The sequence below is a fragment of the Elephas maximus genome, chromosome 3 (assembly GCF_024166365.1).
Source record: "Elephas maximus indicus isolate mEleMax1 chromosome 3, mEleMax1 primary haplotype, whole genome shotgun sequence".
Classification (NCBI taxonomy): domain Eukaryota; kingdom Metazoa; phylum Chordata; class Mammalia; order Proboscidea; family Elephantidae; genus Elephas; species Elephas maximus.
The window spans coordinates 199,553,748-199,614,695 of NC_064821.1; the positions used below are offsets into that span (position 1 = coordinate 199,553,748).

The 60,948-nt window shown below is 44.1% G+C and overlaps 2 protein-coding genes across 9 annotated transcripts; one reads left to right on the forward strand and one right to left on the reverse strand.

The window, feature by feature from the left end:
- Positions 1-9,247: 9,247 nt before the first annotated feature.
- On the reverse strand, positions 9,248-23,761 carry LOC126071529 (T-lymphocyte surface antigen Ly-9-like). The gene is made up of 7 exons (XM_049875717.1): positions 23,699-23,761; positions 19,086-19,212; positions 16,709-17,059; positions 13,046-13,318; positions 12,426-12,755; positions 12,056-12,322; positions 9,248-10,183 (listed from the first exon to the last, which is right to left on the reverse strand). Exons 1-7 carry the CDS (start codon positions 23,759-23,761, stop codon positions 10,104-10,106), a joined length of 1,491 nt encoding a protein of 496 aa, XP_049731674.1. The 3' UTR covers positions 9,248-10,103.
- A 5,418-nt stretch (positions 23,762-29,179) lies between these two features.
- Positions 29,180-60,384, forward strand: LOC126073853 (T-lymphocyte surface antigen Ly-9-like). 8 transcript variants are annotated; one of them, XM_049880993.1, is made up of 10 exons: positions 29,180-29,273; positions 42,906-43,232; positions 44,797-45,069; positions 45,555-45,896; positions 48,062-48,331; positions 49,870-49,974; positions 51,318-51,371; positions 55,852-56,174; positions 56,533-56,604; positions 58,440-60,384. In XM_049880993.1, exons 2-10 carry the CDS (start codon positions 43,124-43,126, stop codon positions 58,503-58,505), a joined length of 1,614 nt encoding a protein of 537 aa, XP_049736950.1. In that variant the 5' UTR covers positions 29,180-29,273; positions 42,906-43,123; the 3' UTR covers positions 58,506-60,384. The 8 variants fall into 8 exon arrangements, with proteins under 8 accessions (XP_049736950.1, XP_049736942.1, XP_049736943.1 ...); XM_049880985.1 differs by lacking the exon at positions 29,180-29,273 and adding an exon at positions 29,281-29,441; XM_049880986.1 differs by lacking the exon at positions 29,180-29,273 and adding an exon at positions 29,281-29,441 and having other exon boundaries at positions 55,894-56,174.
- Positions 60,385-60,948: the final 564 nt, after the last annotated feature.

Below are 60,948 nucleotides of genomic sequence, written 5' to 3' on the forward strand. Positions count from 1 at the left end.
TCAAATCCATCAGCTGCCCATTAAAAACCCCATGGAGCAGTTCTACTCTGTCCTGTAGGGTCACCATGAGTCGGAATCAACTCAACAGAAACTGGTTTGGTTTTTTTGGTTTAAGGGATTCCTACATGGCACATGATGCTTGGGGAAGGATACGGTACATAAAAAGAGTGGTTATGACATCCTGAAAGTCTTGTTGAATAAGAGACAGAAGCACTAAAATAGAGAATCAGCGCTTAAAAGAGAGGCATCAGGCTTACAGTAAAGAGACGCAGGAAGAGAGAAGAGCAGGAATTCGTTTTCCCCCAAGTGTTGAAAGAACTAAAAAAAAAAAAAAAAAATGCTTCTTATGCAGGAATGGGATTGAGAAATTATCTCAAAAAGGCACTAGCAAGATTTATGTACATAAACATGCATTATTGTACTCTTCGTAATAGTAAAATTCTGGAAACTACCTAAGAGTCTGACCATAGGGAAGGGTAAGTAAACTCAGATATTAAGAAGAAATGTAAACCTCCGTAAATAACACAGATTATGGTATGACATCATAAGTGGAAAAAGTAGAACTCAAATACTAAGGTACTGTGTGATTACAAGTATGTTTAAAAAGCTCTTACACGTGAGAAAACCTTGGAAGGAAATACATCAAAACGTTAGCACTGGTTGTTTGGGAGGGTGAAACCTTAGGTGGCTTGGCTTTAGCCTGTTTGTCTTCCTTTCCTAAATGCTCTTTAAAGAGAGAACATGTATTATATAATGTGGTGAAACAGTTTGAAATAAATATGCAGCAGGGAGGGTGGGGGGAAACTGTTGCCCACTGTGAGGAGCTGAGGGGAAAGTCTGAGACCACTCGTCGAGGGCAGGGTGAGGGAGGATGGAAAGGAAGTGTCTTCTCAGAGTGAGAACGAGGTGGGGAGAAGCAAAGAAGCCCACCAGTGTGATCAGTGGAACAGATGGCTCTCCCTCAGAGAAGGTGGCTCGAAGTGTTAGGAGCCGCAGAGTGGGCGAAGATGGGGGAGGTGAAGAGCAGGGACTGCTGCACCTTAGAATGACTCCATTGCTCCTGACCTCCTCTCCTCAGAGCCAGTTCAGATGGTAAGGTAATCAGGATTAGTCACCGTATTTTACTGGTGAGGAAAATGGGGCCCAGAGAGACCAAAAGATCTAGGGTCTGGATACTCAATACGATCTGCCCCAAAGCTGGCTGCAGAACGAGCCTTTGCATCATGAGCTCAGCCAGCAAGCAAAGGAAACCACCACACCATGCCAGGAAGTCACCTCCTGCCTCACAGGCCCACCACAGACAGCCCCCAAAGCTGTGTGATTGGGGCCTCTGAAGCATGAGGGCCAACTTCTCAAAAATAGAACCTCTGGTGGGGAAGTAAAGAAGGTGTCTGCACCCTTTCAGGCAGTGTTCACTCACTCTTTCACCACATATGCATTTATTCATTTATTCACTTAACAACACCGTGAACACCGCTAGGTGCAGGCACTACGTTAAACACAGGGAATAAAACCTGTGAGCCAAAATAGAGGTCTCTACTCTGTCCTATATAGTCGCTATGAGTCAGAATTGACTCGACAGCAACGGTTTTGGTTTTTTTACCTTCAGGGTGCTAACACTCTAATGAGGGAGACCGACACTCAAATTATCCTTCAAATTATATTGCAACTATGATGACTGCTATGAAAGAGAAGTATGTGGGAGTACTAACTACCACACTACTAAGTACCACCTATTTTCCTAGGTCCAGAAAGGCTTCTTGGAAGCTGCGAAGATTGAGCTGAAACCTAAAGATGAGTAGGAGCTACTTATACAAATGGAGAGGGGAGTCAGTGAACACCCCCTTCTAGTCAGAAGGAAGAGCATGTGCAAGGCATATAGTGGGAGGGCCTCAAAGGGAGTCAGTATGGCTAGAGCAGAGAGAGTTGTGCTTCTAAAGTTTCTTGGGTTGCAGTATGGGAAACAGATTGTAGGGGTTCAAGGGTGGATGCAGGCAAAATACTTAGGAGGTGCCTTAGTCATCTAGTGCTGCCCTAACAGAAAGACCACAAGTGGATAGCTTGAACAAAGAGAAGTTTATTCTCTCACAGTCCAGTAATCTAGAAGTCCGAAGTCAGGGCGCCAGCTCCAGAGGAAGGCTTTCTCTCTCTGTCGGCTCTTGAGGAAGGTCCTTGTCATCAGTCTTCCCTTGGTCTGGGAGCATCTCAGCACAGGAACCTCAGGTGTAAAGGATGCGCTCTGCTTCTGGCATTGCTTTCTTGATGGGAGGAGGTTCCCTTGTCTCTCTGCTTGCTTCTCTCTTTTATATCTCAAAAGAGATTGGCTTAAAACACTATCTAAGGTTTTTTTTTAATCTTGTAGACCTCATCAATATAATTGCCGCTAATCCTTTTTATTACATCATGGTGATAGGATTTACTACATATAGGAAAATCACATAAAATGGTGGACAACCACTGCACCACCAGGGCTCCTTTTAGAACCTATCAAAAAAAAAACAAACCAAACCCGTTGCCATCAAGTCAATTCTGACTCATAGCAACCCTATAGGACAGAGCAGAATTGCCCCATAGGGTTTCCAAGGAGCAGTTGGTGGATTCGAACTGCCAACCTTTTGATTAGCAGCCCTAGCTCTTAACCACCATGCCACCAGGGCTCCCTAGAACCTACAGTGTGCAAAAAACAAAACAAAAAAAAAAACCTGTTGAGTAGATTCCAACCCTACAGAACAGAGTAGAGACGCTCCAAAGGGTTTCCAAGGAGCAGCTAGTGGATTCAAACTGTCGACCTTTTCATTAGCAGCTATAGCTCTTAACCACTGCACCGTCTGTGCTCAATAAATACTTAGCAAATGAACAAAGTGTTCTCTGCTGCCCCTCCTTGCCATAGCCTGTAGGTACTCTGTGCTGATGTTGTGGCTCTTTGTCTCTCTCCCATGTTTGTTTTTTTTTTTTCCTCCCCTATATACACCTCAGCTGCTAACCAAAAGGTCAGCAGTTCAAATCCATTAGCCACTCTTTGGAAACCTTATGGGGGTAGTTCTACTCTGTCCTATAGGGTCACTATGAGTCAGAATCGACTAGACGGCAACAGGTTTGGTTCTTTGGTTTTACATATTTCTCTAACTCTGTCTCTCTTCCTCCCCCATAGGATAAAAAAAAAAAAATACTGAATAAAATAAGCATAACTATTTGGATATTATTTAATTTTATGCCCCTCCTTTAAGCAACAAATAGGATGATGATGGCTAACATCTGTTGAACCCCTACGTAAAAACGAGCCTGTGCTAAACGCATGACATAAATTAGCTCATTAACGCCTTGCAATACCTCTATCAAGCAGGTACTATTGTTATTCCCATTTTACAGACAAGGAGACCAAAAATTAAAGAGGTTGAGCCACTTCGCCAAGTCCACAGTGGTGGAACAGGGAGGGGAACCCAAGCGACTGATCCCAGAGCTCTGGCTCTGGACCACTCCTCAGAATTTGTTTCTCCGCCAGATGCTGGGAGCTCTATACACAAAGAAGAAAGCGCTGAGACCCTCCGCTGAAGAAGCTCCCAGTCTTGTGGCAAAGCTCGCTAGCTGGCAGAGAGGTCTAGCCAGTAAAGGGTAACAGGTGTGGACTGCAAAAGAAAGTCTGTGGCTGAGTGACTCAATGGTTAAAACCTACAGCTGCTAACTAAAAAAGATTGGCAGTTTGAATGCTCCAGCTGCTCCCTGGAAACCTTATAGGGCAGTTCTACTCTGTCCTTTAGGGTTGCTATGAGTCGGAATTTTTTTTTTGGTTGAGCAAAAATAGACATGATTCAATCAGAAGGGGGTTGGGAGAGTAATAGCCTTTGAGAGAAAAGGGAATGTTTTAGGGTAAATATTGGCTAAAGATCAGCAAACTTTTTTTTTTTTTCTTTGCAAGGCCCTAAATTGATGAATAGGTTTTTTACGTAAAACCAAAAGAAAAACCAAACCCATTGCCATCAAGTCATTTCTGACTCACAGCAACTCATAGGACAGGGTGGAACTGCCCCATGGAGTTTCCAAGGAGTGGCTGTAGATTGGAGTTGCTGACCTTTTGGTTAGCAGTCATAGCTTACCGGAGCTCTTAACCACTGCACCACAGACAGACATCAGTTAGGAGGGATTTCTCCACAAAGTCCCTTTTATTAGATGGCAGGCATTACTCCCTGCACTGATTTCTCATCTTCTTTAAGTAACATCCTGCACTGGTTTCTCGTGTTCTGCAGTCGACGGTTTTACCCATCTGAGCACCCTACTCACTGTCTTAGGCTGACCAGTTGCCATGGAGATGATTCCAAATCATGGCAGCCCCATGAGTATCAGCATAGAACTGTTCTCCATAGGGTTTTCAAGGACTGATTTTTCGGAAGAGATCACCAGGCCTTTCTTCCCAGACACCTCTGGGAGGATGTGAACTTCCAACACTTCGATTAGCAGCCGAGCCCATAAACTGTTTGCTCCAACCAGAGACTCCTCATTTTCCCTCGGGCAAGCTTTGTGGAGACAAGCTAGGGTCTGCTTCTCCCCTTGCCCCCACCCCAGTAATATATGCTGCCCCCAGAATTAAAGACTATTTCAGTAGAACAGAACGTCATGGAATTGCAAGTGTGTTTAATGGAGCTTTCAGATAAATTCTTCTATTTAAACCTTAGCTTCCAAGACCTTCTCTGCTGAGTCTGTTTTGACTCCACCAGTCTGAACCAAACTCATAGACACACCAAACCAACCAAACCCGATTCCGACTCACAGCGACCCTTATAGGTCAGAGCAGAGCTGCCGCATGGGGTTTCCAAGGAGTGCCTGGTGGATTTGAACTGCCGACCTTTCGGTTAGCAGCCGTAGCTCTTAACCAGTATGCCACCAGGGTTTCCCATAGATACACAGAATCTTAAAAATGCAAGAGACTTTAAGGAGCTCCTGGCCCAACTTCCTCATTTCACAGATGAGAAAGTGGAAACCCAGAGAGGGAGAATTACAAAAGCAAAGCCACGAGGCAAGCTGGTGGCAACATCAGGATTTCCAGTCACACGGTAAGCCCTGAATCAGCTCACTGCTACCCCCTGGTGGCTCCAGCTGGCAAGCCATGCACAAATTTGGCCAATTTTCTAGTGAATTTTTTTCAATAAAATATAAAGCCTTATGAAAACAACTGCACATTAAGATTCACCAACACTGGGGAAAAACAGTAATTCCAGGAAGCAAATCCACCACCTGGTAGGGTAGTTTAGCAGGAGGAAACTTCTCAAAGTCTTCAGAGAGAAGAATACTGCTGTAACAATCTATCTTTTTACGGTACAGTCAGGGGGGAAAAAAAAGTTTTGAAGGCAAAATATAACTGCCCTAAAAGACATGGAAGACCCTTAAGAATAAGAGAAGAAAGGATACAGATACTCCTGAATTTTGTGTCCATTTCCGCATAATTTCAAATAACTATTAGCAGAGGTGTGAATACTTCCTCCCCCATCCCCAGACCCAGAACTGTGCGGTAGGCAAAAAAAAAAAAAAGGATGAGTTCCTTCTCCCACAGAGATTTTAATTAATTCCGTCCCCCCGCCCCCCCACCCCGCTCCGGTTCATTGACTCACTTCAACAAGCCTTTAGTATGTGCCATGGTCAGACGCTTGGGATGAAGCAGAGATGAGTAAGGTCAAGGAGTGCTCATCTAATGGGAAAAACAGATGGGTCAATACGCAGTTAGACACAGTTTGAACTTGGATAAAGAATTAGAAGAACAGGGAGGAGGGAAGTCTTCGCATGCGATGTGATATTTAAACCAAGCCTAGCAGGATGAGTCGGAGCCAAATAGAGAAAGAAAAAGGAGCGCGTATAGCTACGTGGTGCTTTAATGCTGTAGTTCAGGGTGCAGATAGGGAGAGGGGGACAGTAAGACTGAAGAAGGCCGATTGTGGAAATATTTCTTCTGCAGTTATGAAAAGCTGAGGAAGCCTTTCCAATAATTTTTTTCTGAGTAATCTGAACTGTCAACTTACTCACGGGACGGTAGGAGTCCCCAGATGGTGTAAACGGCTAACTCACTCGACTACTAAGCCAAAGGTTGGAGGTTCGAGTCCAGCCAGAAGTGTGTCCGAAGAAAAACCTAGCGATCTACTTCCGAAAAATTAGCCATTGAAAACCCTGTGGTGTACAGTTCTACTCTGATTCACATGGAGTTGCCATGAGTCTGGGTCAAGTATACAGCAACTGGTTGTTGTCGCTTGCCATCCAGTTGATTCCTACTCATAGTGACCCTATATAGCAGAGTAGAACTGCCCCATAGGGTTTCCTAGGCTGTAATCTTTATGGGAGCAGGTTGACGGGCCTTTTCTCCTGCAGGGCCACTAGTGGGTTCCAACCGCTGACCCTTTGGTTAGAAGGGCAACTCTTAACCATTCCGCCACCAGGGTTCCTTAATACATTCCTGAGGATCAGTTAGTGGTTCCCTCCTCTTCCTCCCTACCCTCACTTCTTCCAGTCACACAGCAGCTCCCTCTGGCCACAGGAGACACTTGGATACACACAGTTGGCACCTTACACCTAAAACAACTTCCAATAAACACCCACTTCCCTAGTTTTTTATGTATAAGGGTAAGGGTTTGACCCTTTCCTCCTCTGGGGATCTCAAGGCTTTCAGTAATTCAGGACCTTTTGCCATCAGAAATTCGCCTCCCATTTTACTATCCAGCCTCAATTTGGGGACTGGAGGATGAAGCATTCCACTCCCACAAAACATTGGTGACTTCTCCAAGATCTCTAAAACAAACATTGAACTGATCCTTCCTCCCCCTTCACGTTTCAATCTCCGGTTGTGGCCCATGAGTAGGGGTACTGGTTCCTCAGTCCCAGGCTGCGGGCCATGAGTAAGGGGTACCGGTTCCATCCAGGTGCAAAAGGTGAACAGTGCCCATGATGTAGCTTTACACCTGCACGCCTGCGCCTCAGACAGCTGTGTGTTTCTGTTCGGGGATCGTGCTGACTGGACGCTGCAATACGTGAGACAGCTGACAGTCCTGGAACTACCTTCCCCAGCTGTGAAATTTTCATTATGTTTTCAATAAGCATAAATACTAGCTAGTTTGAATAGTTTGTGATGTTGAATTTTGTTGAATCCCTACTTTGAAGCTATAGTTAATAACAAGATATCCAATTGTAATTCAGTTTATTCGCTTCATCTAAAAATTTTGCTGGGTAATGTCTGCATCTTTGTTCACACTGTTCTTTCTTCCTGCAGTCTCCTTCCTCAGCACCTTGACTCCAGTCTAAGCCTTCCTGTTTTCTTCTAGTCAATTTCCTAGGCCTTTGAATTTTCTTTTTTGTGTTCTTTGCCTCTTTGTGTGTGTCCTCTTAATATTTTAGTTTTTTTTTCAAAATAATCTATATATAGTAACAATAATAATATATATACACAGAACCCCTGTGGCAAAGTAGTTAAGAGCTCAGGCTGCTAACCAAAAGGCCATCAGTTTGAATCCACCAGCCATTTCTTGGAAGCCCTACAGAGCAGTTGTACTCTGTCCTATAGGGTCTCTATAAGTAAGAATCAACTTGATGGCAGTGGGTTTTATAAATATTTATCTCAATATGTAGCACTTATCTCAATATGGTCAAATACATCAGACAATCCAAGCAATCTAGCAATGCCTTTTTTTCTATGCCTCCAGAGCTTGGACTTCTACCCCCATCCAGACTGGATCCTCTCTGGTCCTGCTGCCCAGCTCTCACTCTGAGACTTCTGCAATCTGGCATCCCAAGATGTCCCTTCCCCTCTCTCGTGTTCCCTGAATGCCTTGTCTTTCTCTCAGTTTACTGCCCTTCTATGGAGGAGCATGTCTTCCAGTAGCTTCCTGAGAAACACTGCTTGGGAAGCCAATTTCTGATCCTCTGAAGGCCTGACATAGTCTGTATCTTCGTCTAAACATTGATGGTTAGTTTGAATGCTAATTGGTTTGACTGATAAGAATTCTGAGCTGAAAATCATTCTCCCTCAGTGTTTTAAAGGCATTGCTCCATTGTCTTTTGGCTTCTGGAACTACTGAAGTTTCATGCCATTCTCATACCCAATCTTTTATTTGTGATCTTTTTTTTTTTTTTTTTTTCCTCTCTGAAACCATTGAGAAGCTTTTCTCTATTCCTGGTGTCCCACTATTTCATAATCTTGTGATTTAATGTGGGTCTTTTTTAAATTATCATTATTAATTATTCTGGGAATCAACTTGGCCCTTTCAATATAGGAGCATGTGTTTTTTAGTTTGAAAAAATAATTTTACATTATTGCTTTCTTAAATTTCTCCCCTCTGTTTTCTCCATTCTCTCTTTCTGGAACTTGTATTATTCAGATATTGGGGTTTCTGGACTGATTGTCTAACTATCTTTTCTTTCTAATTTTCATCTCTTTGTTCTACTTTCTGAGAGATTACTCAACTTAATCCTTCAATTTTTCCATTGATTTTTCATTTTCTTTTTTTCTGTCAATTTTTTATTTTCTAAAGTTCTTTCTGATTCTTCTTATTCTGGCTTTCTCTTCCTGTTTCATAGACGGAATATTCTCTCACATCTCTTCGAGAATATTAATTACAGATGTGGGGCTTTTAATTTCACTTTCCTCAGCTCCCTGCCTTATCTCTCTTCTTCCAAGTCCCCCTTTTCTTCTAATTTGTTTGGTCTAGTGTCTGTCTTTCATGTTCGAGGCTTTTCTTAAATATCTTGTCATCCTGGCTATATTTCAGAATCAATTGCTAAAAACCTGATTGAAGCATGTGTATAATGGGTGGAACATGTCAATCTTCACTGTAAGTGAAATAGGAAACAAGGGAATCAGCTCAGAGGGAGGAAAGGGAGGAGGAGTTCATGATCTTTCTCTCAGGAAAATAACTCGCCCAAATTTGGTCAGTTGCTTGTATATGATTCAAACTCTGTTGTTGTTATTGTTAGGTGTGTTGAGTTGATTTCGACTTATACTGACTGCACGTGACAGAGTAGAACCGTCCTATAGGGTTTTCTTGGCTGTAATCTTCACAGAATGAGATCCCCAGGTCTTTCTGCCTTGAAGTCAATGGGTGCGTTCCAACTGTCAACCTTTTGGTTAGCGGTCAAGCGCTTAACCATTGGCCACCAGGTTCAAGCTCTAGATTAACCTGTTTAACACTTCAGAGCAGCTTGCTGTCAAAACTTTCTAGAAATGATTTTCTTCTTATTTTAACCTTTTTTTCTTTTGCTAACTATTGAGCGTTCAAGGAACTTTTTTAGGACGAAAATCCCATTTTTTTCTTCTTTCGATCAAAAGCAGAAAGAGAAAGGAAAACACGCAATGGTATATGTTCCAGATCTTTATGAAGCTTCTGATAGTCTTAAAATCTTAAGAAAAAAACTGTTCTCTACTCTCTTCCATCCATTCATTTATTCATTCATGGAAAAAATAATGAAGTATCCACCATAAGCCAAGTACTCTGCTATCCTCTAGGGATGCGATTGTAAACTAAACAGAAACAGTTCCTGCACTCATGGAGCTGGAGGTCTTATGGAAGAAACAGATGATACACAAGCCAACGAACAAATAAATATGTAATTACAATTTGCGATAAGTGCTGTGGCAAAATTGAACTGGGTACAACGACTATGAATAATCAGAAGATCTACTTATATATGACGGGCAAAAGACTGCTTGCTCCAAGGAGGTAACATTTAAGCTGAAGCTGGGCCCTTGAGCCCATTTATTGAAATATTAACAAAAAAATAATAAAACATATGCACAAACACTAGATCAGCTTATTAATCTTCTTGTGTTTCAAACTGTCTAATTTTTCTTACATGAATAAGCCCCCTTTTCTTTCTGAACACTTTAGGACACACTTAAACGAAACAAATGATTATTTTAAACAGAATGCATGTAGTAGTTTCTTAGTATTTTTGAACTCAGTTTGCAAATGAAATAGGTTTTATGCCTTTTTCGATGTCCACGTCCCTTCTCACACACATTTGGAGATGCTGGCATCAGGGAGTGCAGCGTTGGCAAACACTTCAGTATCTCTGCCTCTCACAGGGTGGCCACTTTCTCGCATTCCTCCTCTCAGCTTCTTCATGTGTCAGGGTCAAATCGATTTAATCCACAAAGCTCCCAGGATCACAAAGAGAAGAAATTCTTTCCTCAGGGAGCAGGGTAGGAAGGAGGCTGAATGAAGGATGACCACAGGTTAGAAACTGGGATAAAAGAGAAGAACGGGAAGACAGGGAGAATGGGAAAGGGATTTGCAGGGATGAAAAGCCAGAGGAGTGGATAGGAAACCCCTTTAGAAAACTGAGTGAGAGAATCTGTCCTCCAGCCCCCAGAGAAAAGGGAGGAGAATATTAAGGTCTGAAGCCAATTACCATGCTTCCTCATCTCCCATGACACACAGCACACTATGCTCATTAAACAATTGTCAGGTGCACAGTTTTTCTTTTGCCATCTATTACATTTTATATATTGGAAATTCAGAAAAAAGTAAAATGGGCTTTACTCATGGCTCAGTGGAGGAGGTAAACACATCAACAAAGGCAATAATACCACATGCTCAGTACTCTCCTGAAGTCTTTTATAGGGGATAACTGGAAGGCAAAATGCAGATTGTGATTATGGTAAGCCACGCTACATTGTGAGTTCCCTTCGGGCTGAGAATTTATCCAGGTCTCTTCTTCACTGCATCCTCAATGGCTAGAGCAGCATAGGGTGCGTAATAGATGCTCAATAAATGCATGTTGCTGAAATGAGTGAATAGCTGCTAAAACATCTTTACCTTAGATCACGGGCAGACACCATAGTGTTTTAAGCAGAAAAGTAACTTAAGTGTTTCTCTGATTTAGAATTAACCCTCTGCAGCAATCAGGGTGATTGGGAGGGAAAAGACTAGAAACAGGAAGACTAGTTAGGAGGCGCCAGTAGTGGTCCAGGTAAGGAATAAAGAGAAAGTATAAACAATAGCTGTTCCTGGGTGGCTCAAATGGTTTGCCCTTGGCAGCTAATGGAAAGGCTGGCGGTTTAAACTCATCCAGCAGTCCTTGGAAGAAAGGCCTGGCAATCTGCTTCTGTAAAGATTACAGCCAAGAAAACCCTCCGGAACAGTTCTACTCTGTAACAATTGGGGCCTCCATGAGTCGGAATGGACTCGACACCAACAGGTTTGGTTTTTTGGTTTTGATGAGCAATGGCAGGTAGCAGTGGTGAGGAAAAGGAGGGGCTCTAGAGGACCCCCAGCTTTCTGCCTTGGGCAACAGAGGGAAACGAGGGGAGTGGAGAGAGGCCTGAGAAGGGCTGTAATCAGACAGAAGAGGTACCAGGAACGAGCATCCCCGGTGGCTGAGGAGAGCATGTCAATGGTGTCAAGTGCCATGGAGAAGCCCAGGACAAAGAGAGATGAGGAGTGGCCATTGCATTTAACAACCAGCATGTCACTGGTGGGGGAAACCAGCAGCAAGGGGTTGAGGAGTGAATGGTTGATGAAGAACTGGAGATAGCAAACAGAGACAACTGTTTTAGAAGTCAGACTATGAGAGAATGGGAGAAAGCATGTTTGGTCTAACGTGGGTTGGTTTAACTGGTTTCCTGCCAAAGCCTGTGACTGAGTTGGAAGGGGTGGGGAAGCCAAGAGGTGCCATGCTTGCTCAGCGGAGGAGCACAGCCTCAGGTCACTCTCAGAGCTCCAGGCAAGGGAGAGGCTGAGGCTTCTCTGAGAACACAGCCAAGGGGGCTCTGCAGGCCTGAGACTGAGTGGGGATGGGGAAGCACCTTCCTTCAGGGAGTTCCAAGAATGAGCCGAATGCCCAGCTGTGTCTACAGCAAGTGGAAGCATAGGGGACACCTGAGAGACAGGTAGTCAGAGGGAGGCTCTTGGGATGGTGGCTTCAGACCCCTCATCTGGCACCCTAGAGACACTACCTGTTGAAGACTATCCTGCCCCTCCGTTTCTTCAACTGCTCCTAGAGCCCTGAGGACAGCAGGTAGGGGTTCTGAGAATACGGGCAGAGGCTGCCCAGGAGGGAGACGGTCCCAGAGAAGGCGCTTTACCTGAGCAGAGGGGCTTGGCCAGGATGGAGCGGGATCTCTGGCTGACAGGGTTCCTGATGGTGCAGCAGTAGCTGTCACTGTCCCCAGATCTCCAGAAGATGCTGAGAGTGGTCCCCCCGTGGGACACAACTGCCCTCTGGCCATGGGGGTCCCAGCTGTATTGAACATCCTCTCCAGCCTGGTCCAGGGAGCAGACCAGTGTGATGATGCAGGTCCCATCATTCATGATCCCAGAGCTGGCAGTGATGTTGGGCTCCCGCAGCTTCTCTGTGCCAACAAGGGAAGGCTCACGCTATGAGAAGGCTCTGGTCTGGCCAAGCAAGGGTGAGGAAAGGTTACGTCCAAGTGGGGGCCCTCTTCCCCACCTTACCGTAGACACGCAGGGTGAAATCCTTGGTGATGTTCACTGGAGGAGTACGCAGAGTTATCTGGGCTCTGTAGAGGCCAGAGTCCTGCAGCCTCAGAGGGCTGATCTGAAGAGAGTAGCCAGGGTAGGGGACACTCAATCGTCCGGTATAGGGTTCCTGAGTCTCAGCAACCAGGACTGGTTTGCCTCCTGGTCCTGGTCGCAAGACAGCAAGAAGCCCTCGAGAGCTCCACGTGACATTTTCTACCTCCTGCCTTGCTGGGAGCTCCAGATGCAGAGTGGCTGGCTCCCCAAGGGTGCCAATCACTGTCTCCCCCACTGTGGTTCCAGATCCTGCAGACAGAGGGGAAATGACAGACTCGGTGTCTCCCTACCCACTATGAGCAGCCCAGGTCTGGTAGCCCCATCAGGCTCCTCTTGCCCAAACCCCTAAAGGTGGCTTCTGGCTAGCCTCCCATCAGCTCCACCCCCAGGACCACCTGCTCTGTACTCTGACCCCAACCTCCACCCCGGCCCCGCCCCTCTCTCCGCAGGAGCTTCCCCTCATCCACATTGTCTGTTCTCTCCAGAGCTGCTGTGTAGGGTGTGTGCACAGGCTCGAGGCAGACTGAGGAGCCAGGTACCTGCACAGAAGTGTGGCACTGAGACCGGGTGGGAGCTGCTGTTACTGACTGGGTTCTGGACCATACAGGTAAATGTCAGCTCACGGTCTCTGGGCCTCAAGGAGACACTGAGGACAGACCCTCCGTGGGACACAACAGTCCAGGGCCCCAGGGGTGTCCAGCTGTAGGTCATGGGACCTCCTCTGCTTTCTGCCACACAGGTCAGAATGAAGGTACAGTGTTGATTCTCAGACATCTTGGAGCTGAGGGTGACACGGGGCCGGGCCAACTGCTCTGTGTGTGGAGAAAGGAATACACTGAGGACTGGTAAGCCACTCTGGGCCTCCCCTGCACAGGGCAGAAGGCACAGGCGGTGGGGCCCAAGACCCCACAGCATCCTGAATACATGTGACTAACAACAGAGGCAGGACCTGCCCACACCTTTGTGCTGGTGCTCCCACTTCATATCACATTATTCCCAGAACAACCCAATGAAGTAGGTAGGGAAGGTGCTATTATCTGCTCCATTTCATAGGCTCAGAGGGCTTACCACAACTTGCCCAAAGTCACATCTAATAAGTGGTGAATCCAAGACCCAAATCCAGGTGGATCTGACTCCAAGGCCTGGGCTCCAGCCCTGCATTGAATAGAAAAAGGCTATGTGTACTTGCACAGGCCAGTGATGGCTCTGTGGTAAAATTCTCGCCTTCCTCAGGCTCAGTGCAGGCTTGCGTGTTGCTATAACGTTGAACGGATTTCAGCTGAGATTCCAACCTAAGACAGACTAGGAAGAAAGACCTGGTGATCTGCTTTTTAAAACCAGCCAGTAAAAACCCTGCGGATCTCAACAGTCTTTCATGAGGACGGCGCAGGGCCAGGCAGCATTTTGTTCTGTTGTGCCTGGAGTCACCATGAGTCGGGGGCTGATTGAAGGCGGTTAACAACACATGTACCCAAAGGCAAGAAGCTGTGCTGTAATTATGTCTTTCTCTAGTAGGGGGCCTTACAGTCAACACTGACTGAGCTTTCAGATGCTGAGTAAGGCTTCTGGGGACGCGGCCCTGAGCCACTGAGGTTTCTCCCACCGCCTTGCACTTCCTTGGTCCTCCATCCCACTGTCTTTTCTCCAAAGCCCATCCACCCAGGTGCTCCCCTAAAGGTATCCACGTTGTTACTTGCCCACCTGCCTCCCCAGGCCACAGCGGGGGCAGGGGTGGAGGTAGAGGTGGGAATGGGGAGAGACAGCAAGAGCAGCGGCAGAACCACAGACGACCAAGACAGCTAACCAAATCACAGAGTGTGGGAGAAGGCCGCTCTGCTCTACAGCTGACAGCAGCCCCAGGGGCGGCCTAACTGTGCAGAACAGGGCCCTACAGGCCCAGAGTGACCCCTCGGATTTTCACTGCTGGGTAACTTTCTGTGGTTCTCCCCAGGGTGTCTTCTGTAGACCGGCCCCTGGGATCCAAATCCTTTTTGACTTTTTTCTGCAGGTCCGCTTCTCCTCAGCACCCTCTCCTTCAGGCAGATAAATATGGTGACAAACCAAAACCTCAAAGAGCCAGGGTGCAGGGTCAGGGTCCCTGAGTTCTATTCCACTCTGCCACTTTCTAGCTCTGGGTCACGGGTATGTCATTTTTTCTCTCTGAGGCTCCATTTCCTCAGCCTAGAAAAAAAAAACCCCTGTTCTGTCTGCTGTCTGGTGGCAGAGCCCTGGTGGTGCAGTGGTTAAAAGCTCAGCTGCTATGACTGCTAACCAAAAGGTCTGCAGTTCGAATCCACCAACCACTCCTTGGAAACCATATGGGGCGGTTTTACTCTGTCCTATAGGGTCGCTATGAGTTGGAATCGACTCAATGGCAATGGGTTAGGTTTTTGGTTTTTCAGTGTCTGTTGACAGGGCTGTGGTGAGACTTAAATGACCTGAGAAATACCCCAAGGATAAAAGCCTGGCCCATTGCCATTGTTGCTGCTGCTGGGTGTCAGCCCAGAGGGCAGCTCTGAGGAGACCCCACACTCTGTTCAAGGGACACAGCCTTCTCCTCCCAGATATAACCCGGCACTGCTGCATACTGAGCCCATCCTGCCAGGCTTGCCCTGAGGTCCATCAGTATGGTAAGGGGCTCTCCACCAGCTCTGGGCCCACCCCAGTGAACAATCCTACCCCAGGTCCTAGCAGACCCCACCCCATCACTGACCTTCATCTTGTTGTGAGGAGCCAGCTATCACCAGGCCAGGCCTGATTCACAACCAAAATGCTTTCTCGCCAACCATGCAAGCCCTGACAGGGAGCAATGCTATCATCTCCACCAAAAAAGATGCCTTCATCCAACGGGAATCTTTCCCTTCACATAACCCAAGGAAAACGTCGGAGAAGGTTCTCCGCCTTCCCCCCCGTCAGTTAGTGTTCCTGAGTTCATCCTCACTCATCATCTGTGCCTTCCCTGCCTGTTCACTTTCACTGTAGGGGCAGCTCTGCCAGGGCATCCTTGTGACCTTGAACATATCCACATGGGTCACACAGGCCAAGCCTGAAGCCACAGCTAATCTGAGTCTTGACAAAACGCCTTGGGATCCTCCCAGAACACAAGAGGATGGGTGGCTGGCAAGGAGCTACTGCAAGAAGCTACCTCAAGGCCATCTCCCAATCACCCCCCATCTCCCCTGGGAGGCTGTCATGACACAGCTTCACATTGCCTCCCAGGTCATAACGGGGTATGAAGTTTTCTGCAGGGTATGTTGTTGTTGCTCTAAGCTATCCAGTTGATTCCAACTTATGGGGACCCCATGTGACAAAGTAGACCCGCTCTGTAGGGTTTTCTTGGCTGTAATCTTTACAGAAGCACATCACCGGGCCTTTCTTCCAAAGTACCATTGGGTGGGTTTGAATCCCTAACCTTTTGGTTATCAGCTGAGTGCAAACCATTTGCTCTACCCAGAGACTTACCACAGGGGACAGCTGCAGACGATGAAGCCACTTAGCTACAGTCTAGAATGGGCTCTTCAGCAGCAGAGTCTCCCTCAACTAACTGTGTAGTCTTCTGGCCCCTTTCATTTGGGTGTCATACTTTTTGGTGTGTGGGACAAGGACCCAAAGACCTGGCACTTCTGGCTACTCCTCCTTTCAATGTCTACATAGGTAATAAACTGAACCTAGAAGGGGCTTGCTCTATCTTTACCAGCCAAATCAGCCAGGCTTTGGACTTGCTTGCTACCCCTATTACTTCTTTTATAGCTTCTCTGGCTTAAAAAAAGAAACTTAAATAAAAGAAAAAAAGTACTTTAAGGAGTATGATCCTTTACATCTGTGTAGAGTTTTACAAGGCTTTTTCACATGTATTTTTTCCTCACAAGAAGGTAGTATTCCTATTTTATCAATGAAGAAGCTCAAGACCACACGAGTAAGGTTGTGGCAAAACCCAGTTCTCAGGGCCTGAAACCCCATTCTCTGTCCATGATGTATCCCACAGCTCTGCTTCAATTGGTCAATGGCAGGTATTGGGCATTGCAATTTTTCAGGAGATTCTCCCAGGTGATCCCGCTGTAAATTTGTTTACAGTGAGCATATGTTACTCGTGCAATTAGAAAGAAAATTGTAAATGTTATTAAAAAGGAAGTGGGGAAGGCTTTAAAAATAACTGAAAGGCTGACATTGTCCCCCTCTCCACACACCCCCAGAACACTCACCATAGACTTGTAGAATGTACTCCCGGGTATGGGTGACAGGGGACCTCCTCAGGTCAATGTGGGCTCGATAGAAGCCTGCATCCTCGCTGCTCAGGTTGCTGATCTGCAGAGAGCGGCCTGGGCCCCTGACACTCACACGGCCCCAGTACCGGGTTTCCGCCTGATGAAAGATGTCTGGTCCTCCAGCTTCTACCAGGGTTACACTGGCAATTGCCACAGGGACCGAGCGGGTTGTCCAGGAGATGCTCTCCACCTCCAGATCAGACGGCCACTGCAGGGGAAGAGTGACAGAGCCCCCTAGGGTCCCAGTCACCACCACACGGGCTGAGTCCTCTTGGGGAGCCCCTGGCCCTGCAGACATAGAACAGGGGGGCAGCTTCAGAGGCAGCCTGACCAAGCCAAAGAATCGCAACCACCCTAAAATCTAGTCAGGTAAAGGATTACCATCCTTATTTTGGAGCCCTGGTGTCACAGTGGTTAAGACCTCAGCTGCTAACCAAAATGTTGGCAGTTTGAATCCACTAGCTGCTCCTTGGAAAACTTATGGGGAAGTTCTACTCTGTCCTATAGGGTTGCTATGAGTCAGAATCGACTCAACAGCAATGGATTGGTCTTGGTTCTTTATCCCCATTTTACAGATGAGAACCAGAGACCCAAAGAATTTAGAACTAAAACTAGAACACAAGCCAGTGTCCTTTCCTTCATACCAGAATGTTCGTCGGTATTTACATTGATTAATTAACATATAATTAAATGATTGCATGAATGATGCCCTAAGGGTTGCAGGTGTGAGTGGAATGGAGAGTAAGGAGGGTTTTTAAGAGGCAGCTGCGGGAGTAATTTCTGCCGTTACTGTGAGTCACTCTCTTGCCCATCCCTGGGAAAGCACCAGAACTCATTTAGCACAGCCCCATTCCCAGCAATGTTCCACTGCTATTCATAAAGTTTTCACTGGCAAATTCTTTTCAGAAGTAGACTGCCGGGTCCTTCTTCCTAGTCTGCCTTAGTCTGGAAGCTTAGCTGAAACCTGTCCACCAAGGGTGACCCTGTTGGTATGTGAATACGGGTGCCATAGCTTCCAGCATCACAGCAACATGCAACTGACAGGAGGGATCAGTCTCTGGAGAAGGACAGCCTGCTTGGTAAAGTACAGGGTGGGCGAAAAAGAGGAAGACCCTCGACGAGATGGATTGACACAGTGGCTGCAACAGCAGGCTCAAACATAACAGCAATTGTGAGGATGGCGCAGGGCCGGGCAGTGTTTCCTTCTGTAGTACGCAGAGTCACTAAGAGTTAGAACCAACTCAACGAGCAGCTAATAACAACAACATCAACACTCCCAGCAGGAAGAGCCTTGCAGCAGCCTCAGTAGTTGCCTGTCCAGACGCTTCTGAAACAGAGGCCAGCTCCTCAGAGGGCCAGCCAGGTTTCCCAGGACTGTATTTTTCTAGGGCAGGAGGACTGCGCTATACTGGCCAAGCCAGTTTAAGGGTGACTGTGGGACAGGCATTTAAATACCAGCCTATACTGCACTTGAGAGAAGAGTGTAAATTACCAGGGCACTAGTCAGACAACCGAGTTCAAACACTTGCTCCACCATGGACTAGTTGTGTGATCTCGGGTAGGCTGCTAACCCCTCTGAATCTTGGTTTTCTCACCCGTGAAACAGGGAATGCCATCTTCTAGGGGTTTGTGAGGACAAAATGAGATAATACAAATAGATGCCTCACTATTAGCATCATTAAAGACACTTAGGCATCACTGGAATAAACTGGTGAACGCACCTTCTTCCCACCCTCATCAAACCTAGTTGGCACCTCATTGAGAAATTAAAAAAAAAAAAGTCCCCAATAGCCTGACCCGCTTCTGTTAAAATAGTTTTGTAACACAGATATGCAGTCCCATGAACCTGCCCAAGGCCTGCTACACAGTTGTTTAGGAAGAAAAGGCAGCATGGCTCAGGGACGGGGATCTTGGTCCTGATTCCCTGGGGATCAGGAAGCACTGGCTATACCACTGTTTCCTAGGCCAGGTGGTGGGTGAGGCTCTTTGCCAAAAGTTGAACTGAGAAGAAGTGTGGCGATCAGGGACAGATGACCCAGTAAGCAAGGTAAGCACAGGCTTACTTGTGCTTACTTACTAAATTGTAGTGAACAATTTCACATGGGTTTCAGCAGCTTACCTTGCTTACTTGGTAATCCGTCCCTGTCAGGGACTGTAAATTTGAAAAGAGGCTTTGATTCTGTAGGAAGGTGCTGTGGGGTTGGGAGAGGGACAGATGCCAGCCATACCTAGAAGCAGAATCTTTGATGTGGTGAAAAAAAGTGAAATCGTTCACTACAGCTGATCAGGTAAGCAAGGTAAGCTCTGTGCTTACCTTGCCTCTTGGATAATCTGCCCCTGGTGGCAATAACTGTGATGATGGGTGGGGGGTGGTTGCTGTCTGGTGAGAGTGTGCCCGCCAGGAAGTGCTGTGTCCTGGTGTGCCCACCCCAGAATCCACTCTACTTTCAGTTGTTCATTTCTTCTACAGAACGATTCTGGCTCCACCTGGAGAGTCGTGCAAACCAGTGGCAATCGTCCCAAAGTGGGGTCACAGCCGGAGTGGTGCTGACACCGGGAAGACCTTCCTCTTCTCCTGAAGCGGAGGCTGCAGGAATTCAACCTTGAATAAGCAGGTTTGTTCGCCCTTGAGCCCCTCTAGTGCCGTAACTAGCAAGTTCCCACTCAAGTGTTGCTTCCTGTCTGGATCCTTACCCGAATTCCAGATTTCTGGTCCAGCCATCCCCTCCCCTGGTTTCCTCCCGCCTGTGCTTTTGTTGACTTCTTTTGTTTTAAGCATTTACTTCATTCTGCCTCATATAATAACTGTGTTGTGTGCCTTCCCCCGCAGTCCACAAGCTCCCCAAGGAGAGAAGGGGGAACCCAAAAAAACCAAACCTGCTGCCGGCGAGTTGGTTCCGACTCATAGTGACCCTATAGGACAGAGTAGAACTGCCCCCATAGAGTTCCCAAGGAGTGCCTGGTGGATACAAACTGCTGACCCTTTGGTCAGCAGCCATAGCACTTAACACCACCAGGGTTTCCAGAGAAGGGGGAATGGAATTAATACCTGAATATAAAATAAAGTAAATGGGGTAGTTTATCCCAGTGGTTAGGTGCAGTGGAGTAGGTGTTGAGCTTTCTGGTTCAAATCCTGTTTCTAGATTCAGGGAAAGAGAAAGAGACAGAAGGGAATCAGGTACAGGACACAAATCCCAAATGCCAGATGCTGTGCAAAGCACTTCATACATATTATTTCATTTAGCCTTCCCAACAAACTTTCAAAGTGGGTATTACTGTTCCTACTTTACTGACAAAGAACACGAAACTCAAAGAGGTTAAGAAATTTGCTCAAAGACATCAACTAGACAGCACCAGCGTCCAGCTGGAAACCCAGGCTTCCCCGATCCCAAAGCCCATGCCCTAAGTCCTGCAGCAGAGCTCTGCCACACTTAACTAGCCTGCTGCCTTTCCCCCATACCACACACATGCACACACAACATAGGTCTTGCACACCACGAGGCCTCAAAAATGTTTCTAGAATGAACTGAGGAACGTTAGTTTGTTTTTTAACTTGCCTCTTTAAAGGCAAGATTTGTCTTACCCATTCTTTCACGATAGACCCAAGAGTTGCCTCTGTGGCCACCAAGAGCCCACCTGGACACCACGCGAGGCAGGAAAGCTCACAAATGTTTGTTCCACAGGGGAGAGGAAAGCGGAGGAGAGAGGAGCATCACAGGAAGCCAGCCCTTCAGTTTCAGTTCTGTGACTTTGGTCAGGATGTTGTGGTTCTCTGAAAGTTTTCCTGTTGCTGTCGCCTTCCCACATAGGGACTGCACTGACTCAGTTTCAGAGATTGCCAGAAGATACCACCTAACCTCTCATCATCTGTAAAATGAGCATGATACCATCTGCCTTATCTATATCCCAAGATTGTTGGGCGGGGTCACATTTTTAAAAATCTAAGTGAAATTCTTTATAAACTACAAAGTATATCTAAGGGTCCATCCGAGCCCTGGTGGCACAGTAGTTGAGTGCTTGGCTGGTAACCAAAATGTCAGCAGTTCAAATCTACCAGCTGCTCCTTGGGAACCCTGAGGGGCAGTTCTACTCTGTCCTATAGGGTCGCTACAAGTCAGAGTTGATTTGACGGCAACAGGTAAGGGTCCATCAGAGGCTGGACAGGGGACAACTCTGAAGGCAGATGACCCTAATAGCCAAGGCTAATTGGTTTTTCCCATACAGAAGAGCAAAAGTGAAAGCTCAGAAGTTTGGAAACCAAAGAGCAGAACCCACCCCTCACCATGAACATTTCCAGAGCTATGTTCCTCTCGCTCCGGTTTCCAAGACCATCTCCCGTCACCTCTCGGGTCCCGGGAAAGTGGGGGTTAGTAGTAAGAATCCAGAAGGACAGGAACTCCTCTAGCTACCAGGTGTGAAATCCTCTACTGAAGCTAATCATGGGACATGGAGGGCCCATGTCATAATGAAAGGTGATTCTCAGGGACTGGCAGGAAGGGGAAAGGGACACAGGAGGATCAGATACAGGACACAAATCCCAAAGCACCACATCCATACGCAGCCTTAAAAACCTGACTGTCCCCGGGAACATGCTCAAGACGGCAGGATGTGATGGGGGAGTCCTGGAAGTGGCCGGGGCTGATCCTCCATCTTGTGCCCCCTCCATTCAGCCAGTCAAGAAATGCTCAGGCTCCTTGGGATTCATTAGTAAAAGAGATGATGTGAGGGTGACAAGGACACAGTCTGGGCTTGCATAATCTGAGCTTAGGGTGCGCGCACACACACACACACACACACGCACGGAGCCTGGCTCCCATAGCAGTAGTATCTTTGCTGAAATTTACCCATTCCTAGAATAAACCACCGTACAGGCCAGGTAGAGGTGCCTGGGAGGTTGTAGAGGGGGTGGACTTACCCATGAAAAGCCCAAGGAGGAACAAGGACCACTGTGGAGAAAGTCCCATACCGTCCACCAGCAGACTGACCTGCCTCAAGACGGTGACGACTGTGTGTGAGTACGTATCAGCCCACAAACATTTCTCCTTTTTAGAGCGTCACCACTTTAACCACATGTCATTTTGAGTCACAGATATGAGGACAAGGAGCCATGAAAATAAAGAACAGTGACAGGCACCAAAAACCAATTGCCACTGAGTCAATTCGAACCCATAGTGACTCTACAGGACAGAGTAGAACTACCCCATAGGGCATCCAAGGCTATAAATCATTATAGAAGCAGACTGCCACATCTTTCTCCCACAGAGTGGCTGATGGGTTCGAACTGCTGGCCTTTGGGTTAGCAGTTGAGTACTTAACTACTGTACAACCAGGACTCCTTGAGAGGCACCAGAGTGAGCTATTTAAAAGCAGAGTTGACCATAGCACATCCTTGCTTTAAACCCTTCAGAGGTCCCCCATACCCTAAAAGGCTGAGGTCCAGGATCACAATCCTGATCAGCTTGCTCCCTGCCAACCTCCCTGGCTTCATGTCCTGTCACCAAGTCTCATGCCTTAGACTCCAATCACTGCAATCAGCTTCTAGATTGTCCCCACACACCCCTTAAGATTTCTCACTTTTATAACTTGACTTATGCAATTCAGCTTCCTGGATGGCCCTAGAATTCCTGGGTGCTGCAACTGTTAATATGCTCAGGTGCTAACTGAAAGGTTGGCAGTTTGAGTCCACCTAGAGATGCCTCGGAAGAAAGGCCTAGTAATATACTTCCAAAAAGGCAGCCATCGAAAACCTTATGGAAGCTCACAATAGCTAAAAGGTGGAAACAACCGAAATGTCCACAACAGATGAATGGATAAACAAAATGTGGCACATACATACAATGGCATACTACTCAACCATAAAGAGAAATGAAGCCCTGATTTGCGACAACATAGATGAATCTTGAAAACATCAAGCTGAGTGAAATAAGCCAGTCACAAAAGGACAAATATTATATGACCTCACTTTTATGAAATTATCAAATATATAGAAACCAAAGATTATTTGTGGTTACCAGGGTGAGAGGTAGGTGGAAAGGGGGAATTTTTTTTTAGGCAGAATTGAGTTTATACTAATAGTGGTAGAATTATTTGGAAAAGGATAGGGAGGATGGTTGCACAACTTGAAGAATGTGATCAATGTTACTGAATTGTACACATAAAAATTGTTGAGATGGCATATGTCTTGTTATGTATATTTTTACCACAGCACATTTTTTAAATTAAAAACAAAAAACCTGTGGAGCACAGTTCTATTCTCACATACTTGGGGTCACCATGAGTTGGAATTGACTTGATGGCAACTGGTTTGGTTTTTGAGTGGCCCTAGTCCCTGCTGCCTATCTCACCATAACATCCTACCATTTCCCCACCTTAAGTCATCACTCTCTTGGGAAAGGCTTCCCTAAAGCTTCAGGCTAGGTTAGAAGCATTCTTCTGGGCCTATCAGCCTACTTCTATCCTAACACCTATAATAAATATCTGTTTATCTGTAGGCTTTCCCCAGTCAACTCTCAGCTTCTTGAGGGTAGGGCCTGTCTTTTGCATCTTTCAATTCCCGGTGACTAGCCCAGTGTTGGCACATAGCAGGGGCTTAATTCCTACTTGCTTGGTGAATGCATGAGTAGACATTAAGTCAGCAGGCGGTAGAGTAAGAGCGAACCCAGAATGGCAAAAGGACAAAAAGGGTGAAGGCCTATGTGTTGATCATAGATTCTTTAGTGCAGAAACAAGGCTGGGAAAGATCAGAAGGCAAGAACTTTGGGACCAATTCTACCTTGAGCCACAAAGGACTGGGTCAGATATTATTTTGCTATCTTGTCCTTTTGGTATATGGTGGAGACAGTGGCATGAAAAGGCCCTGATCCATGGGTAGATGGAGGGAAAGGGGAGAGGGGAAGTGGGTATGAAGTGCCCTTCCCCACACCCTACCTCTCCACCCCAGACAGTCCTGATGGCTTTGCTGGGATACGCAGAGTCTGCTGACAGCTCCATGGGGATGTAGCAACTTCTAGAAAGGGACTGGTGTCTCCTGTTGGCTATCTGAGTGCTCAGACTTTGACAAGCCCCTAGGTAGTATTTCCCTGCACAGACTAGGCCTTCAACGTATGGAGGCCAGGAGCCCCTGCAAGACCTGAAGGGGATCCACGTGGCTTTCAAGATGGTCAGCAATTACCTCCCACTGGTAATATTCTATAGACCCTCTGATCCTTATCTTATGGGACCACCAAGTGGAATTTGACACCGGACCCTCCTTGCTTGATATAATCTACTCTTGTAGACTTCAAAATACCACTTTTACTGGGTTCTCCTCACTCATTTATTCAACACACATGCATTGAGTTCCTATGAGGCGTCACACAAGGTTTAAAGCAAGGATGTGCCGTGGTCAGCTCTACTTTTAAATAGTTCACTCTGGTGCCTCTCGCTCTTCTTTCTTTTCATGGCTCTTCATCCTCACATCTTATGACTCGAAAACAGCATGTGGTTAAAGCAGTAACACTCTAAAAGAGGAAATGTTTTGTTTGTGGGAGGACACATACCCATGCCCAGCGATCAGCTGTCATGAGGCAAGTCAGTCTGCTGGTGGATGGTATGGCCCTTTCTCCACAGTGGTCCTTGCTCATCCTTGATCTTTTCATGGGTAAGTCCACCCCTGCGACAGCCTCCCTGGCACCTCCACCTGGCCTGTACAGTGGTTTATTCCAATAATGGGTAGATTTCAGCAAAGACACTACTTCTACAGGAGCCGGGCTCTGCATATGTGTGCACCCTAAACTCAGATTATGTAAGCCCAGACTGTGTCCTTGCCACCCTCACATCATTTCTTTTACTAATGAATCCAAATATTTGTCCACCTACGATCACAACTTCAAAGAAAGTCATTCCAGTGTCATTGACCTCTCAAAGCCTTGGTTTTTGCATATGTAACCAGCTGCCCACCCATTAGCTTGGATTTATGGGGACTCCTTGTTTCAGAGGAGACCTGTACTCCATAGTCTTTTCAATGGCTGTGATATTTCAGAAGTAGATCGCCAGGCCTTTCTTCTGAAGCACCACTGTGTAGATCCAAACCACCAACCTTTCTCTGAGTAGCCAAGTGCTTAGCCATCTGCATCTCTCAGAGACTCCTAAAATGGGGATAATAGGAGTACTAATCAAACAGAGTTAATTTGAGGATTAAAAGAGAAAACATATGTAAAGTTCTAAGCTCAAAGCCTCTGATGCTTAAGATTGTGTGTCGACTTGGCTAGGCCATGATTCTCAGTATTTATATGTGATCATCCCCATGATGGGATCTGCCAGGAGTAGTCAATCAATTGAAGGAAAGTTTCCTTGGGGGTGTAGCCTGCATCCAAACATAAGTGGAAGTTCTGGCTTTTGCCCACTCTGGATCCTGCAGCTGCCTCCTCTTCATCTGACCTCCAATTCTTGGGACTTCAGCTAGCAGCTTACCTGTTGCTCTTGGGATTCATTTATTTTCATAGCCTGTGAGCAATAGTCCTGCTCTCCAACCTGCCAATCTTAGGTTCACCAGCCTCTGCAGCTATGTGAATCAGAAGAAGCCTTGTGGTTTTGCCTGCCAACCTTGGAACTGGTTGATCTTCACAGCTTGTGAGCAAGAACCCTGCTCTCCAACCTGCCGATCTTGGGTTCGCCAGCCCCTGTGGCTACATGAATCAGGAGAAGCCTCATCCTGATCCATGGACTTGTGACGTTCCAGTATCTACAGTCATGTGAGCTGTTTCCTTGATATAAATATAAATACAAATACAAATATATATAAATTTGTTGTTGTTAGATGCCAACTCATAGTGACCCTATGCACAACAGAACAAAACCCTGCCCGGTCCTGTGCCATCCTTATAATCGTTGTCATGCTTGAGCTCATTGTTGCAGCCACTGTGTCAATCCACCTCATTGAGGGTCTTCCTCTTTTCCGCTGACCCTGTACTCTGCCAAGTATGATGCCCTTCTCCAGGGACTGATCCCTCCTGATAACATGTCCAAAGTATGTAAGATGCAGTCTCGCCATCCTTGCTTCTAAGGAGCATTCTGGTTGTACTTCTTCCAAAACAGGTTTGTTCATTCTTTTGGCAGCCCACGGTATGTTCAATATTCTTCCCCCACACCACAATTAAAAGGCATCAATTCTTCTTCGGTCTTCCTTATTCATTGTCCAACTTTCACATGCATAAGATGTGATTGAATATATATATATGTATGCATGTATGCATATATATATATATACATATATATACTTTTTATTGGTTTTGCTTCTCCAGAGGACCCAGCCTAAGACCACCTCACTCATAATAATTACGCCATAGTTGTTACTGGCTATTTTTGTTATTAATGTCTTTAAACCTTCTTCCTCCTTTGTCCTCTCCTCCCACTCAGATGGTCCCTGCTCTCATACACTTACCTGGATTCCTTTAGCAGCTTCCTTACCTGTCTTCTCATCTCCAGTCTGCTCCCTTCCATCCACCCTCCACTCTCCTACTGGAGTAAGCTTTCTAAATGAGGCCTTGGATCATATCACACCCCTGCTTAAGAACAGCTTCTGGCTCCTCATTGCCTTTATCTTGGGTTATAAGACCTTGTATCTGGGCTGCCGCACCCCCTTCTGGCTATATGCCCTGTGTAAAAACAGTATCGGGGTGGCATCTGACCTCCTCCTACCCCATCAGGAGAAAGGAGAATCAAGATCAACTGCTCAAGGCCGATTCCTACGAGGCAGATGTCAGACATGCCTCCTCTCTCCATCATGTTTACCAATCCTGACACCAACCATCCGTCCCACAGTACTCTCTACTTCTCTGCTGGGTTTGATAATTCATTGCAATGGCCACACAGAACTCACAGACCATACTCACAACTATAGGGTTTATTAGGGAAGTAACAGGTTACAATTCAGGCTCAGGAACACTCAGGATACAGTTCTTCCATTAGGACAGCCTCTTCCCAGCCGTGTTCAGAGGCACACCTCTCCCCGGCCCTAGGCCTCTGCCCAAATGCACTCAGCTTTCTCTCTCCATGGGCTGGGAAGCTCACCACACCATCTCCTGCTGCCAGGTCTCTGCCACCTTTAGCGTTACTGCTCTCGCTCTCTGCCTCCTGGTTCCAGGAGCTTCTTAGCACAGGGATCCTGGGTCCAAAAGATGTGCTGGGTCCTGGCTGTTCTTCCTTGGTTGTGGTGGGATCTTCTCTTTCCTGCCTCTGGGGTGGCTCATTTCAAGCCCAGCGGGATGATAAAACTAATCAATCCCTCTGGTGGGCCACAATTACCATATCTACACAGCTACACCCAATCACTTGGGTGGGAGTTACAAGACCATGGCTAGAAAGGCCAGACAAAATTGATCCATCACACCACACCCTGAGACTTCCTCTAGACAGCCATGTTCAAGCCACAGGGCCAGGACTACAGTAAGGCAAGGGAGGCACTTAAGGCACAAAAAATAAGGAAGAAGTCATTCTCAGGGCTTTGCAATATCAGCTGACAATCATCTTCTGAAATGTTCGCCATGGGCAGAAGCCTGCTCTCCTGTCTCCTTTCCTCCTCCCAGACTGACTGAGTTAAAATCCTTACTAACTACAAAACACAGGGTAAATTACTTAACCTTTTTGTGCCTCAGTTGCCTTATCTGTAAAATGGAGATGATAAAAAAATATTTATCTCATAAAGCTGTGGTGAGGATTAAATAAGTTGATATGTGTAAGGTGTTAGAGGGAGGCTAGCACTCACTGAATGTTAGCTAAAACCACACACTCCATCATCCTAAAGTTTTGTTGCCAAGTCCTCTAATGCTATTGCCTAAACAAACATGAAATCTGAGTCTCGAAACACAGTAGGCTTCAGTTCAACCAGCTATTTCACTACCAGTTTAAAAAAAAAAAAAAAGAGTCACTTTCTCGAAGCAGGATAAAGAGGATTTCATGCCTCCCAACCTATCTTCTCAATTCAGCCAATTCCACAAACATCCACTCCTAGCGCAGTTGCCCTGGTGCATTTTTCCATGTCAGTTAAAGTCTTTCAGTTGCCTGTGACAGTAAGCCAACACAAACTTGCTTAAGCAAGATAGGGAATTTATTGGCCCATTGTATTAGTTATCTCTTTCTGCATAACAAATTACTCCAAAATTTGTCAGCTTAAATTAACCATCAAAAAACCCCAAGTATGTATTATTTCATACTTTCTCTGGGTTAGGAATACGGGCATAGCTAACCTGGGTACCTCTGGCTCAGGGCTACTCCTAAGGCTTCAGTCAAGGTGTTGGCCAGGACTTCAGTTATCTCAAGGCTTAACTAGGGGAGGATTCACGTCCAACATCACTTGTGTGGCTCTTAGCAGACCTCAGGTCATCATCGACAGTTAGCCAAAGACATCAGTTCTTCACTGGGTGTTGGCTGGAGGTGTCCCTCAGTTCCCCATAGGGGCCTCTCCATAGGGCAGCTCACAACATAACATCCAGCTTCCCTTGGCCCAAGCTAGGAAGAGAAAGAGAGAGGGCACCCAAGATGGAAGCCACAGTCTTTTTGTAACCTGTTCTCAGAAGGAACATGTCATCACCTCTACCATTCCATTCACTAGAAGCACCAGACTAAATCCAGCCACAGCGAAGGAGAGATTACACAAGGGCACGAATACCAGGAAGCAGAGGTCATGGGGGCCATCTTAGAGGCAGCATTAAAGGAGCCTATGTAACTGAGCATTCCAGGGTAGATTATGCTTCAGCCACATTTTAACTCAGTGCTTAAATGTCACCAAAACTAGTTTCTCTGTCTCCATTTTTTTTTTTTTTTTTTTTTGCTCTACCTCTTCTGTGTTGACTCCATTCTCAGACAGGCTCCCATTTTGTGGTCACTAGATGATTGCCAACACCTGTAAATAATACTTCTTTCTAACTCAAACCCAACATAGAATGAGAAAGAAAGAGACTACTTGTCCCAGAATTCCCAAGAATGTTGAATTTCATTTTATTTAGATGACTTAGGCCGGGTGCCCACCCAGGAAGCATAAAATGATCACTGTGACCAGAGGGATACAGTGATCTGATTTGCTTAAGTCAGAATCAAATGAGTCTGAGAGGGAAGCCTCATCTATATCACATGACTGAGAAATGGAGAAGATTGAGCCCTAAATAAAAAATTTGATCTGTGGCCAGAAGTAAAAAGTCCACTGCAGACAACAGGGGAAAGAGAAGAGACTCAGTGTGAGGAGGTTGGGTGTGCCAGCGAAATGTTCTAAATTTACAAGAACACAGCTGTCTCAAATCTCCACCTCCGAGAAAGAGGAAGTGACAGAAGTAAAAGGCAGAACAGAATATAGAACCCAAGTCTCCTGATACTGAATTAAAGCAAGTGATGTGCAGTATCATATTGCAAGTCCCAGGAAGGCTCTGAATAGACTTTGGACCTCTCCCACAAAATAAGTGGGTAGGAGGAGTCCATAGTGTGGGTTATAACCTCTCCGGAGCACACAAACACATTTGCGGAAGTTGTGGTAAGTGCTTCCTCCTTCAGCTTGGTAGCTGAAAGTAGACCATCATGGCGGACCCGAAGAGATATACAGATGACTGTGTTCTAGGGCCTTTCTTAGTCAAGCCACAGAAGAGTCAGTCGCAGGTATTCTCTTCCGCTTTGTGGACCCCTCTCCTCTTTCTTCTCGTGGGTAAGTTCCACTATGCTCACCGTGGTTTACTACTGGTGTTTCCTGAGGCCGGTCACATTCCCTGGGTTAGGGGTTTTTGCTGATAATGATCCAGGAAACTCCTCTTCTTGTGGTAATTACTCTGCAGGTTCCACCTTATTCTGAGTCCTGCCTATGCATGTTTATTTATTTATATGTCTGAGTGAGTATATGCATAGCCACTCGCCATGAGTAGGTAGCATTCCAGTCCCCTTCTCAAATAACTCTAAGATCATACCATGTTCCTCTCACCCTCACATTTTTCATGCTTGAAGAAGAAAAAGAGCCAAGTGATGGATTTCTTCCTGGACAATGTGGATGAAATTCATGGCGAGGTCCGGGAAAATCCCCTGGTACCAACCCCGCTAGCAATTTTCTGGGGAAAGATAGAATTGCTGTAGCTTCTTTCTTCATCCTGCCTTGTTTATCACATATCCTGGACTTTTCAGGCTTCACTGGGGATTTGGAAAGTGTCTGGTAGCCCTGGGCTAAGTGACCTCTATCTAAAAAAAAAAAAAAAAAAACCCACTGCTGTCGAGTCAATTCCGACTCATAGTGACCCTATAGGACAGAGTATAACTGCCCCATGGAGTTTCCAAGGAGCGCCTGGTGGATTCGAACTGCCACCCTTTTGGTTAGCAGACATAGCACTTACATACTATGCCACCAGGGTTTCCTAGATATCCTTTTCTCTCCAGGGCCCTACTTCCCCATCAAGGCCCCTGCTAGTTTCAGGGAAACATCTCCCAGTAGCTTGGCCTAGTGCACTACCATCTAGCAGGGAGAGCAGATCCAGGACTCCATCTCTGCCCACAGGGAGGATCTGAGGCACCTGGGATCTTAGCCCCCTGGGACTGTGGCAGCTACTGCCCCTCTGGGATCTACTTCCCCAGGGCCCTAAACGATGGTACAGGTAGCACCAGGGCCTTAGGAGCTGTTAGTGGGAGGAGGCAGGGGAAGATCTAGAAAAACTCCTAGATATATGGATGGGGGATGGGGAGCCTGGACCTCAGTGCTAAGCAACAGGAGACTCTAAGCCAACCTCTTTTCACCTTCAATTACATCCTTGCTCACCATAAAAACAGGAAGTAGCAGGGCTGTTTTATCCATACCCAACCCTTAGGGTGCACCCTGGTTCTGCTGAGTGAACCTGAAATAAGCTATGTCCAATGCCATCCAAGCCTCAGATGACCAGCACAGTGATTTTGGAACAGTTCAAAGCAAAGAGGCATCTATCTCCCTCGGTCTGGCTTCGCAGATTGGGGTGACTTCACACCTTCCTCTTCTAGTCTAAAAGGGAGTTACTTTAAATGTTCTTAGGAGGCAGTAAAGCGAAAAAAATCCCTTATTTTAGTGTCAGGAACATTTGAAGTTAAGTCCTTATTCCATCATTTACTAGCTGTGGGAGCCTCTGTTTCTGACGTGTATAATGGAGTTAGTAAGATGTAGCATGTTAAATTCTTTTTTTTTTTTTTTAATTGTGATTTAGGTGTGAGTTTACAGAGCAGGTTAGTTTCTCATTAAACAGTTAATACACATATTGTTTTGTGACGTTTGTTACCAACCCTGCAATAAGTCAGCACTCTCCCCTTCTCCACCCTGAGTTCCCTGTTCCATTAGTCCAGTTTTCCTGTTCGTTCCTGCCTTCTCGTATTTACTTTTGGGCTGGTGTGCCCATTTAGTCTTGTATACATGATTGAACCGTGAAACATACTTCTCATGTGTATTATGGTTTGCCCTATACCCCTGTCTAGTCTTTGGCTGAAGGGTGGACCTCAGGAGTGAATTCAGTACCGAGTTATAAGAGTGTCTTGGGCTATACCCTTGTCAGTCTTTGTCAGGCCAGCAAGTCCGGTCTTTTTTATTATTATTATTATTATTTGAATTTTATTCTACATTTTTATCCCACTCTGTCCAGGACCCTCTATTGTGATCCCTGTCAGACAAGTCAGTGGTGGTAGCTGGGCCCTATCTAGTTGTTCTGGGCTCAACCTGGCAGGGGTTGTGGTAGTTGTGGTCGATTAGTCCTTTGGACTAATCGTTCCCTTCCTTCTTTGGTTTTCTTCATTCTCCTTTGCTCCAGATGGGGTGGGACCAGTAGATGCATCTTAGATGGTTGTTCACAGGCTTTTAAGACTCCAGACGCTACTTACCATGGTCAGTTGTAGAACATTTTTTTAATAAACTATGTTATGCCAGTTGAGCTAGGTATCCCCTGACTCCATGGTCCCCAGTAACTCAGTCCCTCAGGGAGTTTGGAAGTGTCTATGAATCTTCTATGACTTTGCCTTGGTCAAGTTGTGCTGACTTCCCCAGTATTGTGTACTGTCTTATCCTTCACCAAAGTTACCTATTATGTGCTTTTTTTAGTTAGTGTTTTTCCCTCCTTACCCCTCCCCTCCCTCATAACCATCAAAGATTGTTTCTTTCTGTGTGTAAACCTTTTATTGATTTTTTTTGTAATAGTGGTCTCATATAGTATTTGCCCATTTGTGATTGACTTATTTCACTCAGTATAATGCCCTCCAGATTCATCCATGTTGTGAGATGCTTTGCAGATTCATCATTGTTCTTTATTGTTGCACGCTGTTCCATTACGTGTACATACCATAGTTTGTTTATCCATTTGTCTATTGATAAGCACTTAGGTTGTTTCCATTTGTTAACTTTTGTGAATAATGCTGCAAAGAACATGGGTATGCATTTGTCTATTCATGTGATGGCTCTTACTTCTCTAAGATATATTCCTAGGAGTGGGATTTTTAGATCATATAGTATTTCTATCTCTAGCTTTTTAAAGGAAGCCCTGTATTGTCTTCCGAAATGGTTGTTCCATTTTGCATTCCCACCGGCAGTGATTAAGAGTTCTAATCTCCCTAAAACCTCTCCGACACTTATTTTCTGTTTTTTTTTTTTTTGATGAATGCCAGTAATGTCAGGGTGAGATGATATTATAGTTTTGATTTGCATTTCTTTAATGGCTAGTGATCGCAAACATTTCGTCATGTGCCTGTTAGTCATTTGAATGTCTTCTTTGGTGAAGTGTCTGTTCATATCCTTTGCCCATTTCTTAATTGGGTTATTTGACTTTTTGTTGTAGAGACATTGGATTTTCCTACAAATTTTAGAGATTCATCAGATATGTCATAGCCAAATTTTTTTTTCCCAGTCTGTAGGTCCTCTAAAAAGAGATGAGCTTAAGTGTTTAATTTTTGGAAGGTTCAAGTTATCTAGCTTATCTTCTGGTGTTTGTGTATTGTTAGCCATGGTTTGTATTCTATTTATGCCATATATTAGGGCCCTTAATATGTAATAGGACACTTTTTTCTTCCATGATTTTTATAGTTTTTGGTTTTATATTTAGGTCTTTGATCCATTTTGAATTAGTTTTTCTATATGGTGTTTCATTTTTTTACAGATGGATATCTAGTTTTGCCAGCACCATTTGTTTAAAAAAACTGTTTTTTCCCCATTTAATGGACTTTGGGTGTTTGTCAAAATCAGGTGGCCGTAGGTGGGTGGATTTACAACTACGTTCTCGATTCTGTTGCACTGGTCTATGTGTCTGTCGTCATACCAGTACCAGGCTGTTCTGACTACTGTAGCTGTATAGTAGGCTCTGAGGTCAGATAGTACAAGGCCCCCACTTTGTTCTTCTTCAGTAATGCTTTACTTAACCAGGACCTCTTTCCTTTCCATATAAAGTTAATGATTGGTTTTTCCATTTCATTAAAGAATGCTGTTGGCATTTGGATCAGGATTGATTGTATTTGTAGATCACTTTGGATAGAATTGACATTTTCACAATGTCGAGTCTACCTATCCATGAGCATAGTATGTTTTTCCATTTAGGCAGGTCTCTTTTGGTGTCTTACAGTAGCATTTTGTAGTTTTCTTTGTATAGGTCTTTTATGTCTCTGGTTAGATTTATTCCTAAGTGTTTTATTCTTTTTAGGGGCTATTATAAATGGTATTGCTTTCCTGATTTCCTTTTCATAGTTCTCTTTATTGGTGTATAGGAATCCAACTGATTTTTGTATGTTTATTTTGTATCCTGATATTCTGCTGAATCTTTCTATGCATTTCAGTAGTTTACTCATGGAGTCTTTAGAGTTCTTTATGTATAGTGTCACATCATTCACTAATAGCAATAGTTTTACTTATTCCTTACCAATTTGGATGCCCTTTATTTCTTTTTCTTGCCTTATTGCTTTAGCTAGGACTTCCACCACAATGTTAAATAGGAGTACTGATAAAGAGCATCTTTGTCTTGTTCCCATTCACAGGGAAAAAGTTTTCAGCCTCTCTCCATTGTAAATAATGTTGGTTGCTAGTTTCGTATTTAAAAAAAAAAAAAAACACCCATTGCCATCAAGTTGATTCAGACTCACAGTGACCCTATAGGACTGAGTAGAACTGCCCCATAGGGTTTCCAAGGAGCAGCTAGTGGATTTGAATGGCTGACCTTTTGATTAGCAACTGTAGCTCTTAACCACCTCGCCCCAGTTTTGTATAGATGCCCTTTATTGTGTCAAGGAATTTCCCTTCTATTTCTATTTTATTGAGAGTTTTTATCAGGAATGGGTGTTGGTCTTTATCAAATGCCTTTTCTGTGTCAGCTGAGATGATCATGTGATTCTTTTCTTTTGTCCTATTTATGTGGTGGATTATGTGGATTGATTTTCTAATGTAGAACTATCCTTTCATACCTGGTATGAATCCCACTTGCTCACGGTGTATTATTTTCTTGATGCGATGGTGAATTCTATTGGCTAGAATTTTGTTGAGAATTTCTGCATGTATATTCATGAAAGACATTGGTCTATAATTTTCTTTTTTGTGGTGTCTTTGCCTGATATTGGTATCAGGGCTGTGCTGGCTTCATAGAATGAATCTGGAAGTATCCCTTCCTTTTCTTTTTTCCTGTTGGGAAAGCTGTATCTCCCCCCCCCCCCATTTTTTAAATTGTACTTTAGATGAAGGTTTACAGAACAAACTACTTTCCCATTAAACAGTTAACACAAATATTGTTTTATGACATTGGTTAACAACCCCACGACATGCCAACACTCTCCCTTCTCAACCTTGGGTTCCCTATTACTAGCTTTCCTGTTCCTTCTGCCTTCTAGTCCTTGCCCCTCGGCTGGTGTGCCCCTTCAGTCTCGTTTTGTTTTATGGGCCTGTCCAATCTTTGGTTGAAGGGTGAACTTAAGAGTCACTTCATTACTGAGTTGAAAGGGTGTCCGGGGGCCATACTCTCAAGGTTTCTCCAGTCTCTGTCAGGTCAGCAAGTCTGGGCTTTCTTTTTAAGTTAGAGTTTTGTTCTACATTTTTCTCCAGCTCTGTCCAGGACCCTCTATTGTGATCACTGTCAGAGAACTTGGTGGTGGTAGCCGGGCACTATCTAGTTGTACCGGACTCAGTCTGGTGGAGGCCGTGGTAGAGGTGGTCCATTAGTCCTTTGGACTAACCTTTCCCTTGTATCCTTAGTTTTCTTCATTCTTCCTTGCTTCTGAAGGGGTGAGGGCAGTGGCGTATCCTAGACAGCAGCTCACAGGCTTTTAAAAGCCCAAGTGCTACTCACCAAAGTAGAACGTAGAATATTTTTCTTTATAAACTATGTTATGCCAATTGAGCTAGCTATTCCCCCGAGACCATGGTCCCCCCCAGCACTCAGCCCAGCAATTCCGTCTCTCAAGGAGTTTGGATGTGTCTATGGAGCTTCCGTGACCTTGCCTTGTACAAGTTGTGCTGCTGGCTTTCCCAGTATTGTGTACGGTCTTACCCTTCACCAGATTACCACTTATCTATTGTCTATTTAGTGTTTTTTCATCCCCATTGCTCCCCTCCCTCATAACCACCAAAGATTGTTTCTTTTTGTATGTAAACCTTCTCAGGAGTTTTTATAGTAGTGGTCTCATACAATATTTGTCCTTTTGTGATTGACTTATTTCGCTCAGCATAATGTCCTCTAGATTCAACCACGTTATGAGATGCTTCACAGATTCATCCTTGTTCTTTATCGTTGTGTAGTACTTCATTGTGTGTATGTACCACAGTTTGATTATCCATTCATCTGTCGATGGGCATCTAGGTTGTTTCCATCTTTTGTTATTGTAAACAATGCTGCAGTGAACACGGGTGTGCGTATGTCTATTCATGTGATGACTCTCATTTCTCTAGGATGTATTCCCAGGAGTGGGATTGCTGGATTATATGGCATTTCTATCTCTAGCTTTCTAAGGAAGTGCCATATCATTTTCTAAAATGGTTGTATCATTTTGCATTCCCATCAGCAGTGCATAAGAGTTCCAATCCCCCAGCAGCCTTTCCAACATTTGTTATTTCCTGTTTTACTGATTTGTGCCAGTAATGCCAGGTTGAGATGGTATCTCATTGTGGTTTGGATTTGCATTTCTCTAACAGTTAGTGATCATGAGCATTTCCTCATGTGTCTGTTGGCCGCTTGAATGTCTTCTTTGGTGAAGTATCTGTTCATTTCCTTTGTCCATTTTTTAATTGGATTATTTGTCTTTTTGTTGTAGAGACTTTGGATTTTCTTGTAGGTTTTAGAGATTAGACCTTTGTCTGATTTGTAATAGCCAAAATTTTTTCCCCAGTCTGTAGGTTCTCTTTTCACTCTTTTGGTGAAGTCTTTTGATGAGCGTAAGTGTTAATTTTTAGAAGATTCCAGTTATGTAGCTTATCTTCTGGAGTTTGTGTGTTGTTGGTTGTGGTTTGTGTCTTGTTAATGCCATGTTTTAGGGCTTCTAGTATTGATCCTATTTTTTCCTCTATGAACTTCATAGTTTTGGGTTTATATTTAGGTCTTTGTTCCATTTTGAATTAGTTGTTGTATATGGTGGAAGGTATGGGTCCTCTTTCATTTTTCGCAGATGGACATCCAGTTTTGCTGGCATCATTTGTTAAAAAGACTGTTTTTTCCCCATTTGATGGGCTTTGGGCCTTTGTCAAAGATCAGACTATAGGTGGACAAATTTACATCTGGGTTCTCAATTCTGTTCCATAGGTCAATGTATCTGTTATTGAACCAGTACCAGGCTGTTTTGACTACCGTAGCTGTATAGTAGGTTCTGAGATCAGGTAGTGCGAGTCCTCCTACTTTATTCTTCTTCTTTAATAGTGCCTTATCCAGAGGGCTTCTTCCCTTTCCATATAAAGTTAATGATAAGTTTTTCCATCTCTTTAAAGAATATTGTTGGTGTTTGGATGGGGATCGCGTTGTATTTGTAAATCGATTTGGGTAGAATTGTCATTTCCACAATGTTGAGTCTACCTACCCATGAGCATAGTATGTTTTTCCATTTACATAGATCTCTTCTGGTTTCTTGCAGTAGTGTTTTGTAGTTTTCTTTGCATAGGTCCTTTACGTCCCTAGTTAGATTTATTCCTAAGTATTTTATTCCCTTCCTTTTCTATGTTCTGAAATAGTTCAGGTAGTACTGACGTGAGCTCTTCTCTAAATATTTGAGAGAATTCTCCAGTGAAGCCATCTGGGCTGGGGCTTTTTTTTATTGGGAGGTTTTTTTTGTTTTTTGTTTTTTACCTTTTCAGTCTCTTCTTATGTGTCTGTTCAGATTTTCTACCTCAGTTTGTATAAGTTTAGGTAAGTAGAGTGTTTCTAGAAAATTGTCCGTTTTCTCTAGGTTTTCAAATCTGTTGGAGTACAGTTTTTCATAGTACTCTGTTATGATCTTTTTTATTTCAGCTGGGACTATTGTAATGTCCCCCATTTCATTTCTTACTTGGGTTATTTTCTTCTTCTCCTGTTTTTCTTTTGTCAGTTTGGCCAATGGTTTGTCAATTTTGTTGATCATTTCAAAGAACCAACTTTTGATTTTGTTGATTTTTTCTATTCTCTTTTTCATTTATTTCTGCTGTCATCTTTATTATATCCTTTCTCCTGGTGGCTGTGGGCTCCTTTTGCCATCCTCTTTCTACTAGTTTGAGTTGTAGGGCTAATGTTTTGATTTTGCCCCTTTCTTCTTTTTTGATGTGTGCATCTATTGCTATAAGTTGACCTCTGAGCACTGCCTTTGCTGTGTCCCAGTGGTTTTAGTATGACATGTGTTCATTTCCATTTGATTATAGAAATTTTTTTATTCCATCTTTGATTTCTTCTGTTACCCAGTTGTTTTTAAGCAAGGTGTTGTTCAGTTTCCATGTATTTTATTTTATTTTTTCTTTGCTCTTCCTGTATTGATTTCCACTTTTATGGTGTTGTGATCAGAAAGAATGCTTGGTATTATTTCAATGTTTTGGATTTTATTGAGGGTTCCTTTGTGGCCTGAAGTGTGGTTTTTTTCTGGAAAATAGTCCATATGCATTAGCAAAGAATGTATATTTTGCTGCTGTTGGGTGAAGTGTGCTATATATGTGTATGAGGTCAAACTGGCTGATTGTGGCCTTTAGATCTTCTGTATCTTTGTTAAGTTTCTTTCTAGATGTTCTGTCCTTTACCAAGAGTGGTGTGTTGAAATCTCCTACTATTATTGTGGAACCGTCTGTTTCTCTTTTCAGTGCTGTTAGAGTTTGCTTTACGTATTTTGGAGCCCTGTCATTGGGTGCATAGTTATTTATTAAGGTTATGTCTTCTTGGTTGATTGTCCCTTTAATCACTATATAGTGTCTTTCCTTGACATTTATGGTTGATTTTGCCTTAAAGTCTATTTGATCTGAGATTAGTATTGCCACGCCTGCTCTTTTGGTTACTGTTTACTTGATATATTTTTTTTCCTTCCTTTGATTTTTAGTATATTTATGTCTTTTTGTCTAAGGTGTGTCTCTTGAAGACAGCATATTTATGGGTCATGCTTTTTTATCCATTCTGTCACTCTCAGTCTCTTTGTAGGTGCATTTAAGCCATTTACATTCAGAGTGATTACCAGTAGGTATGAGTTTATTCCTGTCATATTGTTTTGCTTTGTTTGTGTGTGTGCAGTGCTGACATTTTCTTTGTGCTTGTTTGCTTGTGCTGAGTTTCTTTTGTCTGTGGATTGTCTTTTCTTTCGTTATCGTAGATTTTGTGTTTACTGAGACTTTGTTTTCTTTTTCTTTATTATGATGAGTACATTTGTTAACTTTCTTTGTGGTTACCTTGAAATTTACCCTTATCTTCCTAAGTTTGAATCAGTCTTTTATTATTTGATATTGCCTCGACTTCCTCTCCATTTGATAGATTTATACCTATACTGTGTATTCCCTCTTTTATTGTTTTGACATTGTAGTCCTTTACTGATTGTCATCTCTGTTCACTGTTTTAAGTCTTTCAGCTTTGTTTTATACTTGAGATTTCTTTACCTAGTTTGATGTCTGGCTGATGCTGTACTATGTCCTAGATTCTGGTTGTTGTCTGATGTTGTTGGTTCTCTAACCAAATGACTTCCTTTAATATTTCTTGTAAATTTGGTTTGGTTTTTACAAAGTCCATAACTTTAGTTTATTTGGAAATGCCCTAATTTCGCCATCGTATTTGAGAGAGTTTTGCAGTGTATATTATTCTTGGTTGGCAATTTTTTTTCTTTCAAGGTTTTATATATGTCATCTCATTTCCTTCTTGCCTGCATAGTTTTTCTGGTGAGTAATTAAACCTTAGTCTTATTGTTTCCCCCTAGTCATTTTTTTGAAGCTTCTTTCAGGATTTTATTTTGGCAAGTGTGATTATGATATATCTTGGTGACTTTCTTTTGGGGTTTATTCTATATGGGGTTTGTTGAACTTCTTGGATGTTCACCTTTTCATCTTTCATGATGTTAGGGAAGTTTTCTGTCAGCAAATCTTCAATGATCCTCTCTGTGTTTTCCATTTTCTCCCCCTGTTCTGGAACTCCGGTCAAGTGCAAATCTTTGCTCTTGATTGTATCCCACATAGGTTTCTTCATTTCTCTTCTTTTTTTCCTATGATTTTTGCCTCAAACAAAGTGGCATCCCTGGATTTGTCTTCAATTTCACTGATTCTGTCTCCCATTGTTTCAAATTTGCTTCTAAAACCTTCTATTGTGTTGTCCATTTTTGAAATTTTGTCATTTATCTTTTTGATTTCTAATTGCTATTTCTGTATGATTTCTAATTGTTTATTTATTTTGACATTTTGTTTTTGTTTTCCTGAATTATTCTATTACTTTGTTTGTGTTTTCCTTGATTTTGACTGATTTGGTTGATTTTGTCTGTGTTTTCCATGACTTTGCATGTGTTTTCCTTGATGTCTCTTCTAATCCCTTGGAGAGCTCTGAATATTAGACTTTTGAATTCCCTATCAGGTAGTTCCAGTACTTCTTCTTTGGCTGGAAGGTCATCTGGTGCTTTATTTTGGTCACTTACTGAGGCCATCTTGTCCTGTTTTTTATGTTTTGATATTGTCTACCATCTTCAAAACATTCAGGTATTATTTTCTTATATTTATTGATTATAGGTTTGTTTGATTTCTTATATTTATTGATTATAGGTTTGTTTCCTTTTTTGTTTTGCTTGGGTATGTCTTGGCAGTCAGGATGGGCATGCTTTATTGCTCGCTCGTCTGTGGACATGGTAATTCTCACCACCTTGCCTGGGTGTGCAGGGCCAGTCGCTGAGCTGTGGTGCAACTGACAGGTCCAGCAGTGCAGAAAGGGCAGAGATGGGTCATCTGTCTGCAGCATGAACCGGGCCGGGGCTGGGAACTGGAGCAGGACCTGTGGCAGGGCAGGGCCCGAGCTGGCAGGGAAGGGTCTTGGGGTCCAGGGCGGTTCTCCTTGGGGCCTCAGAGCACAGCAAGGCAGTGACCAAGCCAGCCAGGAGGGATCCAGGCTCTGGCCAACTGGGCTGAGGAGACAGTTGGGGTGGAGGGTGAGAGTCGGGGTTGGGGGGAAAGGAGCTAGATGGAGGAGGGCAATAGGGTGGGTTAGTACTGTGGTGCCCAGCAGTTGGGGCTGCTGGGATGGGGTGGTTCTTGCCGCTATTCACCGGAGGGGTGGGGTTGTAAGAGTGTGCTCCTGTGGTTACTGGGTGAGTGAATCTGGACTCCGCAAACCTTGTCTTACTTAGTCCTGAGTGTGTCTGCACCATACTTCTATCTCCTGTTGGGAATTCCAGGGAGATGCCTTTCCACGTGCAGGGTTGTTGGCTTTATTCCAAGATGGCCACACTGAGCCATGCCATTTGATCAGAAACTTCCACTCCGTACCTCTACTTCTTTGCTGTTTTCTGTCAGTTTCTTCTCGGTGGCTTCTGATCTAATACTTTATCCCTTTATTTAAGGTTCTGAGTTCCAGAACTGACATCTGTACCTGTTTTACTTGGTCTTTCATGTCTTTGTTGTAGTGGATGGCTTAGTGCATCTGACTAGTCTGCCATCTTAGCTCTACCTCCTAAATTCTTTTATAGATTAGAGATGATATATATAAACTGCTTAGCATATAGTAGGTGGAAGCTGTGATTGTTATTATAATGATTATTATTCCATGCATTATTTGGAAACAAAGAGTGGGCAAGTCAAATTCAGTTATCTTTATCACTGAACCTTCTTTTATAATTTCTTAAATAGTGCAGTTCAAAATAAAAGGGCTGATGTCTGGCATTGCTGTCACTATACTAAGGACACTGTATTTTTGCAACATGTTTTGACCTGTGGGGTCCACATCCCACTCCCAGTGATAGTCCGTGAGGCTCTGTTTATCTCTGAGATACGAGATCAAAGCACAGTCATAGGCACCCAGCCAAGTCTCAGCATCATCTGGATATGGGTAATCAGTATTCCTGGCCTCTACCACTGAGGGGCACCATTTACATACAATCTGGGCTCTGTAACCTACCAATCCTGTCATCTCAGGGAAGTGGCTTAAACTCTCTATTTGTAATGGGGCTAAGCATAGAATAATTTTGATAATTAAATGAAGCGATTTATATAAAGTGCTTAATACACACCTAACAATAATAAGGAGTTTCTTCCAGATGGGAAAAGTTCTCTTTTAGGCAATCTCACACCAACTCAGGCTTCTATCTTCTGAGTCTGGTCACAGAATCCACCGTCCAGGGTACTTAACCAAGTCTTCCTTAGCTGCCTCTCCATAAGGCTCCAGTACTCAGCTGATGTGAGTCTGCACAGAGAACTCCCACACCTGCAACAATCTGGAAGTCTCTTCTCTGTCTGCAAATTCTCTAACCACTGTGTCTTCAAAGCATGTGTCAGCTTTTCTCCATCTCTCCAGGCTGTATTTATGCCTCTCCTCTTTTGCTAACGTTTTCTACTTAATTTCCACCTAGAATTCTTGGGGTAGTCTGGGTGCTAACCCCATTTGACTTGGTATAGAATTCCCAGAGTACGAGACAGTGCCTCAGAAACCATAAAATCTGGGAATCCAAGTTGGGGTCCCCAGCAGACACCTGCAGGGTCCCTTCAAGGAAATCATCTGCCTTGGCTAAATGGCGGGCCCGGGAAGTCTTGGTAACAATGTTTAGCAGGAATCCTGAGGGCAGAGCTAGTCTCCTTTGCCAAGCCAAAATCAGTCTGAGATCTCCCAGGTAAGCCGAAGAAGGGGGGGTAAGGTGGAGGTGAAAGATGCTCCTTTTGTTCCCAATGCTTTATTATGAAAATTCTCAAACATACATAAAAGTTGAAAGAATTTTAGAGTGAGAACCCATATACCTACTATCTAGGCTCTACCATTAACATTTTATTTTACTTGCTTTATCACACAGCTGGAGCCCTGGTGGCACCGTGGTTATGCGCTCAGCTGCTGAGAGGTTGGCGGTTCAAATCCGCCAGCCATTCCATGAGAAAGATGTGGCAGTCTGCTTCCATAAAGATTACAGCCTTGGAAACCCTGTGGTGCAGTTCTACTCTGTCCTATATGGTCACTATTGACCATATAGGACAAAGTAGAATTGACTCAACGGCAACAGGTTTTATCACACGTCTGTGCGTCTGTCTGCCCCTCTAGCTGTGCATCAATCCATCTTATTTTTCAAAAGATGCTCCTTTTTTATTTCACTAGTTCTTTACATTTTGAACAGCCTGCTTTCTCATAATCCTTATCATATCCTTTGACGAAGTTGATACAAGCATTCCCATATTAAAAATGAGTAAACTGATTCTCAGAGAAAATCAGAAAGCCATCCAAGGTCATAAGGCTAATTTCCCTGCTGTAACAGAAACCTAGAAGGTCTATTTTCTGAGTATTGTAGCCGCTTTCATGGGCAAGAGGGTTTGGTGAATGAATGAATAAATGAATGAATGGCTTTGCTAGGCAACAGGCTTAGAAGAAGGAAAGCAGGAATCTCATCTCAGTCCTCTATATCCTCAGTGTCTGGCATGTATGCTAGATACATATTTACTGAGTGGAAAAAAAAAAAAATTTTTTTTTTTTTTTTACTGAGTGAACCAACTAACTAATTAATGTTGGCTTGAGGAGTCCAACTGTTCTTCTAAGTCCCTCTTCTGTCTCTGCAGGATTAAGAGCCTCTGGAGAGGACTCAGTCCCAATAGAGGTGGCGGGAACCCTGGAGGGGTTCGTGACTTTCCCCCTCACTATCACGGTGGACACAGAGATTGAACACGTTGTATGGACTGGTCCCCAAAATGCCATCGCTTTAGCACACCCAGGAGGAATTACCATTTTGGACAGAAGCTACCAGAGCCGACTAAACATCTCCAGCAAGAGCTACTCTATGCAACTGAGCAAACTGACCCTGAGGGATGCGGGGCACTACCGAGCTCAGATAAACACAAAGAACTCTAATAGCACCACTGAAAAGACATTCATCCTGCACGTCTACGGTGAGTTCCAGAGAGCTTCTGTTGGTTTTGATCTTTATTTTTAAAAGCAGATTTTTTTCTCTTTGGAATTTACCTCTCTAGGATAAGTATGACCACCACTTTGCATTTGTTTCTTTTTGTTTTTTGGAGGTTTTTTTTTTTTTTGCCCAGTGCCATATATACAGATGTCAAGAGTGGAAAACACAGCCATAAAATCCTTACACATTGTATAATTTTCATATTTCGTGTAACTGGCCCCCTCCTCATAGACATTTCGGTTCTTTCCAATTATTTTTCTCTCTCAAGTAATACCGCAATGAATATTTTTATGCATCTGTCTTTCACACATATATGAATAGGATAGATTCTGAAGAATAAATCTACAGAATAAATTCATGGAGTCAAGTTGCTGAGTCGAAGGGTATATGCATTTTTTACTTTGTTAGAGATTTCAAAATTGTTCTCATGTTATCAAGTAACCTCCCACCAGCATTTTTTGAGAGTATGTTTCCCCATATTCTTGATAGCATGTTATCAAACATTTACCTTTGCTGAACTGATTAACTAAAATAGTATTTCATGGTTTAAATTTATATTTTTCTGAATATAAGTGAGATGGGCATCTTTTCACGTATTTCAAAGACATTTTTATTCTGTTTTCTATGACAATTAATATAATTTACCCATCTTTCTATTAGGTAGTTTGACTATTTATATTGATTTTTAGAGTGCTCTGTATATAGTAAAGAAATAGAATTCTATGCAGCTAATAGAATGAATTGACTCAAGATGTAATGACATAGAGCAGTATCTAAGATATATGGTTAGATTTTTTTTGAAAGTCCAGAATAGTGTATAGGTGTGCTACCATACGTATGTCTATACCTAGACTATCTCTGGAAGAATCAACAAGAAACTTATAACAATGAGCTTCTTGGGGAGAAGAAATAGGTAGAGCAGAAAACAAGAGGAAAGAAAGCTTACTTTTTTCATTGTGTACCTTTTTGTATATTTTTCAATTTTGTGCATATATTACCCAGTCGAAAAATAGCATTTAATTGAAGACACACACTATAAAGGGAGAAGTTAGAACAAAAGGCAAGGAAAGGACTAGGAAGAAGTTCTGGGAGAGCAATGGGTCCTAAATTCAGAGCAAAACGCATGGGCAACTCAAATTCTAGAGGCAGAGGTCCCCCTCTATAGTATTTGGGGCCAGGTTGTTCATCCACTTATTCACCAAACATTCATGAGCGACTGCCTTTCATGAGCCAAGCCAGGTGTCAGGTATTTGGACAGAGGCGTTGACCCTGCCCTCAAGGAGGTCACATACTGGTCGGGGAGAGAGAGAAGTAATCAGACTATAAATCATGTTAAGCTGTAGTGATAACCCCTGTGGAAGACATTATGGAAGCAAGAGGAGAGGCACTCATCTCAGCTTCCAGTGGGAAGCTGAGAGAAAACTCCCCTGAACAGTAATTCTTCTCTCTCTCTGCTGTTCCAGCTCCCCAAACCTTACCATCTTGTCCCAGTGCTCACCTGCTAGGAAGGAGTCTGAGTAGTTTTCCCTTTGCCATTGTCCCTCCAGAGCAGCTGCAGGAGCCCAGAGTCACGGTGGAGCACACGGTGTCTGAGAGCACCTCCTGTAACCTCACCCTGGTGTGCTCCATGGAGAGGGAAAGGAAAGGCGTTCTGTACAGCTGGACCGTGGTAGGCACCCATGCTTCTGAGTCCTTTGAGGGCTCCACTCTCACCATCTCCTGGATGCCCTGTGATCCAGATGTGGCATACACCTGCATAGCCAAGAACCCTGTCAGCCAGATCAGCTCCCACCCTGTCCATGTCCCGCAGTTCTGTGCAGGTACCAGACTCCACATGGGCCCTCCAGAGGATTCCAGAAACAGTTTGAGCAGCTGTGGTGCCTAAACCCCAGGGTTCTGGCAGGACACAGATGGGGTGGGGAAGCAAAAGAACAGACCTGAAGGCCCTTTGTTCTGTACCCTCGGGGACTGACAGAGGCTGGCAAGGGGCATGGAAACTCCCATGCCGTACGAAAACTCTAAGGGCAGAGCAAGGGAGGGGAAGACAGTATGGATGACAGGGTCTAGTTCGATCTTTGCTTGGGTGGGGGTGTCCCCTGGGGTATTTCCAGAAAGGCAGACAGGGCGGGAGAGGTCTGTATGCAGTGGACAGAATCAGGTGGAATGGATGGTCATGGGAAAGCAGCAGGGATGCCTCATCAGAGGAGAGGCTGGGGGGAAGGGGTGGGGCCCTGGGCAGGCTGGCTTAGGGGCAAAGGAGTTGGGAGACCATGACTGAGCTGCAATGTCTCCTCTCTGACTGCAGATCCAGGAGCCTCCAGAGGAGGAACAATGGGGGAGACAGTGGTAGGGATGCTGGGGGAATCGGTCACCCTGCCCCTGGTAGTCCTGACCAGTCAGGACATAGAGAAAGTTGTCTGGATGTTTAACACATCCATTATCAGCAAAGAGCGGGGAGAAGCAGCAACAGCAGGCCCGCTCATTAAGTCCAAGGAACCTGGCAAGGACAGGGTGCGGGTCTCCAGCCAGGACTATGCCCTGAAGATCAGCCAGCTGAAGATGGAAGATGCTGGCCCCTACAATGCCTACATGTGCTCAGGGGCCCGCAGAGTCATGAGCACAAAGCACTTCACCCTGCACGTCTACCGTAAGTGTCTGGGCAGAGTGTCCACTATGAGATTACTTCCCTGAAAGGTTTCTCCCCCTTTGCTGCCTTCCCCACCTCCCTCCTTTCCCATGCCTCTTCTTGTATGAAAATACTGCAGACCACTGAGACAGCTATTCAGTTCACATCAGTCAATTAGCAGGAAGAAAAATTACAAAAAGCAGCTGGAAAAATCTACTTGCCAAGGTCCTCCTTCCTATAAACTTCTAGTTAGGACTCCACCACCCAGGTGCTTGTACCTGCTTCCTGCATTGATGATCAGATGAGACCAGAAACTCTCCAAACTGCATATTTATAGAACATTGCCGTCTTCTGTAAGGATAGATCCACCTGGGGTAGGATCAGAGAAGACTGAAGAGAAAGCCCCTGCCAGTGTCTCTGTGGCCTCTGAGAGTGTGGGCCACTCAGTTCCCTTGAGTGTAAAGGGTAAGAATACACATTCTTCTTCCTCATCCCTGGCCCAAAAGGGAGCTTGGCTGGACAGTTTGCATGGTTTGAGTTTGTCAGATCTTTTCATCTGTACCATTTAAGAGAGGTCAGCATACCCTCTGCCTGGATTTGTTGGTGTCTGGGTACGTGTGAAAAGAGTCACCCCTCATAGTCCTGATAAAATATGCATCAAGCCAACCAGAAACAAGGGACACTGGTGGTTCGGTGGTAGAATTCTCACCTTCCATGCAAGACCATCCATACCTGTTGCTGTCGTATTGATTCCAACTCATAGGGACCCTATAGAACAAAGTAAAACTGCCCCACGGGGTTTCCAAAGAGCAGCTGATGGATTCAAACTGCTGACCTTTTTGTTAGCAGTCATAGCTCTTAACCACTGTACCACCAGTGGTTCAATTCCCAGCCAGTGCACTCAAGTGCAGCCACCACCTGTCTGTCAGTAGAGTCTTGCATGTTGCTATGATGCTGAACAGGTTTCAGTGGAGCATCCAGACTAAGATGGACTAGGAAGAAACCCCTGGCGACCTACTTCCGAAAATCTGCCAGTGAAAACCTTATGGACCACAGTGATCTATCCACAACCTATCATGGGGCAGAACCAGGCAGTGCCTCGTTCTGTTGTGCATGGGTTCGCCATGAGTCAGAGGCCAACTCAACAGCAGCTAACTACAACAGGCCAAGTACACACCCAGTGCATGCTGTGACTCCAATATAAAAAAAACCAGCAAAAAGATTAAGTTAAAAATATAAACCAGGAACAAACAGAGCCAGCCATATTATTTCTTTTAAAATTACTAACTGTATTCTTATCCAAGGTACCACAAAGCATGTGGCTTAAAGCAATAGAAATGCACTGTCTCACAGTTCTGGAGGCTATGAGTCCAAACTGAGGGTGCCAGCAGGGCCAAGCTCTCTCTGAAGGCTCTAGGGGAAGTTCCTTTCTTATCTCTCTGTTTCTGGTAGCCCCAGGTGTTCTTGACATGTAGATGCATCTTCACAGGGCCATCTTTCATCTTTCTGTCTCTCTCTGCCTCTTCCCCTCTTCTGTAGGACACCTCTCAATATTAGATTAAGATACACCGTACTCTGGTATGACCTCATGTTAACTTGCTTGATAACATCTTCAGTGACTCTATTTCCAAACAAGGTCACATTTACATTTACAGGTGGGGCGGGGAGGATGGTTTAGGATTTCAACATAAATTTTGGGGTGGCAATTCAATTCATAACATAAACATTTATTAAGCACCTACTGTGTGACTGGTGTTATGTTCATCTGTCTACATGCATTAGCTCATATAAGTAAACAAATAAACTAATGAGACCTCACATGTTGGAAGGGCCTTCAAACCACATAGAAGGGCTGTGCTTATTTTTGTTGGTTTGCTTGCTTTTTAGCTGCAAGCATATCATGTAGAATGATGTTGTATCTTTCTTTTCTCAGTTTTCAATAACTCCCTTATTTCACACATGAGTATCAAAGGCCCATAGAGGTGAAGTGACATACTTGAGATTTCATAGCAAACTAGGGAAAGTCCAGGCACAGTCCAAAATGCCTATGACACATAAAGGCACTTTACCAGCCCTAACACAGGGTCAACACACAACTTCGGTGGATATATTTTGAGCAAATGAAGATGCGGTGGCTCGGTGGGCAGGCCTGATTCCACACTGGGCTTGCTTTTCTCCTCACACAGGGAGGCTGAAGAAGCCAGAAATCACCTGGAGCTCTGGGCCCCCTGAGGACAGCATCTGCAGAGTCACCCTGATGTGCTCGGTGGAGGACAGTGGCGATGATGTAACATACAGATGGACTTTCTTGCAAAAGGGAGCTGTTGTGGCCCAAGGGGGGTCGCTTCTCAATGTCTCCTGGAGTGGCAGCGAATATTACCCCAGCTTCACATGCACAGCCACGAACCCCGTCAGCAACAGTTCCCGGCAGCTTTTTCCTGGGAATATCTGTCCAGGTTTTTATCTTCATCACTACTCTGCCAGGCCTCAGGGCCTCAGGGCCTCAGCTCCAAAAGAGTATGCATTCTAAGTGGTACTTTATGAAAGTACAGCAAGGGAATGTGGGCAAGAGACCTTTAGAACAGCACATTCCAACAGAAGTATAATGGGAGCCACGTATGTAATTTTAAATTTTCTAATAGACATATGGAGCCCTGAGACTCAGAGAGGCACAGTGGTTAAGAACTACTGCTGCTAACCAAAAGGTCAGCAGTTTGAATCACCAGCTGCTCCTTGGAAGCCTCATGGGACAGCTCTACTCTGTCCTATAGGGTTGCTGTGAGTCAGAATTGACTCTACAGCAAAGGGTTTGGTTTGGTTTTTGGTTTAGGAGCCATATAGAAAAAGAAAGAGGTAAAGTTAATTTTTATATCTTATTTAACCTAATATATCCAAAACATCATCATTTAATTTTGTACCCAATATTTTTAAAATTACTCATGAAATAGTTTATATTTTACCTTGTACTAATTCTTTGAAATCCAGTATCTATTTCACAGCGTATCTCAATTCAGATGCTGAATATTCATGGGCATACTTAATTTGTATTTAGGTTTTATAAAATTTACAGTTAGAAAAATATATTTATATACCAAGTTGTTCCAACATACTTAATAGTTTTTCAATAACTCTCTTGTATCAGTTTTAAAATTTAATTCATTAAAATTAAAAGTTTTGTTCCACTAGCCACATTTCAAGGTTTTCCATGGGGTCATGGCTATAGTATTAGAAGCACAGCATTAGAGGTTTATGGAGAAAACTTGATAGAAAGTTGATATGGAAAGGAATGCAGACAACCAAGGAACAAGGCTATATGAGCGAGTGAAAAACGAAGCCCTAGTGGCTCTTACTGAATGCTAAACACTATTATAGGCTTTTGTACACTTTAGCACAGTCAATCTTCACAATACTGTGAAGCGTATATTCTTACTATACTCCATTATATAGATAAACTGAGACTCAGAGAGGCTAAGGAACTTAGCCAAGGTCACACAGCAAAAAGCAGAATTGGAACTCTGAGTTCTGTCCTCTCTTCTTCCCTACGGGAAAGCAGAGGGAAGGGAAGGTCTACCCAGGCTCTGATGATGCTGGGTCAGGCTCTGTCTGGCAGATGGATTCTGGCTCAGCAGAAATCTGGGCTCTTTCTGTCTTAAGCCTGGAACTCCCCAACTACCGTTTACAGAAAAGGGCACTGTAGTTTGATGGTTAAGGGTGCTTTAGAATCAGAGAGATTGCATTCAAATCCTGACTCAGGTGCTTAAACTCTGTAACACTGAGCAAGTAATAAACCTCTATAACCAGACAATCATTTAATACTGCAACCTCTTGCCTACAACGTCTGCTCAATATATAATTGTAAAATGAAAATAAATATTTTCTGCAATATCATGGGATTTTTAAGAGGCAGGTGGGATGATCATTATCTTCTGTTTACCATTTGCATTAACCTCACTTGTCATTATTTGTATTAACGTCACTCATTTCCTTTTCAAAGAGCCTTCGAGAAGCATAAAGACTTGGATTATAGTCCTCCTGATAATTTCTACCCTTCTATGCTTTGGAATCTCCACCTGGTGCATTTGGAAGCAAAAAAGACAGTGTGGGTTTGCTGAGACCGATGGTGACTGCCAGCACTAGGCCGTTTCTCTGGGGCCTTCCCTTTTCTCTGAAGGATTCTCTGTACTCACCTAATGCCTTTCAACCCTTTGTCTCCCAAGACCTCAATTCTCCTCAAAGTGATGGATAGGATGGGAAGAGGGTATTAGTTGGAACTCTTCAGTTACGGAGAATCAAAACCAACTCAAAGTAGTTTAGACAAAAAGGGTGTGTGGGGGGGGGTGACTTATTGATCATGTGATCAATCTCTGGGAAAGGCAGAAGTGGAACTGGCCTTAGGGAAAGGTACTATCAGAGACTCAAATTTACCAGAGCTCTTCATTTCTCATCTCCCTTTCTCTCTTTGAGCCAATTTAGCTCTCTCCTACTGCAGCCAGCAAGGAACCCAGGTGGTGCAGTGGTTCAGCACTTGGCTGCTAACCAAAAGGTCAACAATTCAAACCCACTAGCTGCTCCACAGGAGAAAGACGTGACAGTCTATATCTTTAAAGATTACAGCCTTGGGAACCCTATGGGGCAGTTCTACTCCACCCTATAGGGCCGCTATGAGTCAAAATTGACTGGACAGCAGTGGGTTTGGTTTTTTGGACTGCAGCCAATAGACAGGTGGGTGTGGAGGGTATGCCAGAACATACCATAGCTCCAGACTCACACATACTAATAAGCTCAACACCAGAAAGGGAAAAAGGATGTTTCCCTCCAACCCCAATTTGAAAAGACTCCAGAAATAGCTCTAATTGGCCCTGCTTTAAGTCCTGTGGCCACTTTCTGGACCAATCATGTGACCAAGGTGATGAGGTATTATGATTGACAACTTCTTCTAGGATCTCACTATTGGAGTGGGTATGGAGCAGTTCACAAAAAAGAACAAGTATGCCTAGAATACATAGGGCCCTGGAAGAATCACTGTGAGCAGGAAAAACATTAGTGGCCACTACAGAGGATTTAGGAGCCCTGGTGGCATGGCGGTTAAGTGCTATGTCTGCTAATCAAAAACATTGGCAGTTCAAATCCACCAGCCACTTCTTGGAAACCCTAGGGGACAGTTCTATCCTGTCCTATAGGGTCACTATGAATCGGAATCAACTCAACGGCAATGGTTAGAGCTCACCCTTCAGAGGGATGAAAGGAAGCTCCAGAGCCGCCTTCTCAGCTAAAGGTCGCCCTAGATTCTGATCACCTCTACCCACAGGGTTGTACACATATCAGGGCTAACACTCCCCCTAAAGCCTTTCCCTGTCCATTTCCCCAGAATCTCTTTCCCTCAAAGAAGCCTCTCTCTGTACAGCGCTCTTGATAAACCTTTTCTCTAACTTTGTTTCTCAGGTTCAGCTCCAGCCCTCAGTGACAGCCAAGTTGAGGTTCCAGCTGAAACATCAGGTAATATCACCAGTGACACAATCTATGGGGTCTCTGGTCCATATAAATCTTCAAATCTTTGCTACTCAAAGTGTAGTCTGCCAATCAGCAACGTGGGTATCACCTAGGGGCGTGCTGGAAATGCAGAATCTTGGGCTTCACCCCAGATTACTGAATCAGAATCTGCATTTGAATAAGATCTCAGGTGATTCATATGCCCTTTTAAGTTTGAGAAGTAACGTGCTGATGGAAGGTAATTTGGAAAACAAAAGCCATTACCAAGATAGACTTTTGAGAAATGGTGGCCAGAGATAGGAGAAGCGGTCTTCATCGGTGGGGTCTCAAGGGCTCCTCAAGCACAAACTCCCGTCACTTGAATGTGGCCTACGATGAAGTTATTTTCTCCACTCGGAGAATGGAGAAACGAAGGCCAAATGGAACACTAAATCTGTGACAGGAACAAAATTAGAACTCTGATTAAAATTAAAGCACATGAGATGGTCAGTTGTTATGAGCTGCCATCAAGCAAGTTGGTTCCAACTCATAGTGATCCTATGTACAACAGAAGGAAACACTGCTCAGCCCTTTGCCATCCTCACAGTCGTTTTTATGCTTGAGCCCATTGTTGCAGCCACTGTGTCAATCCATCTCATTGGGGGTCTTCCTCTTTTTCACTGACCCTCTACTTTACCAGGCGTGTGTCCTTCTCCAGGGACTGATCCCTCTTGATAACATGCCCAAAGTATGTAAGACATAGTCTCACCACGCTTGCTTCTAACAAGCATTATGGCTGTGCTTCTTCCAAGACAGACTTGTTCATTCTAGATATCCATTACCCAACAGCATCACTGATGTGGTTTTCCAATTCTTTAAAAAGCTATGGAATGCTTTCTTCAAGCAAAATATTATTCAGAACCCCAATAACATAAAGCATGCAAAAATGTGGTTGCTCTGATGGATGGTGGGGTGGAGAGGTGAGATACTTGCCCTTACTCTCCCACCCCAGCCCCACAGGGTCTTAAATTACCAACTTGTAAAAAAAAAAAAAATTTTTTTTTTTAACTCCGGAGCTCTGGAGCTCTAAGGAATCTGCAAACTCTGCCCACTCAGACCAATCCCTATTTAAAAAAAAACTCTATGTCATCTCTCATGGAGGGGCTATCCCAAGGAGGTGAAATAGAAGGACAGGCTGGGGGAGGGGGACTCAAGTAATCCAACAATACAGTCTTTTCCCAAAAAGAAAATGTAATGAAAACAAAAAGCAAAAAAACCAAACCCAGTGCGGTCAAGTCAATTCGGACTGATAGCAACCCTATAGGACGGAGTAGAACTGCCCCATAGAGTTTCCGAGGAGCGCCTGGCAGATTCGAACTGCTGGCCCTTTGGTTAGCAGCCATAGCACTTAACCACTACACCACCAGGGTCTCCAGTCAAAAGAAAGGTGGCAAGAAATGGGAACATGGCTAAACTATGGAACTTCCCACCAGCTCCCTCCTCACAGCTGGCAGGGCAGAACCCTCATCTCCCCCAGCCTGGGCTGTCCTTTCTTGGTGCGCTGGACAGATCAGGATGATTGGAGAAGTGCTAGAGACATCACCATCATCCGTGTCCCTCCTCCCTGCCCCAGCACCTCTCTTCATTTCCCAAGGCCTGCTTCTTTAAACTGTCCAACATCTCTCCAAGGTTCCCTCTTCTCTGGAGCCACTGCCACTGCTCTAGTTCATACTGTCAGCAATTGTTTGTTTATACAGGTTTTTTTAACTGAAAAATCACATGGTATACAATAAAAAGTAAATCTCCTTCCAAATCCCAATCACCTTTCAAACCCCAATCTCCAGGTCTCCTCCCAGAGACGACCACTGTTAAAATTTATGTATGTATAGATCCTTTCAGAAACTTTTAATGCATTTACGGGTTTTTTTTTTTTTTATGTATATATAGATATGATTTATATATATAAGATACATATCATATGCGTGTGTGTGTGTATATATATATACATATAGATGATTCCTCCTAATTCCTTAATTACATAAATGGGGACAATCTACACAAACTGTTCTGAATCTTCCTTTTTTAACTCAGCAGTATATCCTAGCAACACTAGCATATGTAGATTGACTGCCTCTTTTTTATTCCATTCTACAGATGCACCTTAACTTATTTAACCAGTCCCTATTAACAGACATTTCTATTCCTTCTTTCTTCTCTCCTAAAATACATAATAGCTTCCTAGCCAGCCATCCCCTCTCCAGAGTTTCTTCATTCTATCCTTTTTACTCACCACTTTCCAAAGCTCAGCTCTGACCTGTCCTAAAATCATCAATGGCTCCTCATGGCCTTTGTTGCTCAAGAGGCAACACAACCTAGTGGTCAGGTGTATGGGTTCTGGAGTCAGAGGATCCTCTGTTCAAATCCCAGCTCACTTCTTATTGGTGATGTGATCTTGGGAAATTTACTCTCTCAGCCTCAGTTTCCTTATCTTACAAAAGGAAAGCACCTGCATTTCAAAGTTGTTATTAGGACTGAGTGGGGTAATGCACACAGTGTATGCTCAATAGATATTAAGTACTATTATAGCTCCGTATGGGGTCAGATCTCCATTTATTTTTTCCTGCACATAGCCCTGCTTTCAAATCCTGGCCCTACCACTTGGGCAAATACCTAACCTTTATGTGCCCCAGTTTCCTCATCTACAAAAAATAAATAAGGATAGTTTTTGTCTATACTTCATGAGGTTTTATGCAGATTAAGTAAATTTATTCATGAACAGCATTTAGAACAGTGCCTGGCACATGTCATTGTTAGGTGCCATTGAGTCAATTCCAACTCAGAGTGACCCCACGTGACAGAGTAGAACTGCCCCACAGGATTTTCTTGTCTGTAATCTTTATGGAAGCAGATTGCCAGATCTTTTTCCCACAGAGTAGCTGGGTGGGTTTGAACCACCAATCTTTTAGTTAGCAGCTGAGTGTTTAGCCATTCATGCCACCAGGGCTCCTTTCTGGCACATACCAAACGGAAACCAAACCTGTTGCCATCAAGTCGATTCCAACTTATAGCGACCCTATAGGACAGTAGTACCACCCCCACAGAGTTTCCAAGGAGCGTCTGATGGATTTGAACTGCCGGCCTTTTAGGTTAGCAGATGTAGCACTTAACCACTATGCCACCAGGGTTTCACATAGTAAGCACTTAATAACTGTGAGCCATTACTATACACTTAGATCAAACAGGCTATTTAATGTGCCCCAAAGGCAGAGTTGACATCTGTCTTAGTTATCTAGTGCTGCTTATAACAGAAATACCACATGTGGATGGCTTTAACAAACAGAAATTTATTCTCTCACAGTTTAGAAGGCTAGAAGTCTGAATTCAGGGCGCCAGCTCCAGGGGAATGCTTTCTCTGTTGGTTCTGGGGGAAGGTCCTTGTCATCAATCTCCCACTGGTCTAGGAGCTTCTCTGTGCAGGGACCCCGGGTCCAAAGGATGCGTTTCCCTCCTGGTTCTTCATTCTTGGTGGTAGGAGGTCCCTCTGTCTCTCTGCTCACTTCTCTCTTTTATATCTCAAAAGAGATTTACTCAAGATAAACCTGATCTTGTAGATTGAGTCCTACCTTATTAACATAAAAAGCCCAACAACATAACTGCCTCTAATTCTGCCTCATTAACATCGAAGAGGTAGGATTTACAACACATAGGAAAATTATATCAGATGACAAAATGGTTGACAATCACACAATATTGGGAATCATGGCCTAGCCAAGTTGACATATTTTGGGGAGGCACAATTCAATTCATAACAACATCCAACCAGGATGCCACACTAGTTCTTCATGGCAAGCGCCCATTCTAATAGTCCTATGCTCAGGCAATTACAGTTGTTAAATATTTCGAATATCATTCCTTCTGAAGAGTGTGCCCCAGGTTCCACAGCTGCCTTTAATCATACTGTTCCCTCCACCAAGAATGCCCTTTCACCTCTCAAAACCCTGCTCCTACTTCAAGGCCAAATTCAAATACCTCCACCTTCGTAAGTTCTTCCCTGCTTTCCTAACCAGAAGACTTCTCTTCACAACTCTGAGCTTTCCTTGTACCTTTCATATGTCTTGTAAAATATTTATGTAAATTGATTTGATTATGCATCCAATCCCCCAGCTAAACAGTATACTCTTTCAGGACCGTGTCTAATTTACCTTTGTGTTTCCCAGAACACCTGTCATGGTGCCTGGCATGGTTTATCCAGTGGGGCCAGTTCTCTCACTAAGAAGAGTAGCAGAGTCCATCACATGTCACACTCAATGAGTGCTTATCATATGATTGAATAAACAAATGCTTGAAAAGGAGGAGAGAGAGAGTGAAATGGAACCCCCAAAAGACCAAGAAAAACCTCTCCTCTGGTTTCCTAGGCCCTATCTGAGGAACGAGTCAGAACAGGTTTGAAGCCTTTCTGCAAAGCAAGAGAGAGTTGGGAATTGACATGTTTTGTTTATCTATCCAGAACCCACTGTTAGCCACAATCTATTCACCATGCTTTCCCAAGGGTATAAGAAGCTGGACCCTTTCCCTAAGACTGCCAGGCAATGGCCCAGGACCACCTCAGACAACAGCTTTGACAGCAGCTTAACAACTGAGGAGGATAAAGAGAGGACCGAGATGCAGGAGGTTGTCAGTGGAAGGGACGCGATACATGACTTGACCGTTCAGGAGGACATGGCCTCCAAGGGGCAGGCAGAATATGATCTCATCACTCCAAGCAACGTGGTACCTGACCCCGTAGTTGAAGGGAATACAGTGTATACACAAGTGTTCTTCAGATCGCGGGTGAGTCCTTTTGATCAGCACATCTTTCCTTCCCCTTCCACTTCTAGGACCATCCAATATCCTGAATAACTAGCCCCTCCAAACCAGGGGTGTGAATTGGGGGATGAACAGCATGCAGGCAGGGAATTGTGGCTCTATCAATATTCATCAAACCTCAGGTCCTTGCGATGGGAGTACGCATCCCTCAGCTTCCTAGGGCCATTATTAATAAGGGAAGGAAGTGTTGGAGAAGCAGAGGAACTGGCCTACCACACTAAGGCAGCTTCCATCTTCTGTGTAAGACTAAAAGGGTTAAGGGTAAAACTCTGAAAATTTCTCCTTTGGCGATTAAGGCTAGTCTGATGTTTTTCTCTTACAGGAAAAGGCTCCAGTTCTTCAGAAGAAAGACAGTTCAAACACAGTGTACTGCTCTATACAGAAATCCCAGCTGGTGAGAACAATTTTCTCTGTATTCCAGAGCCCAAGAAATGAGGAACTATTGCTCAGACCATTTTAACTGATAGTACTAGATTCCCACAGTTGAGGAGCTTAAGTTCTACTTGTTACACACCCTTTGGCACACTCCATGGTCACCAGAAATGCTTAAACAAATATTCCTGATTTGCATTTGAATGACCAAAGGCCAAACATTTTCTAATTGATCTAATAATTCTATCCATCTTTTGGAAACCCTGGTGGCATAGTGGTTAAGAGCTATGGCTGCTAACCAAAAGGTCAGCAGTTCAAAACCACCAGGAGCTCCTTGGAAACCCTATGGGGCAGTTGTACACTGTCCTATAGGGTCACCATGAGTTTTGATTACCTTTCAAGCCACCTCTGCTTGCGGCTATAATACAGTGGCTGTCTACTTACATATAGGGCCAGCATATCATGCAGATCCATTTGTAAACCACAGTTTTCCCTCCTTTTCTTCTCCATTAGCTGGTCAAAGGTTATTTCACATGAGGCTGTAGATGCAGATTGAGGAAGAGGAAGCAAAACGATAGGAAGCTGCTGTGCAATGAATCACTTCATATGACCCTTCTAGCCATGGTTTTCATGACTCACCCACAATAATTCAGTGGGACTATGCAAATAAGGTATATGGAGTGGGATCCATCTTTTAGCTCCAATCCAAATTTTTTTTATTATGAAGACTTTTCTGTCTACCTCAGTGCAGTAATATCTCCCCCTTCGAAAGCTTGAAAACCTGTGGGAACTACACACGTAACTTAGAAACTAGTCATGTTGGATGTACTTGTTCAGGTATGCAGTGCAGTTCAACCATCATCTGCCTCATGTCTTGACTTCTAGAGCATGGCCTAATGCTTAGCTCTTCACTTTTGACCCTCAGGACAAATCCCTACTGTTCACTGCATTCCCAAAGCTGCTTTCCTGGCCCTTTGTGTTTGGATTAATACTGGTCCATTTAAAGTCATGGGCACCAGTCAGTGCCCTGAGTTTCAGATTGTCCATAAGTCATTGCATGTCTGGTTAGTCCTTCATGGCTCCCATACCACCCCCAGGAAACTGAGACCCCTGAAACCACCCTACCTAAAATGCAAATAGAAATCCACATATTTCTTCAATCAAGCTCTTGATCAAATTTATCCCTTATCTTCTGAATTTTCAGGACCAGGAATTCTGAAGCAGATTCTGAGCCTCCTATTGCCCACTTGATCAGAAAATTCTCAAACCTCTTTAGTTACTAATTTCTGACACGACTCTGCTCCATATCTCAAAGAAGGTTTATGCTCTTGCCAAGCAGTAGCTGACACCTAACCTCCCCCTTCTCTGTGGATCATCCAAGATCTCATCTGTTCTTTAGAGCCTTCGCTGAACACTCTCAGACAAGGGAGCCTCAGAATGCTTAGAACAGGAAGGTTTAATGGTCTGGGCCATTGCTTTGGAACTTAACCTCTAATACCTGAATTATCTATATATGAATATATACTTTGTTTCTCCTGCTAAGGCAGAGATTGGGATCATTAGACAGTAGCTTATTGAGGGAAAGAACTTTGTCATTTTTATATCCCCTTGATTCGGTGAACTAAACTTTTTTATCTCTTTTGCAGAGTTCAGCCCACAGCTTTTACAATTAGGAAATGCTCCATAAAATCTTGTCATTAGCTTGGTTGATTGCACATTGCCTAGGCCAGTCCATATGACCTTACTTCCATAGGATGGCCTGGTCTCACCTTCCACTTCTCATCAGCACAAGACTGAGGAAACCACAGACTTCCGGGCTTTATTAACAACTCTGTCCTTGTGTGTTCTGGTTCACAGCCGAGACCACCACCACAACAGAATGATGAGTTTCCTGAAATCTCTACCTATGAAAATTTCTCCTGAAAGGAAAAGCAGCTGCTACATCTCTTCTAAAGTTGGAGAAGCGGCTGGACCTCCTAGGAATGGGGAATCCTGTGGACAGAATATTTGAGAATTTCCCTCTGTGTCTCAGAGATTCCTGGGTTTATCTCCCCCTTCTCCTCACCTCATATGGCTTGCTGAGCCTTTTAATAGATCAGACCTAGGCTCCTTCTTGGAGCCCATGGGCTTCAGATGTCATTGTTCCACTTGTTTCCTTGCATGTTCATATTGTTTCCTCCTTTCAACTCAGATACACCACCTCAAATTCCTCCAAGGGGACCTGGACTGACCATCCTTCATACCTTTTTCTAAACAGTTGCTCAAATGAAGCCTACAGATATTCTCACACAGTTGAACAAATGCCTATGTAAAATGATACTAGTTGCAGCATTATTTGAAATAAAAGGCTGGAAACAACCTAAATGTCCACTAGTGGAAGTCCAGTTAAATACATGATGGTGCATCCATGCAATAGCCAACCCTGCCACTTTCATAAAGAAAGGGAAGACTAAACCAAAAGCAAAGTAGTTTGCTGAATACACTGAACACTTCAAAGGCCAGTGTAGCAGGGGTAGGGGTTTAGGGGCCATGGTTTCAGGCAACATCTAAGTCAATTGGCATAACAAAATCTATTAAGAAAACATTCTGCATCCTACTTTGGTGAGTGGCATCTGGGGTCTTAACCACTAGCAAGCAGCCATCTAAGTTGCTTCAATTCGTCTCAACCCACCTGGAGCAAAGGAGACTGAAGAACACCAAAGATACAAGGTAATTATGAGCCCAAGAGAAAGAAAGGACCACATAAACCAGAGACTACGTCAGCCTGAGACCAGAAGAACTAGATGGTGTTCAGCTACAACCGATGACTGCCCTGACAGGGAACACAACAGAGAACCCCTGAAGGAGCAAGAGAGCAGTGGAATGCAGACCTCAAATTCTTGTAAAAAGACCAGACTTGATGGTCTGACTGAGGCTAGAAGGACCCTGGAGGTCAGGGTCCCTAGACCTTCTGTTAGCCCAAGACAGGAACCATTCCCAACGCCAACTTTGGGATAGAAAATGATACTGATGAAGAGTGAGCTTCTTGGATCAAGTAGACCCATGAGACTATGCAGGCAGCTCCTGGCTGGATGGGAGATGAGAGAGCAGAGGGGGTCAGAAGCTGGTTGAATGGACATGAAAACAGAGTGGAGGGAAGAACTGTGCTGTCTCATTAGGGGGAGAGCAACTAGGGGTATGTGTTGTTGTTAGGTGCCGTCGAGTCAGTTCTGACTCATAGCGACCCTGTGCACAGCAGAACAAAACACTGCCTGGTCCTGCGCCATCCTTATAATCATTGTCATGCTTGAGCTCACTGTTGCAGTCACTGTGTCAATCCACCTCATTGAGGGTCTTCCTCTTTTCCGCTGACCCTGTACTCTGCCAAGCATGATGTCCTTCTCCAGGGACTGATCCCTCCTGACAACATGTCCAAAGTATGTAAGACGCAGTCTCGCCATCCTTGCCTCTAAGAAGCATTCTGGCAGCACTTCTTCCAAGACAGATTTGTTCGTTCTTTTGGCAGTCCATGGTATATTCAATATTCTTTGCCAACGCCACAATTCAAAGGTGTCAGCTCTCGTTTGGTCTTATTCATTGTCCAGCTTTCACATGCATGGAGTATATAGCAAGGTGTATATAAATTTTTGTATGAAAGACTGACTTGATTTGTAAACTTTCACTTAAAGCACAATAAAAATTAAAAAAAAAAAAAGGGAAGACCAATCTGTGTTAATACGGAACAGATTCTAAGAGACGTTGGACAGGACAAAGTCCAGGGCACTGTGTATATATGCCCCAGTTGAATAAAAAAGTATATCTATCTGCTTATTTGGTGTCTTGGTTGCACAGTAGTTAAGAGCTATGGCTCCTAACCAAAAGGTCAGCAGTTCGGATCCACCAGCCAGTCCTTGGAAATCCTATGGGACAGTCCTATAGGGTCTCTAACTCAACGGCAACGGGTTAGGTTTTTTTGGTTCTATATTCTTTTTTTTGGTTCTCTTTTTTTTAATATTCTCTTTTTGGTTCTATATTCTTATATAGGCACACCAAACTTCTGGGAGGACATACAAGAAACTAACCAGTGGCTGCCCTTGGGAAGCGAACTAGGAATCTCAAGAAGGAGACTTTTTTTTTTTTAAGGAGGAGACTTACTCTTTACCTCATACTTTTTGTACTGCTGAATTTTTTTTTTGTAATGTGTGTGCATATTATTTTCCATAGTTTGTAAAAGTGTTTAAGATGTCTCTTTCATGTTTCCCATATTTACCTAAAAGAACTTCCTTCCTTGCCCAGCCTGGATACTTAACAGCCACAGTATTGCTCACCTTCCCTTATTGTGGCCTCAGCCCTGTCCCCTCTGCAAGATGCACTCCTAATACCGTCT

Coding starts and splice junctions, on each gene's coding strand:
- LOC126071529 (XM_049875717.1), bottom strand. CDS start 23,761: ATGGAGCTGTCAGCAGACTCTGCGTATCCCAGCAAAGCCATCAGGACT. Junction 19,213..23,698: donor GGACTGTCTGGGGTGGAGAG/GTAGGGTGTGGG, acceptor AACTGAAAGTAG/AGTGGATTCTGGGGTGGGCA. Junction 13,319..16,708: donor GTACATTCTACAAGTCTATG/GTGAGTGTTCTG, acceptor CTCCACACACAG/AGCAGTTGGCCCGGCCCCGT.
- LOC126073853 (XM_049880985.1), top strand. CDS start 29,318: ATGGCGGACCCGAAGAGATATACAGATGACTGTGTTCTAGGGCCTTTC. Junction 45,897..48,061: donor CTTCACCCTGCACGTCTACC/GTAAGTGTCTGG, acceptor CTCCTCACACAG/GGAGGCTGAAGAAGCCAGAA. Junction 49,975..51,317: donor TTGGAAGCAAAAAAGACAGT/GTGGGTTTGCTG, acceptor TTTGTTTCTCAG/GTTCAGCTCCAGCCCTCAGT.